Below are 72,089 nucleotides of genomic sequence, written 5' to 3' on the forward strand. Positions count from 1 at the left end.
TGACTTTTACATGTATTTGCTAGATCTATATTAGTTATCTGATTATATATAATATATCCATAGACAAGCACTATCAGGAGGGGGGAGGGGGCGTTCCTCCCCAGTCTCACAGTACATCGCTATAGACGCTGCTGTGATGAAGGGCGTTCCTGAATGACTATCAGGAACGCCCTTCTGACAGTGAAGAGCTACGGTACCGGCACTGATATCTCTTCACCTGGGGCACAGATTGTGAAAGCCGAGAGTGCGCTGAATTCATTGCACTGTCGGCTTTACAGCGGTATATAAAACCGCATGTGCCCCAACTCATGAAAGGTCCTCTATAAGTGTGCCTATTTATTTTGCATACTTATATAGTGCCATTGTATTCTGCAGCGCTTTATAGACATTGACATTCAATAACTGACCCATAAAGGGCTCACAATCTAAATTCCCTATCAGTATATCTTTGGAGTGTGGGTAAAACAAAAAAAAAAATCAGAATAACCATTGAAACCCCACAGAAACAAAGGGGAGACGTACAAATTCCTTGCAGATGTTGTCCTTGGCTGGATTTGAACCCAGGGCTCTAGCACTGCAAGTATACAGTGCTAACCACTGACTTTTACTTTCTCTGTAGCCCCCACCATTCCCAAGCAACAAGTACAGGTCGTTTTGGTGCCTGATGTGCTATTTAGTCTCTGTAACATCAGGTGGGCGGTGTCAGGCAGGGGGTGTGATTCAGAGCCCCAATCAGAGACAGCCAGTGTCAGAGCTCAGAATCACGCCCCTTGTCTGCTCCTGCCTGACACCTCCTCCTGACAGTACAGAGCCTAAATAGTATATCAGGCACCAAAACTAACAGCATGGATTGCTCAGGAATGGTGGGGGCTAGAGAGAAAATTCCATCTGTGCCAGAATCAGTGGAGCAGAAACTGTTAACGGATACTAAGAACTGGAGTCAGTGAAAGGTCCTCTGTAAATACAATACCGGCAACGTCTTGTTCTATTCTTACAAGTAGAAGCTATCTGAGGACTTTTTTCCTATGAATGACCTTGGATGGTATTACAAGAAGTGGCCCGTATTCTGCTGATATGACTAGTGTATTGTATGCTTAGCCTAAACCTCCCGTTTATAGAATATTAGGAAATCTGACTACAACTATGGAATCACGTGCGGAGCTATAATACATGATCAATGGTGCCATCTAGTGGCTGTGTTATTGATTGACATACACAGCAGTACTAACCATTGGGGAGGTTTGTGAAGAACATCGCAGGACGCCTGAAATTATGCCAAGTACATCCAAGTGCTGCATATGGTAGAATACATCTAGTGCAATTCACTAGCCTGCTGTACACATGTGTCTATATTTTCGGTCATAAATATAGAGCACAGTTTTGATAAATCTGACAATTCCCAACTCCGATTTTTTGGCACAGTACATATCACAATTTTGGAACATTTTCCTTAGTAAACAATTAAAGCGGCGGGGGAGGGGAGGGGGACCACACGTTACAATCACACAGTTTTGGCTCACCTTAGAGGATTAAAATAAATAGTCGGTTTCTTTAACCACTTCAGGACAAGACACATTTTTGTTTTTTCCTGGCGGTTTTGACGGCTGTAACATCATCCAGTCTCCCTACTTCATACTTTCCATATAAAAATTGGCTGCCCAATCTAATGTACCCAACCCCATACGCCCCTCAGGTGCGACGATCCGAAATACCCCCTCATGCCGCTCGTCTTCTTCTCTTTCTTTTCTGCTCCCTTCAGTTGGCAGATTTTGGCGCATAACCTGCCACGACTTTCACTTTCCCAAGGGTCTCCTGATCAACCTCAAGGAAGAGCGGACCTGAAAATCAAAGAATCATAGACTCTACGCCTACCAACTCATACTCGTAGAAAGGTCATGACTTTGGAAGGCAGAGAGGAAAAAAATGAAAGGGGACTATGGTGGGAAGGAGAGAAAGTGAAGATTAGATCAGTCTCCGCTACAAAGGAGACATCAAGATGGTAGACGACATAACCTGTCCAGCAAGTATGTCCGCCTTCAGGTTCCACAAGGTCCAAGAATAGGCACAGGACATAGGTGTCCTCTCCTCTGTCCCATTCACTAGGCGTCATTGGTCACGGTCTTTGATATGTAGGATGAGGACATCTTCCCAGACAGGTCATAAATGTGTGGAGAGCAGGTAGACAGGAAACCGCTCCATCCACATCTATGGTGCATTTCTATAGGGGAAGGAAGTGCATTTGTGGTTTGGGACAATGCAAATGAAATACGCAGAGATCTAAGAGATCAGAAGACCAACATGTCTGCAACTATATACAACATCGTGATAGAGTAATATAAGTGTAAGTATAGGAGGGTCAATGTTGTATTACATGGTGGAGTCTTCTATCAGATGCCCATGTCCCCAGGGTAGATGCCATCAGATGCCCATGTCCTCAGGGTAGATGCCATCAGATGCCCATGTTTCCAGGAAAGACGGCATGCGATGCTCATGTCCTCATAGTAGATGCAATCAGATGTCCATGTCCCCATAGTAGATGCCATCAGATGTCCATGTCCCCATAGTAGATGCAATCAGAAGCCCATGTCCCCATAGTAGATGCAATCAGATGCCCATGTCCCCATAGTAGATGCCATCAGATGTCCATGTCCCCATAGTAGATGCAATCAGAAGCCCATGTCCCCATAGTAGATGCAATCAGAAGCCCATGTCCCCATAGTAGATGCAATCAGATGCCCATGTCCCCATAGTAGATGCCATCAGATGTCCATGTCCCCATAGTAGATGCAATCAGAAGCCCATGTCCCCAGGGTAGACGCCATGAGATGCCCATGCCCCCATAGTAGATGCCATCAGATGCCCATGTCCCAGGGTAGATTCTAGAATGGATTAGTTCATAGTCAATCCTTCGTGGAGGGGCTGGGAACCAGTAAGTGGCACTGCCTCAGCTCCGGGGTCCACTTACCTCCTGTAATGTTAAACCAAGGAGGTAAAGATTAGGGTTGTATTTAGGATTGTGACTTGGACCGTGCCGCAACAACAACTGCTGTGACGGTCTAACGGACAGAGCCTACCATGCCGCACCGCTAACATGCCAGGAATGCAGGCAGTGCCACCTACTGGGTCCACGCCACACCAGGAAGAACCTACTTTTAACCAATCACTCTAGCATTAACCATGTAACCAGCTCTCCTTTCTGTATCATACAGGGGATGAATCTTAGCCAGGGAACCCATATGACATCTATATGGTCTAATAGGTGTGAGAAGGTGACAGGCAGAGTGCTGGAATCTCACTATATCTCCTCCAGGTTTTTAACTTATGGGTGGTCCAGTGCAGGTCTGGAGTAGGCCTCAGCTCCAGGCGTGTGTCCTTGGATCATTGGTGGGCCAGAAAAAGGTTGCAGATCCTGCACTTCAGGGCAGATCCAGAGAGTGAGCGGAGGCGGCTGGGTCTGTCCTGTAACCCTGAGTCTGGTGAGACAATATTACTCCTGTTTTGTTTGTGTGGCTGGTAGTAAGCCACATATATAGTTAGGTTATCCATTCTGTTTAGTTACTTGCTCAGACGAGCAGGATTTTGTTCTATTTTTTGTCTGAAGCTAAGGCTGTATTGTGTTTTGCTCATTTGTGTCTAAAGTGAAGGTTTATTTATTCCATCTAAAGTAAATGGGGCACCATCATGGGAGAAGTGAAGCATAGCATGGTACAGTACCTATTAAAGAGGTGTACACACCAAGACATAGGATGAGGAATAAATGTCTGGTGGGGGTCTGACCACTGGGGCACTTAATGAGAAAACGGGTCATCTAAATGGAGAGATGGTCTTGTAGACTTTGCTGCTGCTCCATTCATATCTATGGGACTCATGAAGATTCTGGTAGCTCTGGCAATCTCATAGAGAGAAGAGGCAGCAGCATTACTGGTGGGGGTCTCACTGATATCTAACTTATACACTATCCAAAGGTGAAGTTGTTTTCAATGGTAAACCCCTTTAAATGGTCTGTGGACTGTCCATGTATGTCTTGGATATGCTAGGTCTGCAGCAAGAGCTGTTCTTTAGATGGGGTCCTGAACAAGGGACTCTGCACTTATCCCTAGTAGGATACTTGGAGAGTGGTTTTCTAAGCTAGACATCCCCTTTAAGTGCAATAAATCTGAATTGGGAAAATCTAATATTGATAAACACCCTATAAGTGGAGTCCTAAGCCCAGAAAACCCTTTCCAGATGTGACTATGGGAGTATCAATTGATGAGCAATTCTTAGGATAGGGAACTGAAGACTGGTGGGGTGTCCTACACACGGACCCCTGCCAATAAGCGATTTCAAGAGACTGCAGTTTTAGTGTGAGCGCTGTACAATGTATAGTGGCTGCGTTTGGTATTGCAGCTCAGGACATTCACTTTAATGGGATTGAGCTGTGAATATTTTTGTGTACCTATACACCTATCTTAGGCCAGAATTCAGTTGTAGTCACCATAGTATATTCCTAGACCAGACGATATCATCTACATGGTACAGAAGAAATCAAGATTCTTCAGACAGCATATTCTGACCCTTCAGGTGGTGCCCATTGAAATCCTTCGGGTGGAACCTCAATAAGTCTTCTGCTGATGGAACCATCCACTTTAGTCATGAACCCACATGCCACCATTGTAATGTATTGTTGTTGAGGACACTTCTGACTTCCTATTAATATCAAAAAGTGTCACCCGACTCGAACAATCCATTACATCCTCCAAGGGAAACCATGGATTTCAGTGGAGTTTCAAAAGCAAAATACAAAAATTTGCAGCACTTCCTTCCTCAACTTCACTTTGACACTTCCTTTGCCTTGGCCCTATTTTACATCATATGTTTGAAGCTCAGAAATTGCCCACAATAAGGACATCATGGCCGGGTTTCAAAGTATGGAAAGTTCATTCATGGTCTTATGGGCCTAATAACAGAATGAATAAGTACAAAACACTTCCTAAAATGTATCCTACTTAAATCTGGCACCATTTATCTGATTTATTTTGGAGGCCATTAACTACAACATTGGCAAGTTCACTACCCCTCCCTGTTAGCAGTTCAGCTAGCAAATGAAACGCCACAGCAACACAAGACCGCCTTACTCCTTAAAGCCACTCATGGGAGTGATTTATTGCCTGGTCAAATAGGCAGAGGAGAGTGGCTTCATGGACTGAAGAAGGGAGACGCAAAACGGGCCATGTAAGGAGGGAATTTATGTAACCATCCATAAGTGTGAAGAGTAAGAGCAAGCAGATGGACAATGGGAAATGTAGCTTGTCCACAGATTCACTGTATGTAAATAACAATGATTCAAGGAGCAGCAAGTAAAATAAAGCCAAGCAAAGGGAACACTGAGGATTTAGCACTACTGTGGATGTATTTGCAGATCATTTTTGGAAGCTGGACAATCCCTTTAAGTCACTCCCCCTTAGCAAGGCCTCTTGCCTGCTCAACAGGTTGTCATTAGTAAGTCTATGGCCAGGTGATTGAACTTGGGTCATAAAAGGAGAGAAAAGTAGGACATATTTGATATTTTTATTAAAATAGAGACCTATGAAGCACAGGTCCTACAGTATTAAAAGACAGGATTCCAGTATACAGGTTATTACATAGACTAAGTAGACAGACAATAGTGAGTAAGCTCTGAGCCCCCTCCTCACAGGCAGGTCCTGCTCCAGGTATGCTACAGTCTCTGGTGTCAGGCACCTGCAGGCTCAAATATGGTGAGAGTACTGGGTGCATATCATGGGCGCAGAGCTCAGTGTAAAATAAAGACAGGTCACAGTGTAAGGAGTGTGTGCTCGGCCATGACACTCAGTCGTCTTCCCTTATAGTGTCTGCCCCAGAAGACCCGGCCTGTTAGCAGCTTCTGAGCTCTGTGCCTTTGAAAATGATTGACCAAAATCACAGATGGGTAGCGGGCGGCTGGTAATAGTAAGGGGATTGTTTGAGATAGGAAAAAAGGGTCTAATTTGAATTTTCCGGAGACAGCGCCACTCTTGACTATAGGCTGTGCCGGGTACTGCAGCTCACTTACATGGGTCTCGGCAGCAATACCAGACCATGGACAGGAGCGGCGCTGTCCTGCAGCCCTTTTGTCCTAATCACAGACAAACCCTTATTAAGGGTATGATTTTACATCCTTCTGCATGCCTGAATGTCTTCAGAGGAAATGGTCTCCAAGTCAGTGTCCCCTGCAATGCAGAATAAAACGGTGCACGTTGCGATTTTTTCCCACATGGACCGTAGTATGCAACATTCATTACTGTGGGTCCGTGTGAAGTTCATTGCAAATAGCACACGGCCCAAACATCTTTATTAAGACAGGGTGACATTCAATATGGCTGCCACTGTAACAGAATTTACAGCGATGTAGCAGAGCTCACTGTGTCATTCACCAAGCTCTGCTACAACTGGAGATATAAAAAGCATTTTATTTTTACTGTAGGAGGATATTATGGTCAGATGGTTAAAGGTAAACCGTATAATGCCTGAACAATTGTGTTATTTCCACTAGAGGGCGACACAGAATAATCTTATAGTCTTCGCCTATGTAACTGAGTGGTGCTAATGGACGGAGAGTGACACATGACTACGTATATACTGTATATCTTTGGTAAATGGAGCCGAAAGTGAGGTAGCATACAGGGGTCATGAGCTATACGTATACTGTACACTCACAGAGTATACCAGGTGATTTGGAATATGGCCTGGGTTTCTTAGAACGAAAAGTTTCACCTTTTTATCTTCCTTATCTCAGTGTAGACTTCTGTCTGACGCCCACATAAAGTGACAGCAACATACAAAATACATAATGGATAGAGGTCTTTATATATAAAGCCCTTGCAGGAGTCATATTGGCTTCTCAATGAAACCGTTTTGCATATTACCACATCTAAAATGAGGAATTAAAGGGATTGCCCAAGAAGGGACCACCCCTAATAAACAGACCTCAGTGCCGTACCAGCTATTATCGCCACTGAAGTCACATGGATGTATAGCACACAGGGCTGGACTGGCCCATAGGTGAGCAACGGGCTCGGAGCCACAGTCACTGACAAAGACCAGGATCCTCCAAGTTCAACACATCATCAGTACAGATCAGTGGCGTAGTGGAGCAGCAGGGGTTAATAATTTAGTAATGGATCTCTTAAAGGGATCCTGTCATTAAAACTCATTTTTTTCTGCCTAACACGTAGGAATAGCCTTAAGAAAGTCTATTCTTCTACATTTAGAGGTCTTCTCCGCGCCACCGTTCGGTACATAATCCAGTTTTTGTCGGTATGCAAATCAGTTCTCTCACAGCACTGGGGGCAGTCCCCAGAGCCCAAACAGCACTGGGGCGTCCCCAATGCTACGAGAGAACTCTCCAGTGCCGCCTCCATCTTCTTCAGAACGTCCTCTTCACGCGCCTTCTTCCGGCAGAGGCTTCAAACTTCTAGGCCTCAGGCCTAGGGCAAAGCCAACTGCGCATGCCTGCCGGCCACAAGAAAATGGCCGCTTACACAGTATTGTAAGGCATGCAGTCGGCTGCCCGAGGCCTAGAAGTTTCAAGCCACCGCCGGAAGAAGACCCGTTCCTGAAGAAGATGGAGGCGGCACTGGAGAGTTCTCTCGCAGCATTGGGGACGCCGCCAGTGCTGCGAGAGAACTCATTTGGATACCGACGAAAACTGGATTATATACCGAACGGTGTCGCGGAGAAGACATCCAAATGTAGGAGAAGAATAGCCTTTCTTAAGGCTATTCCTATGTGTTAGGCAGAAAAAAAAATGAGCTTGAATGATAGGATCACCTTTAATTTTAGACTAGTTTCTGCCAGTATTTCCATTAAGACATCCAGTTTAATAAAGAAGCAGAAATAATGGATGGACTACAGCCTTATATGACTAAAATGGCAGAGATTTGCCGAGGACGTCCTCACCGTCAGCGCTAATCCTAACGGGTACACAGACTTACTTGATCACTTAAGTATGTGCCTGCACTACAATAAAGGTAGTCCATATCCAGGCGAGACCAAGACTGGCCACTAGAGGGAGCCTATCTATCTATCTATCTATCTATCTATCTATCTATCATTGGGGTTTGTTGGCCACCATTTGTGTCTACCTGTGATTGATAGAAAATCTTCAATTTCTTTCATTGTTCTGCTGCTACAACGAAGCAGAACAATGGAAATAACATTGCCGGTGTGAATGACGTCTTAAAAGTGCACCATGTATAGGCCATCCGTATCAGATTAGTGGTGGACTAAAACCTCCACGGTTTAGCTTTTGAAAGAGGCGGTGATGCTTGGGTGACATAATGTTTATCTGCAGCTAAGTCCCATTCAAGAGAATGGGGCTGAGCTGCAATACCAAGCATCACCACAATACAAAGTACAGCTCTGAGATTTTTGCCCTGGTTTTAGATGTGGTAATAAGCAGGTCTTAATACATGAGCCCAAAAGAATACATTGCAGTGTATTATACTGCAGATAGATATACATATAATGTAGTCACTAAAGCAGATTTGTGCAGACTGCGGCCTAAACTTAGCTTATAAGTGTTACACATATCCATAGATCTCCATTCACCTAACAGAGGCCAGAAGAGCGCCTTGTAAGCGAGCAGCAGGTAATAAAGATGGATGTACACAGGACATATACATGTCTAGCCTACACAATGCTATGAGACTTGCTGCTCAGACAGGAGGGATCTAATGTATTATGTGCAGCAAAAGGAAAAAAACATAGAAAGAAAAGAAAAGCTGGCTGATAGTTTTGAGAGATCAAAATATTAAAATATACCAAAATTTGTTTGTCTTTTTTTAAACAAAAGGCACTTTTATAGCCAGTAGCCCATAGCCACAAGCATACTGCCAGATTCCCCCTCATTGACTCTTATCAAGTATTTCGCAGGTCCATGCGGGAAGCCATTGAAGGAAGATGTGGGGGCAGTAGTGTGTTACTTTCCTGTATCAGTGGTTAGTGTCCACCAGACATGGTTATGTTCTGGACGCCTCATATGGACCTAGTGGTGTGGACATCACCTGATGTTCCTCATAACCCCATCATTGGTCAGTCTGTGTTATTCACGGTCAGTCATCGGCGACAATGGACAAGGCACGGAGCTCGGCTAGTTTTGCCTCGTTTTCCCTCTCCCTCTCGGCGTCTGTCAGCTGCACTTCATCCACCTGCTGAGCCAACTCTCCAAAGACCCGGGACATCTCCGTGTAGTACACCACCTAGTGGAGAGGACATGACATTAGCAGGGTTACAAAGAAGATGGGAGTAGATCTTAAAGGTGTTGTCCAGGGAGACTTTAAGGGAGGTGGGGGGTTACATGAAGTTACTCTCTATTCACAGAATAGCAAGTAACTTTCAGATCTATGGGAGTCCCAATGATCATGAGAATTGGGTCATGGCGGATACACCGCTGCGTTCCTTCTTTCAGAGTCCAAACACCATCCTGCAGAGTTCAGTCACCACTGACCTATTGTCTATGGGCCATAAGTAATACTGCGTGAAGATGAATCACACATCTATAATGAAAACTAATATATGAAAGAAATATAGAAAGATCTGCTCCTCTACCTGAGCTCTGATCAATGACTGGAAGCTAGGCTTGAAGAAATCTATACGACTGTTGTAAAACTTCGGCATCTCATCCAACAGCTGACGGTTCTTCACCTCAAAATCCTCCCGAATGGGGCGCAACTCTTCCCTGGCCTGAGGAGATAGACATAACCATGTGAAACACACAAGGAGTTCAGCATCATGACACTAGGTGGCAGTGTTGTGCATCCGACAGAATCTCACAGGTAGAAAGGCTGCAGTGACAGACTGAACGTTGCGATGTGAGGTGGCGCCGACACATCGGCTAAGAAACAGACCTTCCTGAGAGAGTACTTTCCCTAAACACTGTGTCATCTATACTTCCCTTTCCGCGCATTCTTAATCATTCTGCAATGAAAAGTTATAGCACCATGTTGTAGATCACCACGATTGCTGAATCAGTCCTGACCACAAAGCTTTTTGGGACTTTTTAACTGAAGACTTACTTTAGGATAGGTTATCAAATGAAGAGTTGTGGGGGTCTGACACAGGGACCCCTACAGATCAGTTGTTTGAAGTGGCGTCTCGTCAGTCACATGGCCTGCTCACAGCTCAATCTTATTGAAGTGAATGAGCAGAGCTGCGATACCAAGCACAGTCCCTATAAAATGTACCGCACTGTGCTTAGTAAGTACTGAAGAGGCCGCAACACTCACCTGAACACTGAAGCCTATTCAAACAGCTGATCGGTCCAGGACCCGGGTGCTGGACCTCTACTCAACTTTAATTGATGATCTATCCTAAGGATAGGTTCAATAAATTCTTAGCTTGGAAAATCCCTTTAAGACCAGGGCCCCATGCTGCGAAATCGATGCGTTTTACATTACCTGCAAATAGGATTCTGGCTCATCCCATCCACACATTGCAGGAAAAAAACCAAAAAAAACAAACAAAAGCAGCAGCGGAAAACACTTGCTGTTTTGAAAATCCCGGCATATCAAATACACCTATGGAAACGCTGGCAGGTATAATAGGGGCAGAAAGTCTGTACTGGAAAACTCTTTGGATGTTCAGTGAAAAATGCTGCAGAAAAAAAACAAAAAAAAAAAAAACCACAATGCGTTTCCACCGTGGTCATTTCAGCAGCACTTTTTGGCTGCGGCTCACTATGTGTAGCCATACACAGTCACAGGGCAAGGCTAGGGTCACATCTATACCAGGGGTTTGTCCAACTGAGATCTGTCTGCAATTGCCAGATAAACACACCGAGAGCCCGACTTTTCGTCTGGTGAATTAAATTTTATATATAATCATATTATATTATATATACAGTGTATATATATATATATATATATATATATATATATATATATATATATATATATATATAAAAATTTGTGGCAGTGATTTTTTTATTTCTTTTTTTAATCTGAGCGGGGTTCATCTAGTTTCCCTTTAATAGATGACTGCTTGTACTTGAAGGTGCTCCACATCACGACTATCTATCCCACATCCCATTACTGAGCTGTAAATAATGCACTGTATATGATGCAGACCCCGTATATCACTACTGCTGCCCCCACGTATCATACAAATTACCCGCCCGTGTCTCCCAGCTAGAACCTGTCAGCCCCTTATGATGAGTCACACACACAATGAGTGTTAGTATTTTTGGGCTTAGATACTAAGACGTGATGATCTGTCCAATAAGCAGCTGCTTGTAAAATAATGAGGGGTGTTATTGTCAGTGCTCACACATATACAGAGAACTGTAGGGAAGGGTAATAGAATGTGTGCAACGTACCCCAGGGCTGCCCTGAAGTAAGAGAAGACTAGACCGTGTAGTGCACCGCCCCCTGGTGTCCTACCCGATACCGGGCCCACTGACTACTTCCTGTCACATGCAGCCGATACTCTCTAGTGGATATTGGTGAAGAATGAAGGGGCTGCTGGAAATAGACTTGAGAAGGAAGTGGTAGGAACTGAAACTATAACTACGCGTTTCAGATGACAAGTCATACAAGAAGACAGTGGCACTAGACAAAAATGACTTCTATGGCTGTACAATGAGTGTATGCAAGCTAGGGATGGCTACTGGATCTTACTGCGGTGACCGCACCATCACACACTGACCTGGTGTAACTTGGCAATCACTGCCCCCGTCCGCTCCTTTTCTTCATGTTTCTCAACCTTTAACTGAAGTCTCTTGTATTCCTGTAGCGCCTGCTCCCTGCGCTTCACCGCCATGTTTAGTGAGGGGAACACACTGCTATACCTGCATGGAACATATACCAAGAAAAGTATGTACATGACTACGTGAACATCTAACCCAAGAAGTGCCCCATGTGCCATGATACTATATATAACAATGTGTTTCTATGTAACGATAGAAACACATTGCTTTTCATACAACCAGCAGACACACAAGACGACAACAATCACAACTACTCGCAGAGCTGCTTGTGGTACACATTGGTGTGTATACCTCTTTAAAGGATCCATCACAGTTTTCTGAATTTGGTTCACCTGAAAACAGGAAAAGGAGATAAAATAAACATCCCTAAAATACACAGTTATCAATAAGTAGGATTAGAAGAACATGACTGCTTCCTTCCAAAAACAGCGCCCTAACTGTCTACAGGCCGAGTATGGCAATGCAGCTAAACTTCACTTCAATGGAACCAAGCTTCTATATCAGATATATCCCGTGGACGTGTGTGATGCGTCTGTAAGGAAATATCCATATTCTCCTAATGTGCACCATCCCTTTAAGTCAACAGTATATGGAGAGCCGTATTGGGCCCAGCTCTGATTTCAGGTGTTGCATTTAGTCCATTGCCCCCATTGTATAAAATGCAGTTATGACAGTGACGTAATGCCTGGTAATTCCAATGTGGTTCTGTAATAAAAGTCATCACTGCAACAAGTCACTTCCTGAAATTTCTTCCCTCCTGGATATTCCAGACGCAGGTACCTGCGACCTATGCAAGGGGTTAGGTTAGCTCCCTTAGTGGAGCACTTGTTCATGAAAGAACAATGGAGACTGTGACCCCAAAAATCAGATTTTTCTTGGATATACATGAGGAAAATCCAATAAAAAAAAAAAAAAAAAAAATCATATTTATTATATATTATACATTACTAGCTGGTACCCGCGACTTCGTCTGCGGTGATTGTAGCAGTGGGTATATACAGGCATGGGTAAGGTTTTCGTACTGTGTATAAGGTATGGGATATGAAATGTAACTTTGTATCTTGTTTTTGCTGTAATTCAGAGAATACGTGAGACTTTTGTGTTGAAGTTACTTTGTATTTGAGCTGCTATATATACGGTGTTGTGAGAAACTTTACATAGTGACTTTGGGACAGAAGTATTTGAAGTTAACCCTTTCCCGCCGATGGCATTTTTTGATTTTCGTTTTTGACTCCCTTCCTTCTAAACCCCATAACTTTTGTATTTCTCCGCTCCCAGAGCCATATGACGTCTTAATTTTTCCAGGGACAAATTTTTCATCATGATGCCACCATTATTTATTCTATATAATGTACTGGGAAGCAGGGAAAAAATTCAGAATGGGGTGGATTTGAAGAAAAAATGCATTTCTGCGACTTTCTTACGGGCTTTGGTTTTACGGCGTTCACTGTGCAACCAAAATGACAGGTCCCCTGTATTCTGTGTTTCGTTACGATTCCGGGGATACCAAATTTATAAGGTTTTATTTACATTTTGACCCCTTAAAAAAATCCAAAACTGTGTTAAAAAATTATTTTTTGAAAAGTTGCCATATTCCGACAGCCGTAACTTTTTTATACGTGCGTGTACGGGGATGCATAGGGCATCTTTTTTTGCGGGACTGGGTGTACTTTGTAGTTCTACCATTTTCGGGAAATGTTATTGCTTTGATCACTTTTTATTCAAATTTTTATCAGAATCAAAACAGTGAAAAAATGGCGGATTGGCACTTTTGACCATTTTTCCCGCTACGGCGTTTACCAAACAGGAAAAATATTTGTATAGCTTTGTAGAGCGGGCGATTTCGGACGTGGGGATACCTAACATGTATGTGTTTCACAGTTTTTAACTACTTTTATATGTGTTCTAGGGAAAGGGGGGTGATTTGAATTTTTAATCCTTTTTATTTATTTTTTTATATATTTTTTACTTTTTTAAAACTTTTTTTTTTGCATTTATTAGACCGCCTAGGGGTATTGACATGGGTGGGCGGTGTCGCGGATTGTCAGAGCGGTGGGGGTCGGCAAACATGGCTGCTCCGGAGCGTTAAAGAGAGCCTCCTGGAGTATCGTTAAGGTGAGGGGCAAAGTGGTAAAGTATATGTATATGTGATTGTGTGGTGTTAGGGGCGAGGCTGCAGAGGGCAATATGAATTTTGTGGCTTGCTATGGTCCAAAGTGTGTGAGATTGCAGAGATGGTGATGTGAGTTTGGGTTTTGTGGGGGTCCTGGCACAAACATATGTGCACTATTGTGACGAAAAGTAGCCTATTGTTTAATCGGGTGTATTAACTATGTTTGTGGAAAATTTCAGCCAAATCGGTGGAGCGGTTTTTCCGTGATTGAGGAACAAACATCCGAACATCCAAACATCCAAACACACAAACCCACAAACTTTCACATTTATAATATTAATAGGATTATATATTATATATATTATTATTTTAGTAGCACTTAGTAGTATATAAAAATAAAAAAAAACACAAAAAGAACCAAAACATGAAAATGTGAAAAACGGATAAGTTCTCCTCCTTATTTGTTTACATTTTCCCAGATTTTTTTCTTATTTTAATGAGTAAAAAAAAAAAAAAAAAAAAAAAAAAAGAGCAAAAAAATAGTAAAAAAAAATTTGGCAAAAATAAAAACTAAAATAAATAAAATGCCCCACGAATTACCAAAAAACATAGACGCAAAAATTATTTGAATAATCCAAACGTTAAAAAAATAAATAAATGAAATTTACAACCATCTAAAGGGCCATGTGCGCAAAAAAACCTGAAAATGTGCCAGGTCCTAAATTGGCCTGGTTAAAGAATACACCCCATTCTTAACAGAGGCCATGGCCGCTCATACGTCACATCTACAGTACGTTACTCTCCGGGTACCTTTTCTTGGTTGAAGGCGTCCATACGTTTCATCGCCGTGTCCAGTGCCGTCACCATGGCTAAAAAATCTGGGTCTGGTTCACATAGTGGATTCCCTAGAAGGTCGGAGGTGATCTTGACCGCAGACTTAGACATGGCTGGAAGAAGACACAGAAACACAAGAGTAGAACAGTGCCCATAACCTAGAAACTGGAGAGAAGGACAATAGCACAGTCTTAAGTACCTAGATCTGCCTCGATACTTTTCTTCATGTCTTTTTGTAACTTTTTGGTTTGGTCTTCCAACCTGTGGATGAAGAAAGAAAGATATATGGTCATAGAGGTGTGAATGAATTGGGCAGAGGGGAGAGGAGGTGTTTTAGGTAGATGACTCACTGCTGGAGCTTGCCATATTCTCGCTCAAAGTCCCTTTCAACCTAGGAAGAAAAAAAAAAAAAAAAAAGACGAATGAGCGCCTCACTGTGGACACGTGGAATAAAACATGAATACGTTCATTCTACAGAACCAGAAAATACGGTTGACACGTCCAATGTTTTTCGGTAAAATATACAGGGCTGCCTTTAATGTAATGGGTGTGGCCTCAGTTGTCTCGTAGTAAAGTAGTCTAGGCCCCGCCCTTTTCCTGTCCCACGACAAGTATGTGAATACAATGTAAATGCCTCCAGGGACACCATTTTTTTTTTCACCATTGACAGAACCAAGGACGTGCGCTCTGCTGTATAGCTTACATCCTGGCAGATGTATTTAGACTTGCCGCCAGAAGCACAATAACATGGATTATTCCACAATCCCGCTTGTGTCGTAGCCGTCCGATCAGTAAATATCTATGTTCCATGACTCTGATCTCTGACAGTGGTGGAAAGCAGAACCTGGTGGTGGCTGGAGGGAACGGGAAGTGCCTTTAAATCTCCGTGTCCATGATGTCAGCGCCGTGTCTGCCCACTCTCCAGCGTAAGAAAAGCTGGAATTTATGCAGATGATGTGGGTGCAAAGGTACACAGGCAGACACAATGGAGGCTTTGTGGAGAAGGGGAGTAAAAAGCCTAAAACATACAGACGGCAGCATCTACCCACTCTGCCTGGCAGAAGGGCAAGCCTCCAGCAGACTCTGCTCATCATGGGCAGGCTATATATAACCATCACAATGTTATTACGTGGAAACAGGTCTGAGAAGCCCCCAAGACGTTATATTAGCATTTCATGGATGGTATTTACACAAGATGCCCTCTGCAGACACCATCTTGTGGAACTTATACCATATTAAAGGGATTTAATATGGTATTAAATGGTTCCACCAAGCAAGATGGTAGTCATAACCATGCAGAGAGTAAATGGAGAGACGTTTTTTGCCACTCTCATGGACTTAGACGGGCAGTTACCTCTCTATGCGTTCCCCTAAGACCCCATGCAGACGACCCAGTGTGCCATCCGATTTTGAGGACATTTGGAGTGACCTTCCATGATGCACTCACCTTTATAAGGGCTTCTGATCCATTCCGTCCCAATGACACAGAGCAGGATACGATCTGCTTTATGTTCATCAGAAGAGAACGGACCATCGGACACTCCCTCAGGAGAACCTCGGTGTGCACACTTGGTCGTATGTATTAGCATAAGAGAAACACAGTAATGTAGATAGGTAAGGATTGGAGAGAGGAGGTCACGTGATGAGACCAATGGATGTGATGTCACTTCCTGAGAAGTGGAGCGCTTTCTGAAAAAGAGCAGCCATGTTTTCTAGTCCTGGATAACGGCTTTAATGGAGGTGCACGTGTGGTGCTGCCCTATACAACCCTATGGGCCTGGGGTAGAGTCAAGTAGAGAGTCACTGTCAGCCCCATAGACATCGGGAAGTAAAGGGGGCCCAAGTGACCACACATTTACAGCCTTTCCTGTGCATATGTACTAAATGTCAATGAAAGGGAAATGTGAGGACCAGCCTAATATTGGTCTCTAGGAATGAACTTTTTTTTTAGCCTCCATGAGCCTTTTCATTTTTACGTTATATACCGCTGTATCATCCTATGGGGGACTAAATCCTCCTATCACGAGAATACACGGCCCAAAAATTTACAAATATAGAAATTCGCCTTTAATCAAAAACTGCAAATAGTATAAAAAAGGAAAAAAAAAAGTTTTTACATAAAACATTAAAAAACACTCTAAGGGCTCGTTCACATCTGCGCCCGGGGTCTCCGCTTTCAGGTTTCCGTTTCCTGCCCGAAACTGAGCAGGAGATGGAAACCTGCAGGTCCATTCAAATAAATGGGTTTAAAAAGTGTCCGACCGTGAGCGCCGGTGAGCGTTCTATGCTCTCCGTGGTGAAACCGTTTTTTTTTTTTTTTTTTTTAATCGGACACAAAGTCAGACATGCAGTACTTTGTGTCCAGTTTAAAAAAAAAAAAAACGTTTCGCCGCGTAGAGCATAAAACGCTCACGGCTGGACCCGGTCTGACAGGTTTTCATCTTCTGCCTGCAGAAGATGGAAACTGGATGCTGGTGTGAACCTAGCGTCACTGGGGCTGACAAAATACACACACTATATCTACTGTACAGGTTACTCTGCTATACAGGGTATATATAGGGTGCTCTACATTCGAGGCTTCCCTCCTTGAATCAGCTTGAAAAAACGTGGAGAAGAAGACTCCTGCGAGCAGGACTTTCCGCGTCTTTTCAGGCAGAAACCCGGCAGAACCCATTGTAATCTATGGGTTCTGCGGGTAAGCGCTTTTTAAGCGGAGTGGGTTTCTGTTCTTCTGGTCCCCAAGTGGACACGAAGAATGAAAACCTGAACACCCGTGTGAACCTAGTGCAAGTGTGGTTAATGAGGCATTCATTTTATGAAAAACTTTTTGATAGTATTATTGGTTTTCAAATGATGATGAATTTACATTTACATGGGTGTAAGTTGTTTTGGCTGAGTATTCTCTTAGCTTTTCCATACAAGCCCTATTTGTGTAGGCTAACAATTTAGTGGGAAGAAGTATACTTTATGTATTTACATATATATATATATATATATATATATATATATATATATATATATATACACACACACACACACACACACCTAGGCATTACTAATTTATTTATGTTAAACTGTAACTTAGACAATCTGGTCTATCTACGAAGGATCTGTTCACATCAGGATTTCTGAAGTATGTAAAAGGAACAAAGCAATAGAAATCCCGATGGAGATGTGAGCACAGCTTGTAACAATACCAAGTCAGTGTATATTATTGTATATCCCGGGAATTATAGTAATAAGGTATATTTAGTGTGGAAACGTGTGTTTGTCTTACCAGCGGCTATGCCATTGTGAACTGCATGACAATATGTTGATCGTGATGCGTTTGCTGCTCAATGTGTACTTGTCATATTTATGTAGGGTGTATTATGAGGAGGGATAGCTGACGGCTGAATGATTTGACAGACAGGTATCTCATGTGTATGGCCTTATTGTAACCAGGATCTGGCATCCGTGGTGTCGGCCTCCTCCCTCCTCTCCCATGTTAATAGGTATTACCTGTGTTAAGATAAGATAATCCTTTAATAGTCCCACATTGGGGAAATTTCAGAATGGGGGGCTTTATGGTTATGGGGGCTTTACTAGGACAATGTTGTAATCTGCCAGCCCTCATAGTACAAGTAATACTAGGAAGCACGGAAGAGGCAGAGCAACCAGAAACCAGATACTGGTACTGATCACATGACCCATGGTGGGAACCAAACCAGAAAGCAAGGACCAACACAACCAGAACCAGGAGAACCCCTTTAATCTTTGTGTATGGTAATGTAAGCCTTATATGATATGTCTTCACTCATTCACTTACTGTTTTAGGTACGATCTGCTTTTTCGGCCCAGCTTTAAAGGGGTTCCTAGAAGATAGAAAAGACATAACCTTTATACATACTGAAGGGAAAACAGACAAGAAACATTATGTAGGAATACAGGACAGTAGAGGACAGACCTCCTGCTATCGGTTAGCAGAGGATATGACCAGGAACGGTATGGTCAGAAACCCGGCCATGATGTCCTTATTGTGGACAGGTTATCAGGCAGGGACATTACATGTATGAGAAGATATCCTGGTTACAATAAAGAAATATTCTATATTCCTACACCTAGGAATACTCCTAAGATATCTATAATACACATATTACATATATGCATGGACCAGGGCCATAACTAGGAATGTCGTGGGCCCCGTAGCAAACTTTTGACCACCTCCCCTCCACACATTCCTGCACACAGTATTATCCCCCCAATAGTGGCCCCTGCACACAGTATTATGCCCCATAGTGGCCCCTGCACACAGTATTATCCCCCATAGTGGCCCCTGCACACAGTATTATTGCCCCATAGTGGCCCCTGTACACAGTATTATCCCCCCAATAGTGGCCCCTGCACACAGTATTATGCCCCATAGTGGCCCTGCACACAGTATTATGCCCCATAGTGGCCCCAGCACACAGTATAATAGCCCATAGTGGCCCCTTCACACAGTATTATCCCCCATAGTGGCCCCTGCACACAGTATTATGCCCATAGTGGCCCCTGCACACAGTATTATGCCCATAGTGGCCCCTGCACACACAGTATAATAGCCCATAGTGGCCCCTGCACACAGTATTATCCCCCATAGTGGCCCCTGCACACAGTATTATGCTCCATTGTGGACACCCATGAACAATTATTATAATGTGACCCAAGGGGGGGACACAAACATAAAAACCACTGTTACTTACCTATCCACGGCTCCGCAGCACTTCTGGCAGATGGCATCCATCTTCAATGACATCCGGGATGTCATGTGACTCGGGGGCCTGCGTCGCGACGCACAAGGATTCAGACTCCGGTCATGTGATGTCAGGGACGTCACTGAAGTAGGCCTGAAGCCTGTCTGGAGCACAGAGAGGTAAGTAACTGGTTTTTTTATGTTCTCTCACCTCTCTCAGGCCTCTGATCATTATACGCTGGGGTCGTAGCAGTTGTCGCCGGGCCTCCTAATGTCTTGGCCCTGTGGCAGCCGCTACCCCTGCTACCACGGTAGTTATGCCCCTGATATGGACACATTTCACCTAAGAATTCTCCTATAATATCTATACCTATCTATCTATCTATCTATCTATCTATCTATCTATCTATCATATAGTATGTGTGTGTATATATTACTATCATATAGCTCTCTGTCTCTCACTATATAGATTACACATAGATACATTACACCTAGAAATCCTCCTATAATATCAATCCTATGTATTACATTTATATATGGACACATTACACCTAGGTACACCCATATCATTTCTATACTATAAATACCCATATAATATCTATACTCGAGTTTCCTGCATATTAAGTAATAATAAATACTTCCATTTCCATTACATGGATATTATAATAAGCGTAAAAATGGAAATAAAAAGCAAAGCAAGTGGTGTAAAAAGAGGAAGATAAGTATTACCGCACAGATAAGCTAAATTTAACCCGCGCTTCTCTTTTCCTGTTTGCAGTATACCGACCAGTGGAACAGATTGGGTTTCCCAGAGATCACGTTCGGCTTACTGACAACATAAAAAAATCCAAAAACTACAATGAATAGAAGAACATTTCTCATCAAATGACTAACCAACTACTGCCCGGATGCTGGGGCGGTCTTACGTTACGTGGGGGCTTCTGTCTAAGACGTCCTTGTGTCCTAACATGGCATCTGGAAGAAGGTTATCTTCATGAGACAACCCCAGACCTTGATGACATAGTATATAGTATATGGTCACTGCCTCGGTGCCGACACGAGGCCAGCTGTAATACAACAAGAACTCTTCAGTCCCATCGATTAACCCTCTAAATGCCATGATCAAGACGGAGAGGAGTTACTGTATAATATGGGGCCAGTCTATTGAAAAATGGAGAGATAAAAATTCCAAAAATTTGGTCTTGTCTTGAAGGTCAAAAATGGCATTTTCCGTACAGGGGGCGAACCACTAAAAGTACACGCCCAGAACAGCAATGTAGTCAACCCTTCTCTAGTTCCATAGAAGTCAATGGAGTAGTAGCTGTGACTCCATGTAAGGCAGATTTCTGGGACTGATACCAATCACTCATCCTTAGGATAGGTCATCAATATGTGATCAATGGGGGTCTGACCCCCGGGGAGCATCACAGATCAGATGACTGAAGGGGAGGCACATCACCATAGACTGCATAGTGGCTGTACTTGGTATTACAGCTCAGCCCCATGCATTTGATTAGGGCTGAGCGGCACATGGCCATGACACCCAAAAGTAGACGTTGGTTCACCCAAACGTCAAAAGCTCTCGACGAGTCTCCAATGTCGGACTTGCTGATCTAATATTGGGAGGTCATTAGAATCGTAGTCCCCTTTAATGCAGGGAATCCCAATTTCATGATCACTGGAGATCCCATCCATTGGACCCCATAGGATTAGACACTTTTTAATCCCATAATCTGAGGATTTCTCTGGATTTCTGCTCCTGTGGGCGTTTTTGATAGGATTACCAACCCTTAGGTCACGTGAATGGCAGTAAAGGGGAAGGACTTTGCTATGGCCACTACACAGTGTGTTGAACCTTCTGCGTCTGGCTCTGTACACTGTATAGATTTGGCACCGAACATCTGCCTGGACCACTGGATGAGTGCAGGGTCCAGACATCAGGCACCCACTGGCCTCATAATGATCACCCACCCAGAGGATAAGTCATCAGTACAATAAAAAACACCCCCAGGACCACTGAAGCCCTTTAAAGGGGCGCGTAAGCTATGTATTACTATATGCGCCTGTGCCATGTAATGTAACTGAACTGATTTCCATAAACAAGATTTCTATGTGCTAGTTTAGAAGTCGGGAAATATGGCACAGGAGAGATGCACTCATGTCTATGCCAAGCAACATATTCTGCACACATGGGTAACAATAATATAAAGGAAAAGTGCTTTAATCTGGGGACAGATGGTCCGGAAATACTGCTATACTGCTGCAAGAGCCGAACAAAAAAAAAAAATTCCATGTACAAGAGAATAGCCTGAAAGACACTCTAACACATGAGCACAATTGGCTGCCGTGGTCACGTGACATTTCTTCGGAACGGATGACAAATCGTCATAGAAGTAAACTGAGGACCACGATCAGACATGGGGAAGGCTCTGGAGAAGTCGCCATTGTCTGCTCATCTCCCCACAGCGGCCACTACTGGAGAAAGCTAGTAGTACAGGCTGTCAAATGCATGGGCAAATAGGATGTACTCCCCGCCTTATAAAGGGGCTTAGAAGAGCGAAACCCCTCTAGGACATCTATAGGCCCTAATAGGGTAGAGAAAAGGAGAGGGTGCTAATATAAGATCCATATTGTCTACTATAGTGATTTCTATTGAGGCCTCAAACTAAAGAAGAAAGTAGGTTAAAGGCTCCAATCCGACTGACACATCCTTCATGGCACATCCTTCATAGACAAGATACAGAGTAATATATGTACAGAGAGGGAGGGGACCCCAATATATAGAAGTATTACAGGTATGGGAACTGGCCCTTATACATACACTCCTCATGGACAATACCCTTATAGTATAGTGATGTCACAGTACAGAGATAATACACACAGTGATGTCACAGTACAGAGATAATACACACAGTGATGTCACAGTACAGGGATAATACACACAGTGATGTCACAGTACAGAGATAATACACACAGTGATGTCACAGTACAGGGATAATACACACAGTGATGTCACAGTACAGAGATAATACACACAGTGATGTCACAGTACAGGGATAATACACACAGTGATGTCACAGTACAGGAATAATACACACAGTGATGTCACAGTACAGGGATAATACACACAGTGATGTCACAGTACAAGTATAATACAGTGCTGTCACAGTACAGGGATAATACACACAGTGATGTCACAGTACAGAGATAATACACACAGTGATGTCACAGTACAGGGATAATACACACAGTGATGTCACAGTACAGAGATAATACACACAGTGATGTCACAGTACAGGAATAATACACACAGTGATGTCACAGTACAGGGATAATACACACAGTGATGTCACAGTACAGGGATAATACACACAGTGATGTCACAGTACAGGGATAATACACACAGTGATGTCACAGTACAGAGATAATACACAGTGATGTCACAGTACAGGGATAATACACACAGTGATGTCACAGTACAGAGATAATACACACAGTGATGTCACAGTACAGAGATAATACACACAGTGATGTCACAGTACAGGGATAATACACACAGTGATGTCACAGTACAGAGATAATACACACAGTGATGTCACAGTACAGGGATAATACACACAGTGATGTCACAGTACAGGAATAATACACACAGTGATGTCACAGTACAGGGATAATACACACAGTGATGTCACAGTACAAGTATAATACACACAGTGATGTCACAGTACAGGGATAATACACACAGTGATGTCACAGTACAGGGATAATACACACAGTGATGTCACAGTACAGGGATAATACACACAGTGATGTCACAGTACAGAGATAATACACACAGTGATGTCACAGTACAGGATAATACACACAGTGATGTCACAGTACAGAGATAATACACACAGCGATGTCACAGTACAGAGATAATACACACAGTGATGTCACAGTACAGAGATAATACACACAGTGATGTCACAGTACAGGATAATACACACAGTGATGTCACAGTACAGAGATAATACACACAGTGATGTCACAGTACAGAGATAATACACACAGTGATGTCACAGTACAGAGATAATACACATTATATCATAGCACACAGAAATAAGACACACAAAAAAGGTCAATGTGTATAATGTGACATCACAGCAGAGGAAAGTCATACATATGATGTCAACATATAGGCAAAATGAACACTGGTGCCTGATGCCATAAGAACAGACTTCGTACCTCCTCATACTACATGGCGGCCACTATGATGACTTGTTATCCTTCAGCAGATCATGGAATACCTGCAGATCGGTTATAAACTAAAACGGTTCCCTGGACAAGTATGTGAGTTCACGTGTACCTCAGACGTCCTCCTTCTGAATCACACGCATAGCGCGAGGACAATGTCCAGAACAACTGGACAGATGACATTCCTCCATGTGAGACATCTACAGGACCGGACATCTAGTCAAAACTGCACACTCAGACAGTCACGTGTGTAGTGGTAGTGGTCATTACAGCCCTACCTGCACCAGCGCCATCTCACAATGGCTGCCCCCTCCCAGAAATAGAGAATCACAAGCTGCCTCCCCCCATATACACACACACAAGGACTCCAACAATAAGCATTTAAGGAACTTTTAAACAAGCATTCTATCTCCTGCAGCGCCACCACAGGTGAACTGAAGCACTACATGGGCTTGATTGACATCAATACCTGGTCTGTATAAAATTGCCCATACACAAGACAGACTATTTACTGCCGATCTTCAGCATCTACAAAACAGCAGGACGGACGCCAAAGCAAACAAGATATCTACTGAAAGCTTGATCCGCCATATTGGATTTATGTAGTCGTTGATAGGTCTGCATCCCATAGAAGTCTAGACCAAGCCAAGGACCACAGTAAGAAGCAATTGGATAGGGCACTGGTGGGGTCCAGCCAATCTGAGCCCAACCACCAGCCCATAGTATGGAAGAATTTAGAGTAGGTATCCTGGTATCCTCCATAGAAACCCTATGGGAGTCACAGGGACATCCAATGCTACGGATCGGGAAGGGGAGTGGCGGTAAGACAACATCCTAGCGTGTTCCATCATGGCTGCCCAGCCAGAAGCCAGTGTCCTATGTTCTCCAACATCTGGTCACTTCTCCATTTCTCGGGTCCTCTGTTTCTGTATTTGGGCACAGATGCCAGGGCTTCAGATAATATGAAGCAGAAACTGATGAGATGCCACCCTCAGATTGTACAGAAATATTTTATTACTCACTATATATATTAAGTAGGTCACACAGTGATAAGCTGATATAGTGATCCCGATACACCCACAGGAAGACAAGAGCCAGCGCAACGTACACCAGCACCATGGGTGAATGAGAAGATGAGTAGAGCCGTGTACACACAACGCACCGCGGCATCAGAGACCTCCAATGATGAGGCGCTATCCCATCAATAAGAAGTAGTGAACAGCACAAGGGCGGTGTCATCGTGTAACGGAGATTTCCATGATCTTTGTGAACAGAGCTTGTCCATGCAAAAAGGTCACCAAGTGTGAATTTGGCCTTAAGCAGAGCGCCCACCCTGGAGTAGTGGAGAGGAATTCCCTCTATAGGCCGGGTATGGTTTTGAGGTATTTCTAGAGACTTCCTGATGAGTCCACTGGTAGTGCCAAGAGTAACGTTTGGTGGAGAATGGAGGAAAGAGGTAAAAGCGAGAGCGTACTAGATAACAATGTGCATCCATCTTTGCAGCAGCGGATTAAAGGGGCATTTCAGGACGATGATATTGAGCTCCACCACCTCTCCCAGGCCAGTGACGTCATATCTACTGGTCACGTGGCCATGCTGCATATCAGTCCGATTTAAATGAACGCGGCTGTGCTGCAATACCAAGCACAGCCACTACACAAAGTACAGCGCTGTGCTTGGTAAGGAATAACGAGGCCGCAGCCATCAATATTACAGTCCCAGAAACCTCTTTCAGGTAAGTCCTTTCCACTTTTAGCAAGACTGACCCCATGTACAAAGCAAGATCCCCAATATCTTGAGGATAACGCAACACCAACTGCGATCACCATCAGTGCCCGACCTTACTTATGCTCTGCTTTCCCCAGGATGTAATGTTTGTCTACTCCCAATCTCCTCATTGCAGTACATGCACTCTCTGCTTGTTCGAGGGTGCAGGTGTTTTGTATTGGAGACAGATATAACTGCCTGCCCCGACACCCCTGGTGGCTGCTGATCTCCATCAAAAGCAAAGAATCGGCATGATGAAATTCAAAGTCTTTTCCAGCCTTAATAATTGATGACCTATCTTTGATTATAGACAAGGATTTGACTCCCATGACCCCGGCGATCAGTTCAGTGCTGCGGCCTCTTCAGTACATTTATATACTTGGAATGACTGGGACTGAGCTGTGATCAGGCCACGTGACCTGCAAACGTAACATCACAAGGCCTGTGAAGCCGAAGCAATGTGCAGGGATCACTGCTGCCTCTTCTGTGAGGGTCCCCGGGTGCCTGACCTCCACTGATTGTCAATGGATGACCTAGGTCATCGATTAATAACCCGGTAGTGAAGGGCAGGACCAGGACATTTGCAGACCCAGATCTACAGGGTGTTGTTGGCTACTGACTTTTGGATCCGGCTCCTATACCTGGCTAAGATATGTCGGATGTTTCTTTAAGGTAGCAGAGGCAACATGTAGTCGTGGTGGAGCAATAAACTCCAAGATATCAGGGCAGCCTTCTGCCTCCCCTGGCACGTATGTCATACATGAATGGATGTATCGCTCTACAGCACCAGAGTCTTCTCGCTGGGTTAAGACCTCTATGTAGTAGAATAAGCTCCGGGCAGGCCAAGGACTTCCGATTACTTATTCTTGGCCTAGTCTCCCCCTCCTTCCGTCTGTGCCCACAAGTCATACAATTATGGGCAGGTAATCACTGGCTGCGGCCTGGACTCCTTCCTGTTTATTGTTACAGCACAGGAGGACACAGACCACGTCACTCATGGGGAACGCTAAATAAAATGTCACTTCTCTGCACAGAGGATTGTCCCTGGATCCTCAGACTCCCGCACTGCCGAAATGTCAGGAACGCCATTTAGGAGAGCATCGTGCCATTAACTCCTCCTCTGCCAGAAGCCAGGAAAACACTGCTGAGTTCAGACTCGCAAATGACACGCATCTGTGTGCACGTTCACACGTGTTCTGCATAGGTGTGCACTGACTCACTGCTCGCTGTGACAATATAATATTAGGTACTTGTACTCCAATTGAAGCCCTAAAGGGGTTATCCAGTTCCTCGCCTCAGGTCAGTGACTTTGTGTCCATTGGGCATATGGCCATGCTGCAGCTCAGTCACATTCAAATGAATGGGGCTGCAATACCAAGTAGAGCCATCATACGATGTATGGCGCTGTGCTTGGTAAGTAGTAAAGAGGCTGTAGGAATTCGTATCATAGTCCAGTTGATCTAACACTATAGTCATAGGGGCACAGAACCATACACTGGGTGGTCGGCCTGCTACACTCACAACCCAATGCCAATGGAGTATGGTGCATGGTTCCTTTCTAGCTAATGGAACCTATGCACTATATTGGCAGCTATCTTGACAACCCATCCATCGAACATACAGTTACATCTCTCCACACCCCCAATGTCCGCTAAGGGTGGGATCTCTCCAGACCCAATAGTATAATAAGCAGAGGCCCAGAGGAGCTGATCCAACTAGATGCAACTCACCTCCCCTGGGCTCGGGTGCCAGTCTTCTGGCCTCAGAGATCTCATGAATGACGTCAGAGACCGCTGAGACCTGCGATTGAGGCTCAGAACAGTGGTCCTGCAGGTTACGTTGTCGCTACCAGACTATAATAACAGACCTCGCCCAACAAATATGGCGCGTCACCCCTCTCCAGGACTCGGCAGTCTGCCGGCTGAGGCCTCATGGCAGATGCAGGCCCAGAGACTTTCGCAAGGCCTAGTGCAAGTCCACCATTTGTCCTATGGTTAAAGCAGCCCGGATCATGCCTGAAGTCAGTACATTATTATAATAAGATATCAGCTGTAACTTGTTGTCTAGCATCCGTCCATACATGTATCAGGTGGCAACGGTAGACCTCCACTGCTTTGTGTCACTGCCGAAAAAAAAACCCCAAACTCTACAAAACCGAGGAAGGGTGCCAAGTAAGAACACTGCCCATGTGGGATAACCATGCGAGGTCTACAAGGAAAATGGCGGCCAGAAACAGGCTACAATACCGGCGGCAGACTGACACTTTATGGGACAGCAATGGTATTATAACATCTTGTGTGCTGTCGCTCCATTATACAGGACATGTATAGCCCCTGACTTATTATACATGTCACCGCCACCTGGAAATAGATTTTCTATAAACATCAGATCAGCTCACCGTGGATAACAAGCGTATAGTTATAGCAGACAGGAAGGGGAACGAAAGATTGAGGAGGAGAACAGGAAGAAGTGCGGGTGTCAGGAACAGACTGAGGTCTAACCACTAATGACTACTTCTATCCCTCAGCCAGCCCGACACACACCAGCTATATACTGTGTCATAGGGAGGACTGGCAGCAGCGTATAGCGAGACCGAGCATCAGTATATAGCGGCTACAGGACAGAGAGACTGCACACTGTCAGTGTATATAGAGATAGTCCTCATCATTATACACCGGGTATATCATCAGTGTATATAGAGATAGTCCTCATCATTATACACTATGTACATTATCAGTATATATAGAGATAGTCCTCATCATCATACACCGGGTATATCATCAGTGTATATAGAGATAGTCCTCATCATTATACACCATGTACATTATCAGTATAGAGATAGTCCTCATCATTATACAACATGTATAGTATCAGTATATATAGAGATAGTCCTCATCATTATACACTATGTACATTATCAGTATATATAGAGATAGTCCTCATCATTATACAACATGTATAGTATCAGTATATATAGAGATAGTCCTCATCATTATACACTATGTACATTATCAGTATATATAGAGATAGTCCTCATCATCATACACCGGGTATATCATCAGTGTATATAGAGATAGTCCTCATCATTATACACCCTGTACATTATCAGTATAGAGATAGTCCTCATCATTATACAACATGTACATTATCAGTATATATATATATATATATATATATATATATATAGAGATAGTCCTCATCATTATACACCATGTACATTATCAGTATATATAGAGATAGTCATCATCATTATACACCATGTACATTATCAGTATATATAGAGATAGTCCTCATCATTATACACCGGGTACATTATCAGTATATATAGAGATAGTCCTCATCATTATACACCATGTACATTATCAGTATATATAGAGATAGTCCTCATCATTATACACCGGGTACATTATCAGTATATATAGAGATAGTCCTCATCATTATATACCATGTACATTATCAGTATATATAGAGATAGTCCTCATCATTATACACCATGTACATTATCAGTATATATAGAGATAGTCCTCATCATTATACACCATGTACATTATCAGTGTATATATATATATATATATATATATATATATATATATATATAGATAGTCCTCATCATTATACACCGGGTACATTATCAGTATATATAGAGATAGTCATCATTATACACAGTGTACATTATCAGTATATATAGAGATAGTCCTCATCATTATACACAGTGTACATTATCAGTATATATAGAGATAGTCCTCATCATTATACACAGTGTACATTATCAGTATATATAGAGATAGTCCTCATCATTATACACCATGTACATTATCAGTATATATAGAGATAGTCCTCATCATTATACACCATGTACATTATCAGTATATATAGAGATAGTCCTCATCATTATATACCATGTACATTATCAGTATATATAGAGATAGTCCTCATCATTATATACCCTGTACATTATCAGTATATAATATAGTCCTCATCATTATACACCATGTACATTATCAGTATATAGAGATAGTCCTCATCATTATACACCATGTACATTATCAGTATATATAGAGATAGTCCTCATCAGTATATATAGAGATAGTCCTCATCACTATACACCATGTATAGTATCAGTATATATAGAGATAGTCCTCATCATTATACACCCTGTACATTATCAGTATATATAGAGATTGTCCTCATCATTATACACCCTGTACATTATCAGTATATATAGAGATAGTCCTCATCATTATACACCCTGTACATTATCAGTATATATAGAGATAGTCCTCATCATTATACACCATGTACATTATCAGTATATATAGAGATAGTCCTCATCATTATACACCATGTACATTATCAGTGTATATAGAGATAGTCCTCATCATTATATACCCTGTACATTATCAGTATATAATATAGTCCTCATCATTATACACCATGTACATTATCAGTGTATATAGAGATAGTCATCATTATACACCATGTACATTATCAGTGTATATAGAGATAGTGCTCATCATTATACACCATGTACATTATCAGTATATAGAGATAGTCCTCATCATTATACACCATGTACATTATCAGTGTATATAGAGATAGTCCTCATCATTATACACCGGGTACGTTATCAGTATATAGAGATAGTCCTCATCATTATACACCATGTACATTATCAGTATATATAGAGATAGTCCTCATCATTATACACCATGTACATTATCAGTGTATATAGAGATAGTCCTCATCATTATACACCCTGTACATTATCAGTGTATATAGAGATAGTCCTCATCATTATACACCGGGTACGTTATCAGTATATAGAGATAGTCCTCATCATTATACACCGGGTACGTTATCCCTATATACCGCTAGCTCCCTCGCGCTCCATCCATGCCATCTCTCACAAGTTTGGTCCTCATTTTCCCTCTCCTAACTTTTCTTCCCCACAATCGGGATGTGCCAGAGATCTGGCACCGGTGGTTCTTTGGCAGCAGAGGATAATTAAAAAGAAAAAATAATTATGAAAAAAAAGCCACTAGATATGCACATGGCAACCATCTCCCCGTCAGCCAATGGGATGGCAGCAGTGGCTGGAGCGCTTTTCGGAGGCTGGCTATGCATCGGTATATTTAGAAGGCCTGACTCACAGCTTGTTTACAGTACAGATCTCCAGATGGACTCGTGGAAAGCACAATCCACTGCAGGGAAAATATACAGATATATTACTGCTTTTTAACATCTCAAGACGAAGGCTCCGTTAACCCCTTTCTTGCTCTCCCACTACTACATGCATTAGCACAGGGCAGGAATACCGTGACTACACAAGAAAATGGGCGCTAGAGGGTTAAATGGCTAGCAGCGATAGGAGATCTGTAGCCCGATCACGGGGGTACATGACGGATATGACACGAATGTCAGTCCGACTTGTAGGCCGGTCATAAGCTCAGCGACACAGGGATAGAAGAGGACCGCCTGATGCCAGTCTTTCTGAATCCGGGGTATGCCCAAATAACAGTGTACTATATAAATGGACCCGTGTGGCTTCTCCATGGAAAGTTTTGGCATGGTGGATTTGTGCAATGTGATCACTGAGCAGATGAGAATATAGCAGCTGGTGGGATATGTACTAATGTATGAAGAAATGCAATATCTTACTGCAAGGGCTGAGGAACATTTCATTAATGTGACATGTCCGGTGACAGCAAGGTGCAAGATTATTAGAGGTACAATTGCAAGACTACCAGCTAAGCAGCAGAGTGTCAGCCCTCAGGCCAAGAGACCCCCTCCTCACTCAGATCCTACATGTCTTACCTGCAAACTCAGAGGCCCAATGCTAAGCAAAAAAGTAAGAGGCCTATATACACTCACCGGCCACTTTATTATGTACACCTGTCCAACTGCTCGTTAACACTTAATTTCTAATCAGCCAATCACATGGCGGCAACTCAGTGCATTTAGGCATGTAGACATGGTCAAGACAATCTCCTGCAGTTCAAACCGAGTATCAGTATGGGGAAGAAAGGTGATTTGAGTGCCTTTGAACGTGGCATGGTTGTTGGTGCCAGAAGGGCTGGTCTGAGTATTTCAGAAACTGCTGATCTACTGGGATTTTCACGCACAACCATCTCTAGGGTTTACAGAGAATGGTCCGAAAAAGAAAAAACATCCAGTGAGCGGCAGTTCTGTGGGCGGAAATGCGTTGTTGATGCCAGAGGTCAGAGGAGAATGGCCAGACTGGTTCGAGCTGATAGAAAGGCAACAGTGACTCAAATAGCCACCCGTTACAACCAAGGTAGCCAGAAGAGCATCTCTGAACGCCGCACAGTACGTCGAACTTTGAGGCAGATGGGCTACAGCAGCAGAAGACCACACCGGGTGCCACTCCTTTCAGCTAAGAACAGGAAACTGAGGCTACAATTTGCACAAGCTCATCGAAATTGGACAATTGAAGATTGGAAAAACGTTGCCTGGTCTGATGAGTCTCGATTTCTGCTGCGACATTCGGATGGTAGGGTCAGAATTTGGCGTCAACAACATGAAAGCATGGATCCATCCTGCCTTGTATCAACGGTTCAGGCTGGTGGTGGTGGTGTCATGGTGTGGGGAATATTTTCTTGGCACTCTTTGGGCCCCTTGGTACCAATTGAGCATCGTTGCAACGCCAAAGCCTACCTGAGTATTGTTGCTGACCATGTCCATCTCTTTATGACCACAATGTACCCAACATCTGATGGCTACTTTCAGCAGGATAATGCGCCATGTCATAAAGCTGGAATCATCTCAGACTGGTTTCTTGAACATGACAATGAGTTCACTGTACTCCAATGGCCTCCACAGTCACCAGATCTCAATCCAATAGAGCATCTTTGGGATGTGGTGGAACGGGAGATTCGCATCATGGATGTGCAGCCGACAAATCTGCGGCAACTGTGTGATGCCATCATGTCAATATGGACCAAAATCTCTGAGGAATGCTTCCAGCACCTTGTTGAATCTATGCCACGAAGAATTGAGGCAGTTCTGAAGGCAAAAGGGGGTCCAACCCGTTACTAGCATGGTGTACCTAATAAAGTGGCCGGCGAGTGTACATTGTAAGAACACTGGCAAATATCTCATGTGAATGGCAGTGAAGGATCGGTAAGCCAGGCACCCATCAGCACCTTTACGCCTCTCATCATTAAAGGAGTTTACCAGGACATATATACAGTCCTATGAAAAAGTTTGGGCACCCCTATTAATCTTAATAATTTTTAGTTCTAAATATTTTGGTGTTTGCAACAGCCATTTCAGTTTGATATATCTAATAACTGATGGACACAGTAATATTTCAGGATTGAAATGAGGTTTATTGTACTAACAGAAAATGCGCAATATGCATTAAACCAAAATTTGACCGGTGCAAAAATATGGGCACCTCAACAGAAAAGTGACATTAATATTTAGTACATCCTCCTTTTGCAAAGATAACAGCCTCTAGTCGCTTCCTGTAGCTTTTAATCAGTTCCTGGATCCTGGATGAAGGTATTTTGGACCATTTCTTTCTACAAAACAATTCAAGTTCAGTTAAGTTTGATGGTCGCCGAACATGGACAGCCCGCTCTCAAATGATCTGAAAACAAAGATTGTTCAACATAGTTGTTCAGGGGAAGGATACAAAACGTTGTCTCAGAGATTTAACCTGTCAGTTTCCACTGTGAGGAACATAGTAAGGAAATGGAAGACCACAGGGACAGTTCTTGTTAAGCCCAGAAGTGGCAGGCCAAGAAAAATATTAGAAAGGCAGAGAAGAAGAATGGTGAGAACAGTCAAGGACAACTCCAAAGAGCTGCAGCATCATCTTGCTGCAGATGGTGTCACTGTGCATCAGTCAGCAATACAGCGCACTTTGCACAAGGAGAAGCTGTATGGGAGAGTGATGAGAAAGAAGCCGTTTCTGCACGTACGCCACAAATAGAGTTGCCTGAGGTATGAAAAAGCACATTTGGACAAGGCAGCTTCATTTTGGAAACAAAAATTGAGTTGTTTGGTTATAAAAAAAGGCGTTATGCATGGCGTCCAAAAAGAAACAGCATTCCAAGAAAAACACATGCTACCCACTGTAAAATTTGGTGGAGGTTCCATCATGCTTTGGGGCTGTGTGGCCAATGCCGGCATCGGGAATCTTGTTAAAGTTGAGAGTCGCATGGATTCCACTCAGTATCAGCAGATTCTTGAGAATAATGTTCAAGAATCAGTGACGAAGTTGAAGTTACGCCGGGGATGGATATTTCAGCAAGACAATGATCCAAAACACCGCTCCAAATCCTCAGGCATTCATGCAGAGGAACAATTACAATGTTCTGGAATGGCCATCCCAGTCCCCAGACCTGAATATCATTGAACATCTGTGGGATGATTTGAAGCGGGCTGTCCATGCTCGGTGACCATCTAACTTAACTGAACTTGAATTGTTTGTCCAAAATACCTTGATCCAGGAACTGATTAAAAGCTACAGGAAGCGACTAGAGGCTGTTATCTTTGCAAAAGGAGGATGTACTAAATATTAATGTCACTTTTCTGTTGAGGTGCCCATACTTTTGCACCGGTCAAATTTTGGTTTAATGCATATTGCACATTTTCTGTTAGTACAATAAACCTCATTTCAATCCTGAAATATTACTGTGTCCATCAGTTATTAGATATATCAAACTGAAATGGCTGTTGCAAATACCAAAATATTTAGAACTAAAAATGATTAAGATTAATAGGGGTGCCCAAACTTTTTCATAGGACTGTATATATGGATAACTTGCCCTTGTGTGTTTGCTGGGGTGCCTGATACCCAGGTCCCTCACAGATCAGCTGGTTGAAGAGGCTGCAATATTCACTGAATGCCCAGCACAATGCCATACATATCGAATGGACAGTTATTGGCATTGCAATTCAATTCGGGCTAGTTCACACGTGGATTCTGCGCATGCACATTCCACCACGGCTGCCGCGGCGGTATCCCGTCACAGCTTTCCGCTCCAGATTAGGCCCAAATGAATGGGCCAAGTCCGGAGGGTGCTGTCGCGAGGAGGACGCCGCGGCCGATTCAGCTGTGGAATCCGCCTGAAGACAAGGCAGCTCGCTTCTTTTTTCTGCTAGCGGGAACAAACCGCTAGGGGTCTACATAGACCTTTATTATGAGGGGGAGGATTTTGAGGAGGATTCCGCGCAAAAATCTGCCCCCTCTTGCCCAGTGTGAACTAGACCTTCCACACACATGGACTGAGGTGCTGCTGTACTTTGTGACTGATGAACATGACATCATCAAACAGTGTAGCACTGGGGAGTGCCACAGCCTCTCCAAACAGGGGATCAGTGGGGGTCTTGGGCACTGGACTCCCACCAATCACATATTTATGAGCTATCCCAAGTATAGATCATCAACATGCAAGACCCGAAAAAACCCTTTAAAGAATACCTTTCATCACCCCTGCCAAGATCAGTTGCTACTCCGCTGATTTTGGCACAGTTGGATTATTTTTTGTCCAACCCCCACCATTCCTGAGTAACGAGCACAGTAAGGGCTCATTCACATCTGCGCCCCAGCCTTCATTATGCAGGTTTCCGTTTCGTGCCCAAAACTGGACAGGAGATGAAAACCTGCAGTCATTTTTCAAACCCAATCATTTGAATGGGTTTGAAAAGTGTCCGGGCATGAGTGCCAGTGAGCGTTTTGTGCTCTCTGCTGCGAAACCGGTCTTTTTAACCGGACATAGAGTCAGAGTCAGACACAGAGTCCGGTTTAAAAAAAAAACAGTTTCGCTGCGGAGAGCACAAAAGGTTCACTGGCGCTCACGGCCGGACACGGTCTGCCAGGACTTGCACTGGGCTCTCATTGAGGGCCCAAACAACAAAGAGGCCGTCCGCTAAAACAGTGGTTATCTGCAGACACTATAGACTATAATGAGGACCGCTGGGTTTCTACTGTTTTTATATGGAAAAAATTCCAACTGTGTCGAAATCAGAGGAGCAGTAACTATTAACAGATGATAAGAACTGGAGTTGGCAAAAAATGGGGAAAGATCCTTTTTAAGAACATAAGTATGCTCTACAGCACCGACTGTACATGTGTAAGGATGGGTTGGGAAGAATAGCTGTCAGCCAAATTTACTTGTGTCCAACAGCGATCTAAAAGTATGGTTAGCTTTAGAAAAGAGGTCACTACGGCCCCAGAAGCTGCTACATCCCCTTACAATTGTACGGTAACCAGACGTCCATACTACTAGCCCATCTCCCTATAATTGGGAATTTATAGATAGGTATGAATTTTTTGGGGGTATTTTATGTAGATTGTGAGCCCCATATAGGGATTACAATGTATTTTTTTTTCCTATCAGTATGTCTTTGTAGAATGGGAGGAAATACACGCTAACACGGGGAGAACACGCAAACTCCTTGCAGATGTTGTTCCTGGTGGGATTCGAACCCAGGACTCCAGCGCTGCAAGGCTGCAGTGCTAACCACTGAGCCACCGTGTTGCCCCTAGGTATGAACGTTATTGAACACGTTGCACTAAATGGGTAGGGTAATGTTACGCTCAATAAGACACAACTGAGTGCCACGAAATTCTGATAGTGGAGAATGTGGTCAATAGTTTGCCCATGTTTGGATGAATAATACCACCAGCAATATGGCGGACTTAACAGATCAGTCTGGTGGAACAAGGCCATGAATAGTGTGTAGAGATGGATGAACCTCACCAGATTAGTTTTGACTGAGGATATTTGTGAGGTTCAGTCCCCTTCCCCCTGAAGTCGTTTTGGGCCACACTTGTTTGGCATGAACCAAAAGTACTAATATTATACTCTGGGGTCTTCCCGCTCAAGTGTTACAGCTGAGAACCACCTGAGATACATTCAGTGCCTTTCGACAAACTGATGGTAGGTGGTCATACGGTTTCCCAGGAAGAAGTCGTTTTAGCCACAAACCATGAAGTCCTCGACCATCAGACTATTGATGGCCACAAGGTTCTGTAGAAGAGACATCTTATCTCCAGTAAAATCCTGCAGCTGCTTAAAGGGAGTCTGCCAGTAGAAAAAATCTGTATCAAACTAATGATACCATGTAGAGGGGCTTCTACTCTTTCCAAAGATGCTGCTCTTATTCTGCATTGCAGCTCCATTTACCGGCCTGCTGTGCATTAAATGCATGGGCGGCACACTTACTGCACACGTACTGTTGGCCCGCACATGGGACCGTGAAATTCACAATCGTTTGTACGGGCCCATAGAAAAGAATGGGCCAGTGTGGTATCTGTGAAATGCATGGATTGCACACTGACTCACACCACAGCCGTCTCAAGGTACGACAGTGATCAGCATAATGTTCCCTACCATTCTCTGTGCCTGGCATGATACTGTGCACTACACACAAACACACATCATGGCGGTGGGTCTACAATATATCATTGACCAGGGCAAGTACAACAGGTGCATTCTTCTACTTCTGTATATTGGATTGTCATTGTATTCTCCTCCTACAAGGTAGGTGAGAGCAGGTAATATACAGTGTCAACGACCTGACTTCTACTGACCTTCAGGAGTCACAGGAACCTGGAGAAACCTGACTATGATGCCTGTGTGAATAGAGACTAGTACATTGATAAGTTGCTCTGAACAGAACGGCTTTGAAGCACCGACCCCGACTCCAAGTCCTTCTGAAACAGCTGACAGCCATGGTCAGACAGAAGTCACTAAAACCTAGTGATTGGTTCCTATGAAAGTAAATATATAACAAATATACAATATCAATAACTGTACAATATAATTAGTAATTAGAAATAATTCATTTTATTCTGAAGTCGGAGTCAGTAACTTTTCCCTAATCCGACTCCACAGCCCTGCTTATCCCACTAAAAACACATATCACCTACCCCCGGATAGATGACAAATGTATAACCAATGAGACCTGCATTGATCAGTAGATTGGGGGCCCCGAGCCCCCAATATGGAGGCTGCTGAATAGAGCAGTGGTCATGCCCACATCCGACCACCCCATGTCTATGACAGATGAGCGTTGAACTCGACTATTGACGTCAGACACGTGAACATATGGGACCACCACTCCATTCACAACCCTCCTAAATAAGGATGTGGGTCCCCTAATCTAGTGATTGGGGGGTTAAGTGGTTAAATCCCCATAAATTGTATATAATGTGGGTCGAGGATATAAGTGTGTTGTGACATAACAGCCTATGTCCTGGCCCATTCCCCATAGGCCGGGCCGTCCTTCTAGGGCTGTGGATGAGACATATACACTATATCCCTTACTCTAGCCCCATGAATTTATGCTCAGTGTTAGATCTGGACCTTCTCAATGAATGAAATATTTTAAGAGCCATCAACTATTACAGGGAAAAATTGCACTGTATCTTCCGTGTGTATGCGCTGCCATAGCACCCTGTGAATAAGTCACCAGCCCTCGCTCCTTCCAAGGTGACGCTGCCAGAAACGGGGACATGAGGATGATCTGGTGCTGGTGAATGTAGAACAAGGTGAGTCAGGGCTCGGAGAGGAGCGAGGGAGGGAGGAGGGAGCTTCACATGGGTTCTGTTTGCAGAGCATACTTGGCTGCATAAGATATTTTTCTCTAGGAGCTGGAGGGTGGCCAAAAATACCCAAGAATGGGCTGTGCAGAGAGTTCTGCGCTGTCAAAGCTGTGTAACTCTTGTGCTGCCAGGAAACGCACATCTCCAGGCACGGAACCAGGCCCTGTTACTAACGGATCACTTCTTAAAGGGATGTCCCATGACAACCCCCTTTTCATTTCAAAATGTTTGGGACCTCCACTGTTGCCAAAAGTGAGGGGCTCTAAGTCACAAAAAATCGGTAGCAAAACAGGGAGAGATTTTAGGAAATGTGTCAAGACTAAAAGGCCTCCCAATACAATAAGTGTCCATTATGTAGGGTCCATTGGTAAGCCAGCAGGTGCAATGAGGGCAGGCCACGAGTCACAAGTGCTCCGGCTCTCTTCTTGCATCGCCATTGCTTTTAGTCTCTGGCTCTGTCATGGTTTTCTGTATAACAATTTAGGGCTTGTACCTTAAGTTCGAAGGTCGACACCTGTGATGTACTATGGCCGATGCTGGGCACTATGGTATGACTGATGCTGGGCACTATGGCCAATGCTGGGCATTATAGTATGGCTGATGCTGGGCACTATGGCCGATGCTGGGGACTATGGCATGACTGATGCTGGGCATTATAGTATGGCTGATGCTGGGCACTATGGCCGATGCTGGGGACTATGGCATGACTGATGCTGGGCATTATAGTATGGCTGATGCTGGGCACTATGGCCGATGCTGGGGACTATGGCATGACTGATGCTGGGCACTATGGTATGGCTGATGCTGCGTACTATGGCCGATGCTGGGCACTATGGTATGGCTGATGCTGGGCACTATGGCCGATGCTGGGCACTATGGCTGATGCTGGGCACTATGGTATGGCTGATGCTGGGCACTATGGCCGATGCTGGGCACTATGGCCGATGCTGGGCACTATGGCCGATGCTGGGCACTATGGCCGATGCTGGGCACTATGCTATGACTGATGCTGGGCACTATGGCTGATGCTGCGTACTATGACTGATGCTGGGCACTATGGCCAATGCTGGGCACTATTGCCAATGCTGGGCACTATTGCCAATGCTGGGCACTATTGCCAATGCTGGGCACTATTGCCAATGCTGGGCACTATGGCTGATGCTGGGCACTATGGCTGATGCTGGGTACTGTGGCCGATGCTGGGTACTATGATGCTGGGCACTATGGCCGGTGCTTGGTACATTATCATGAGTGACAAGTGTATGCTTGAGGTTTGCCTGCCGATAGCCGAAGGTGTTGGGCACTAGCGCACTTGAGGGTCCACCCCTGTTGCACTTGCTGGCTAATATGCATATACATAAAAACATAGGAGAGGGGAAATCATCCGCCCCTAACCACTTCTGTAAAAGTGAATAGATTGAGGCAAAACGCTACTAGCTTAGTCACTAGTTTAGCCTCAAGTGGTGTTAAATAATTACTTTTTTGTTATTTCCGATCCCTTTCCGGTTCGTAACGGTACCCGCCAAGGTTGCCCCCTCTCGCCGTTGCTTTTTGCTTTGGTGATGGAGCACCTGGTGGTAGCACTGCGCCGTTGCCCCGATGTTCATGGTATACAGCTAGGATCCCGCATGGTTAAAGCGGCCCTGTATGCGGACGACCTTTTGCTGTACGTCTCGGAACCGCGGGTTTCGTTTCCGGCGGTCTTGCGTGAATTTTCCCGTTTTGGTGCCCTTAGTAACTTTAAGGTCAACTTATCTAAGAGTGAGGCCCTTAATGTTTCGCTTCCCTCTCCCGAGGCTGAATTCTTGGCACAGTCTTTCCCTTTCAGGTGGCAACCTTCCTCCTTCACATACTTAGGGATTCACATTTCCCCTGATCCTGCTTCCCTGTTCCAACTTAATTATATTCCGCTTTTGGATACCATTGCTGCTGATCTACGTTCTTATGGCGCCCGTCTCCCCTCCTGGTTTAGCCGAATTCATGCCCTTAAGATGGATGTCCTCCCTCGGTTCCTGTATTTATTCCAGGCCCTTCCCATCCCTCTCCCACGCGCTTTTTTGGCTCGGGTACAATCTCTGTTCGGGAAGTTTGTGTGGGGTTCCTCCCGGAGCAGACTGGGGTTTAGTACCCTGGTCCGGCGTAAGTGCAGGGGAGGTGTTGGCCTCCCGGACGTGCGCCTTTACTATCGGGCCTCGGTCTTGCTTCGCTTGTTTGATTGGCAGTTCCGTCGCCGGGATAAGCAGTGGGTCTCCATTGAATTCGATCTGATCTCGTCCTCGCTGTCCTCTTGGCCGTGGATTCCACCGCACTTTCGTCCTAAATCCCCTGGTCTTTACATTCTCCCTTCGCATTTCCTGAAAGTGTGGGATCTGGTTTGTTCTTCTGGCCGCTTGGCCCGTGTCCCGGGCCCGTTGACTCCCCTCTTTGACAATCCTATGTTCCCCCCTGGCTGTTCAGCTGATCGGTTCCTTTGTTGGAACAGATTGGATTGTACCTGTCTTCAGGAGGTGGCGGGTGATTCCCCGCTTCTTCCTTTTGCCCAGCTATGTAGCGCTCACCCTGATTTGCGCCTCTCCTGGTTGGAGTACGCCCAACTTCAGTCCTTTCTGCAGCGGTTCTCGCTCACCTCTCGCCTCTCTTCTCCTGCCTTGGCTTTAGAATCCCATGTCAGGCGACGGAACCCTCCTCCTCGTGCCCTTTCACTGCTGTATGACGTGCTCCTCTCAGATGTTACTGCGGAACTCCCTTCATACGTTGCCGCCTGGAATGCCGATCTTCCTGCAAGTCTGTCATCTGCGGATTGGGACAGGTCCTTCCTGCTCTCTCACAAGATGGCCCTCCCGTGTAGCGCTCAGGAGAGGAACTATAAAATTCTGTCCCGGTGGTATAGGTGTCCAGTGCTTCTTCATAGGATCTTTCCTGCTGTTTCGGACTTATGTTGGCGCTGTGGTTCCGCTAGGGGTACTATGCTACACATTTGGTGGGATTGTGACGTTCTGCGCCCCTTCTAGGATGCGGTGTTTTCTTTGTATTCCAGGGTCAGTGGGTGCTCGGTGGCTGTCTCTCCTCAGCTGGCACTTCTGTCGGTCATCCCTGGCCGTCTGTCGGAGATTAAGAAGGACCTTCTGGGGCACTTTCTCACGGCCGCCAGGGCTGTTATTCCTAGACGCTGGCGCAGCCCTACTCCCCCTTCCATGCTTGACTTCCTCCAGGAGTTCCTTCTTATCCAGCGGATGGAGACTTTGGTGGCGGAGGACTCTCCCGCTTATCCCAAGTTTGAACTTCGATGGCGTCCCTGGGTTATGTTCCGGGAATCGTCTGCCTTCTCTACTGCCTTCTCATGAGTGTCGCTTGGCCGTTTCTTTTCTTTTTCCTTCTTCTCCTTGCTTTTCTTGTCTTATTTGTGGTTTCTCCGTCCTTGTCTTGTGTTTGTTTGCTTGTTTTGTGTCCCTCTCTTATTCCCCTTTTCTTTCTCTTGTTGGGCTGTATTTGGTATGTCCGGAGGGGGGTCTTTTTGGCTTCCCTGTCCGCTGTTTTGTATGCTCCTGCATTATTGCTCGACTGTATTTCCTTTGTTCGTTCTGTATTTTATTGGAAAATCTTTAATAAAACCCGTTTAAGTATAATTACTTTTTTATACCATTTTTGTGTGTAGGGGATTTGAAGACAATCCTTTTTTCTGCATTGCTTTGTGACAATGCAATCCTATAATTCTATTTCTGTCCCCTACACAGCACTGGTACTGGTTTGTAAGAAGGGGAAGACAAAACATATTGGCTAGCCTTACACATACACTCACATTACTGTATACTGCATGGCATTATGGGGATATGACATGATATACACCAATGCCTCAACTGGCTCCATTGGGTGGGTCATTTTACTGGAAGGGAAACCGTGCTTTGTGCTGCGCCATTTTATCCACTTTGTATGATGGACTCTGTTGTCAATGTAGCTTCATCCTAAAAATCTTGGCAAGCAATTTTGCTCCCTGCCCTTCATGCAATCAAAGCCTGAGTACTTCAACTTGGTGCCAAACACAAGGACAAGGGTGAGATGCCCATCTCCCACATCAACATGGACACTTTCAGCTCATGCTGGGCACACAATGATTGTCCAATACGAACACTGTGTACCGAAATTGGTCTGGTAGGGACATGAAGAGGTGATTTTAGAGGGGAGGGCACAGATGTAAGGAGTAGAGGTATATTTCAATGACGTGTAAGACGCAAATGACGAGTCAGGCCAAGTGGACACATTTCTAATTGACTCAATCTTCATTATGTGTGAATTCACCTTTATGGACAGGGAATATTGAGGAAGCCCCAGACAGCCCTATTATTCAGGGCTGGATAGGGACAAGGGACATGAAACTTGGCTCTAAACTTTTAAGGTCCCCCTCATCAAAGGGATCTATAAATCTAGGACTCTGCCATCCTTAGGCTCTACCGTTCTATTGTAGAGCCACAGATTCAGGCTGGAAAATGTGCTCATAACACAGTCCTGATATTCCAGTCTGTATTTTCCTGTGTGCAGGTGACCTATAGCTGACTCCTAAGGGCTAGTTCACACGGAGTTATTTTTGAAGGCGGATTTTGACACGGAATCCGCCTTCAAAAAAAAGGCTCCCATTAACTTCAATGGGAGCAGCTCGCTTTTTTTTCCCGCTAGCGTTTTTCTTTCAGCTAGCAGAAAAAAGAAGCAAGATGCCCGATCTTACCGGGGATCTTGTGGCTGATTCAGCCGCGGCGTCCGCAGTGCGAGACACACTCCTGTTTAGGCCCATTCATTCGGACCTAACCAGGAGTGCAATGCCGTTAACGGAATGCCGATGCTGCATCGGCATCCCGTCGTGGCTATCTGCGCGGAATATTCACAAGGTGGAAAAGGTTTCTGCAACCTTTTTCCTCCGTGTGAACATAAACTAAGACCTGAATAGACCTGCAGCAAACCTAAACAGTATTCGCTAGTGACACATACTTAACCTCTTATGGACGTTGGGCCTTGAAGAGTTGTCCAGGAATTACAGGACTTAGACAGGAGGCGAGGGGGAGGGGGGGGGGACCAAAACTATAACATAATCATCTATCACCAGCATTCTGGTGCCGCTGTCCAGCCCTGCAGAATCCAGGGCTTATGCCGGGAGATGTCCTTGCCTATGTGTCCGCCAGTCAGTGTTCCCCCACATACATCACCGGTTCATTTCCTTAGGCTGCTGACTAGCCTCAGTGGTCACATGCGGCGACATACTGCGGTGTATTTTCATAGTCCGATGTATGGGCCCGTGAGCAAAACTCAGGACAGGTCCTATTCCTGTCTCTTTTGTGGACAGTGCAAACTAGCCGCAATGAATAGGGCTGCGGAACCGTGGCCGGCACACCCAGGTGGTCATGTGCATGTCGCCTAACAGATTAATGAACAATTCAGCACATGCTTAATGCATCTCCGAAAATGCAAAATAAAGTAACACTTACCATACATTTACATCAGTTTTTCAATGTCCTTTTACTTTCCTAGGATGGCAGAAGGCTTATAAATATACTAACACATATTCAAGGAAATTCCAGGGTTCTGTTTCCTAAAGACTATTCAGCTGTGAAGTAACTATGAGGGGCCTGTAATAGAACCCACCCCCCATAAATGACCCCATTTTACAATCTGTATATGTGTTCCTCAGGAATGAAAGAAAAATGGAGCCGAGATTTTCTAATGACATGGTTTTTAACATTTTCCACTGCAAACCAGTTTTCCCTGTTACAAAGAAGGGGTAAGCAAAACAAACCACACCTTCTTATTGGGGTATATTCACACAGCTAAATTGGTACAAGCTTTTGTAAACCAAAGCCAAGAATGGCTACAAAGGGAATAGAAAGTATATAGGAAGTTTTTCTCTCCACATTTTTTGTGCAGAAACTGAGCGGAAACCACACAGACCACTTTATAGTCTATGGGGTCCGTGTGATTTCCTTAGGTAACCTATTTTTTATGGGGATTAGGTTTCCGTTCAGGAGGAGGGGGTCTCAAGCGAACTCCCGAACAGAAACCCATGCGCTGATGTGAACCGGAGCTTAGAGACACAAAATATAGAGACAGTTCATGACACAAGAGGGTTATTGGGAATTACTATCCAGCTTTCCCCTGTCAGGAATGACTCATTTACTGCTGTAGACATCCTCATATCTCTGCCTCACTCCTTCTCCCTCTCCACAGAGCTCATTGTAAACAGAGACTGATTGTGTAGCAGGAATGAGGACTTTTCTAGGGCCATGACAAAAACTCAACACCCCACAATTTTGTCCCAGTGGGGTCTCCTCCCTCTGTCTGATGCAGGTGCTTTGAAACGTGACATGGAAGGAAATATAGGAAAAGATGCTGTGCAGTTCCTCTCTTATTCCTCATGGCAATATAGAAATAAATAGACCATTCACCCAAAATGGTGTCCACGTTTAGTCCAACACTGGTAGTTCTGACTAGACAGTATTGGAATGTGTATGAACAACCCCAGCTGTCAATCAATTTATTCATAAATTTCCAGTAACAACAACAGAGGGACAGAAGGACAGACACTTCCAAGAAAAGATGCTCCACAACACAAATATGGCAGAAGACTGGGTTTCTGTTTCTGACACCCAATATGATCCCCAGTGCAACACACGTAGGGGGCGCCAGCCGTCCGATCTACAATACAAGACACGTAGGGGGGCGCCAACCGTCTGATCCACAATACAAGACAAGTAGGGGGGCGCCAACCGTCTGATCCATAATACAAGACACGTAGGGGGCGCCAGCCATCTGATCCCCAATACAACACACATAGGGGGCGCCAGCCATCTGATCCCCAATACAACACACATAGGGGGCGCCAGCCATCTGATCCCCAATACAACACACATAGGGGGCGCCAGCCATCTGATCCCCAATACAACACACATAGGGGGCGCCAGCCATCTGATCCCCAATACAACACACATAGGGGGCGCCAGCCATCTGATCCCCAATACAACACACATAGGGGGCGCCAGCCATCTGATCCCCAATACAACACACATAGGGGGCGCCAGCCATCTGATCCCCAATACAACACACATAGGGGGCGCCAGCCATCTGATCCCCAATACAACACACATAGGGGGCGCCAGCCATCTGATCCTCAATACAACACACATAGGGGGCGCCAGCCATCTGATCCTCAATACAAGACACATAGGGGCGCCAGCCATCTGATCCCCAATACAACACACGTAGGGGGCGCCAGCGATCTGATCCCCAATACAATACACATAGGGGGCGCCAGCGATCTGATCCCCAATACAAGACACATAGGGGGCGCCAGCCATCTGATCCCCAATACAATACACATAGGGGGCGCCAGCCATCTGATCCTCAATACAAGACACGTAGGGGGCGCCAGCCATCTGATCCTCAATACAAGACACGTAGGGGGCGCCAGCCATCTGATCCTCAATACAACACACATAGGGGGCGCCAGCCATCTGATCCCCAATACAAGACACATAGGGGGCGCCAGCCATCTGATCCCCAATACAAGACACATAGGGGGCGCCAGCCATCTGATCCCCAATACAACACACATAGGGGGCGCCAGCCATCTGATCCCCAATACAAGACACATAGGGGGCGCCAGCCATCTGATCCCCAATACAAGACACATAGGGGGCGCCAGCCATCTGATCCCCAATACAACACACGTAGGGGGCGCCAGCCATCTGATCCCCAATACAACACACGTTGGGAGGTGCAGATACATGACACTGTTTTGCAAAGTTTACAATGTTACTCCTAGAAGTGTGAGGTAGGACTACAAGTCACACCCAGAACACCTGACAGAGGAAGGAAAAGCGTCTCTTGAGCACAGTTCCCACACAGCTACACAGACGTCTCTATGACATGTCCGCACTCACCAGCTCATCTTCTCCCGGGACTCCCGTATGTTCCCGTTTTCTGTCGCCCTTCTCGTTATTTTCCGTCTATAACTTCCGGGTTTGTGTCGGTCTCTAGGAAGTTGACAGGGCTCGAAACGCCCGGAGCGGATATGACGTCACACAGAAGGCGTGGTTTTCGCGGAGAAAAGTTGTGGTACGGCTGGGGTAAGCGTTTCCATAGTGACTCGTTTTGTGCTTAGTGCGCATGCGTGCGCAGAAGGCGGGAATTGTCAGTAGACTAGAATGCGCAGGCTGTGGCAGTAATGGCGTCGTGAGTCTAGCGCCATGGCCGTCAGTGTGTACAGTGTATTGGTGTGTAGTTAGACGATTTGGTACTATTCCGTTATCGGGCCAGCAGCAGCGCATTTCAGCACCAGCTTTCGGGACAGCAGTTCAGTTCAGCAGCGGGAATTACAATGACATCCGAGGACTGCTGGCCCGATGCTTGTGCCCAGTAGCCAGTACATCAATGACCCCCCCTCCATCTCCTCCTCCTTCCAGTGCTGCCCCCCAGCTCTCCTTACATCTACCCCGTACCCTCTCCCCGCCACATGACTAAGCCGATGCTGGCCCGATGATAGAGGCCGTGCTTGTGTGTAGTAGGCAGTACATCGATCGATGCCCTCATCCTCCTCTTCCTTCCAGTGCTGCCCCCCAGCTCTTCTTACATCTGCCCCGTACCCTCTCCCTGTAATAGGCCTCACCGTAAATCTTGAGCAATGAATGCTACTAGATAGCCGCCGGACGCTGCAGAAAGTTTGTCCCTCCGGCTCGCTGTAGCTCACCGTTCCTATAGTCGGCGTGTTTCTTGTCAGGGCCTGGATTGAGCCCCGGTGTCTTTCCTTTCGGTCTCGGTACTAGCGCTGAGGTGAGGCCTAGTCGTGTGGCGGGGAGAGGGTACGGGGAAGATGTAAGGAGAGCTGGGGGGCAGCACTGGCAGGAGGAGAAGGATGGGGGAGGGGGGTCATCGATGTACTGGTTACTGGGCACAAGCATCGGGCCAGCAGTCCTCGGATGTCATTGTAATTCCCGCTGCTGAACTGCTGTCCCGAAAGCTGCTGCTGAACTGCGCTGCTGCTGGCCCGATAACGGAATAGTACCGACGATTTTTTACTGAATTACTCAAGAACTTATGACTATATATATAGAGCTCCTCTCCCTTATTGACTGGGCTGGACTTGGTCATCAATTTTAGGAAAATGCCAGAGGAGAGTCCATGATATAGTTGGGGGCCCTGTCAGCGTTGTGTGATATGATGGCACCTCCCAACTGGCAAAGGGCTGAAACAGGGACCACCTAAGCCCCACCTGCGGCCCGCTCACTCTCCACCCATGTCTCTTTGTACCCACACAGTATAGTAGCCCTGGCACGGTATACCCCCACATTACATACCTCCCAACCTTTGAAGAACCGAAAGAGGGACAAAATGTGCGGCACGCGTGCGCGCCTCGGTAAACTTAGCCCCGCCCACTTTTATGTTGACTCCGCCCATTCTCATTCATTTTTCATGTGCTCCCACACAGTATAATCCTCACCTGTAAATTATATTCCCCCGGCCATCTCTCCCAGTTTCATATAACCCCTTTATCTGCCCCCAGATTCATGTCCCCACCTACATCTCTGCCCCCAGTTTCATGGACCCCATCTCTGCCCCCAGTTTCATGCCCCCTCCATCTCTGCCCCCAGATTCATGTCCCCCCCTGCATCTCTGCCCCCAGATTCATGTCCCCTCCATCTCTGCCCCCAGTTTCATGTCCCCTCCATCTCTGCCCCCAGATTCATGTCCCCCCCTGCATCTCTGCCCCCAGATTCATGTCCCCTCCATCTCTGCCCCCAGATTCATGTCCCCCCATGTCTGCCCCCAGATTCATGTCCCCCATCTCTGCCCCCAGATTCATGTCCCCCATCTCTGCCCCCAGATTCATGTCCCCCCCCATCTCTGCCCACAGATTCATGTCCCCCCATCTCTGCCCCCAGATTCATGTCCCCCATCTCTGCCCCCAGATTCATGTCCCCCATCTCTGCCCCCAGATTCATGTCCCCCATCTCTGCCCCCAGATTCATGTCCCCCATCTCTGCCCCCAGATTCATGTCCCCCATCTCTGCCCCCAGATTCATGTCCCCCCATCTCTGCCCCCAGATTCATGTCCCCCCCATCTCTGCCCCCAGATTCATGTCCCCCCATCTCTGCCCCCAGTTTCATGTCCCCCCATCTCTGCCCCCAGTTTCATGTCCCCCATCTCTTCCCCCAGTTTCATGTCCCTCCATCTCTGCCCCCAGTTTCATGTCCCCCCATCTCTGCCCCCAGATTCATGTCCCCCCATCTCTGCCCCCAGATTCATGTCCCCCATCTCTGCTCCCAGATTCATGTCTCCCCCTTCATCTGCCCCAGTGTCATGCCGTTCTCCCCCTCCTTCATCTGCCCCAGTGCCATGCCGTTCTCCCCCTCCTTCATCTGCCCCAGTGCCATGCCATGTCGTTCTCCCCCTCCTTCATCTGCCCCAGTGCCATGCCATGCCGTTCTCATCCCTCCCTCATATGCCCCAAGTTTCACAGGCCCCCTACATTACTTTCCCCTCAATGTTTAACACAAACAAGTACTTATACTCACCTTCCAACACTCCCCCGCCGTTCTCACTCCACTCACATATTTGTAGGCCCGATGTGATGTCATGAAGCCGGAGCGCCGAAGTGGTAAGGCAGGAGCTGAGCTGTGACAGCTCCTGCTTTACTCGCTTATATGTTCAACTCATCGGCATCCTCCCCAGCACAATTGCCCCCACATTATAATGTCCCCCGCACAATTGCCCTCACATTATAATTTCCCCCGCACAATTGCCCCCACATTATAATGTCCCCAGCACAATTGCCCCCCCTTAAGTTGTCCCCACAGTTTAGTGTCCCCCTCCAGTTCCCCCCTACAATATAATGTCCCCCTCCAGCTGCCCCCCCCCCCCCTTAGATTCCACAACCGTCCTGCTAAATCCAGGACAGCTAGGAGGTATGATATAAGGATTCCTCAAGTATAAACAAACCTTATGGTATTGTCTATTTCTGCGTTTTTTTGGGTTTTTTTTTTTACTCCGAGTCATAACCCTTTTATTTTTCAGTTGACAAATTAGATGAGGGCTTATTTTTTGCAGGGCAAAACTTACTTCATACTGGCCCCATTTAATATTACACACAATGACCTGGGAAAATGGGACAAAATTCATATTGTGGTGAATTCCTAAAAAAAAAAAAAAACACTATCGTGCCATTTTCTTATAGGCTTTGTTTTTACAGCATTTTTTGTGCGGTGGTTTTTCGTGGCATAAAGACTTTTAAAAAAAATTACAAATTTTAAAGAATATGGATATTTGTGTCACCATATCCTGACACCCAGAACTCTTTTCTATTTCCATATTATGTAAGGAGTTGTGTTATGTAGGCCACATTTCAGTCTTTATTAATATCATTTTGGGGATTGTCTGACATTTTGATCACATTTTATTTCATTTATTTTTGGGGGATTTAAGTTTGGGCACCCCTATTAATCTTAATCATTTTTTGTTCTAAATATTTTGGTGTTTGCAACAGCCATTTCAGTTTGATATATCTAATAACTGATGGACACAGTAATATTTCAGGATTGAAATGAGGTTTATTGTACTAACAGAAAATGTGCAATATGCATTAAACCAAAATTTGACCGGTGCAAAAGTATGGGCACCCTTATCATTTTATTGATTTGAATTCCGCTAACTACTTTTTACTGACTTACTGAAGCACAAAATTGGTTTTGTAACCTCAGTGAGCTTTGAACTTCATAGCCAGATGTATCCAATCATAAGAAAAGGTATTTAAGGTGGCCAATTGCAAGTTGATCTCCTATTTGAATCTCCTCTGAAGAGTGGCATCATGGGCTACTCAAAACAACTCTCAAATGATCTGAAAACAAAGATTGTTCAACATAGTTGTTCAGGGGAAGGATACAAAAAGTTGTCTCAGAGATTTAACCTGTCAGTTTCCACTGTGAGGAACATAGTAAGGAAATGGAAGACCACAGGGACAGTTCTTGTTAAGCCCAGAAGTGGCAGGCCAAGAAAAATATCAGAAAGGCAGAGAAGAAGAATGGTGAGAACAGTCAAGGACAATCCACAGACCACCTCCAAAGAGCTGCAGCATCATCTTGCTGCAGATGGTGTCACTGTGCATCGGTCAACTATACAGCGCACTTTGCACAAGGAGAAGCTGTATGGGAGAGTGATGAGAAAGAAGCCGTTTCTGCACGTACGCCACAAATAGAGTTGCCTGAGGTATGAAAAAGCACATTTGGACAAGGCAGCTTCATTTTGGAAACAAAAATTGAGTTGTTTGGTTATAAAAAAAGGCGTTATGCATGGCGTCCAAAAAGAAACAGCATTCCAAGAAAAACACATGCTACCCACTGTAAAATTTGGTGGAGGTTCCATCATGCTTTGGGGCTGTGTGGCCAATGCCGGCATCGGGAATCTTGTTAAAGTTGAGAGTCGCATGGATTCCACTCAGTATCAGCAGATTCTTGAGAATAATGTTCAAGAATCAGTGACGAAGTTGAAGTTACGCCGGGGATGGATATTTCAGCAAGACAATGATCCAAAACACCGCTCCAAATCCTCAGGCATTCATGCAGAGGAACAATTACAATGTTCTGGAATGGCCATCCCAGTCCCCAGACCTGAATATCATTGAACATCTGTGGGATGATTTGAAGCGGGCTGTCCATGCTCGGCGACCATCTAACTTAACTGAACTTGAATTGTTTGTCCAAAATACCTTTATCCAGGATCCAGGAACTGATTAAAAGCTACAGGAAGCGACTAGAGGCTGTTATCTTTGCAAAAGGAGGATCTACTAAATATTAATGTCACTTTTCTGTTGAGGTGGCCATACTTTTGCACCGGTCAAATTTTGGTTTAATGCATATTGCACATTTTCTGTTAGTACAATAAACCTCATTTCAATCCTGAAATATTACTGTGTCCATCAGTTATTAGATATATCAAACTGAAATGGCTGTTATAAACACCAAAATATTTAGAACTAAAAATGATTAAGATTAATAGGGGTGCCCAAACTTTTTCATAGGACTGTATATATATATATATATATATAATATATATATATATAATATATATATAATTATATATATATTTTACTATATATATATATATATATATATATATATTTTAATATATATATATATACCGTATATACCGTATTTTTCGGACTATAAGACGCAAAATTTTTGGGGAAAAGAAGGGTGCGTCTTATAGTCTGAAGGTGGCGCCTGGCATCCGCTGTAATAGAGAGGCGGAAGCCGGCAAGTGATAGACGCCATTACAGGTGCCGGGGCCTGAGACATCGCTGCGCTCCTCTGCCCTACATGAAGCCAGCAGCGGGAGGAGTGATGCTGCTATTCCGCTCCTCCGTCCCCCCGCCGCTGGCTTCATGCATGGCAGAGGATCGTAGTGATGTCTCAGGCCCCGGCGTCTATCCCTCCCCGGCATCCGCCTCTCTAGTACAGCGGATGCCGGGTCAGTATCAGCGGCCCCTTCTCCCCCGGGGCCGGTCCCCACTGGCCCCGTACCTGTAAAGTTGCAGGCCGGCTCCTGCGCGGCGATATCGCAGGAGCCGACCTGTTCGGGTGACAGCCGGGAGCCTAATGAGGCTCCCCGGCCTGTCACGGCTATATTAGTATTGCGGCTGGTCTCTATGACCAGCCGTAATACTAATAGACAGAATGTCCCATAGTCGGCAATACAGTTGTATTGCCGTCTATGGGACTTGCGATCAAGCGACCGCAGGTTCAAGCCCCGGGGGGGAGAATAAAATAGTAAAAAAAAAAAAAAGCTTTAAAAATATGAAATAAATAAAAGTTCTAAATCACCTCCAGTTTTTTTTTCAATACAAGGTGATCTAAGCAATAGATATCCCCCAAAATGGTATAACTAAAAATTACAGCTGGCCCCGCAAAAAAAACGCTCTATGCATCTCCATACAGCTGCAGGGTCACCTGTCAATGTGGCCTTGCAGCTGTTGCAAAACTACAACTCCCATATCCTATTAATATTATAAATGTGAAAGTTTGTGGGTTTGTGACTTTGGATGTTCGGATGTTTGTTCCTCAATCACGCAAAAACCGCTCCTCCGATTTGGCTGAAATTTTCCACAAACATAGTCACTACACTCGATTGCGCAATAGGCTACTTTTTGTCACAATAGCGCACATACGTTTTTCCCAGGACCCCCACAAAATCCAAACTCACATCACTATCTCTGCAATCTCACACACTTTGGACCCCGATTTGGCTGAAATTTTCCACAAACATAGTCCCTACACTCGATTGCGCAATAGGCTACTTTTCGTCACAATAGCGCACATACGTTTTTCCCAGGACCCTTTCGATGTTCGGATGTTTGGCGGTCAATCACGCAAAAACTGCTCCACCGATTTAGCTGAAATTTTCCACAAACATAGTCCCTACACTCGATTGCGCAATAGGCTACTTTTCGTCACAATAGCGCACATACATTTTTCCCAGGACCCTTTCGATGTTCCCATGTTTGGCGGTCAATCACGCAAAAACCGCTCCACCGATTTGGCTGAAATTTTCCACAAACATAGTCCCTACACTCGATTGCGCAATAGGTTACTTTTCGTCACAATAGCGCACATACGTTTTTCCCAGGACCCTTTGGATGTTCGGATCTTTGGCGGTCAATCACGCAAAAACCACTCCACCGATTTGGCTGAAATTTTCCACAAACATAGTCCCTACACTCGATTGCGCAATAGGCTACTTTTTGTCACAATAGCGCACATACGTCTTTCCCAGGACCCCCACAAAACCCAAACTCACATCACTATCTCTGCAATCTCACACACTTTGGACCATAGCAAGCCACAAAATTCATATTACCCCCTACAGCAGAGGTCAGCAACCCCTCGCACACATGCCAAGAGTGGCACTCCTGCCATATTTCACTGGCATGCCAGCAGCACAGGACCTGCAAGAGTTAAATGAAGTCTCTGCTAGAGCTGAGGCATAATGACACTCCCCTTTGAGAGGGGTGCAGGAAACCCAGGGGGTGGAGCTTAGTCGCTCAAGTCTCTGCCTGCTATAGTGATAGCTCCTGCCGAAGCTGCTAGCAAACTGAAAGTAAGAAACACACAGCTCCCTTCCTTTACTTCCTATTCTCATTAATGTCAGGCATGGGGTTATTAGTTTAGTGTTAGTAACTCCATGTGCCTCACATTAATAGGAATAAACCCCATCATGTCCCTCATATTAACCCCTGTGTGCCTCATATAAAGGTTACTAATATGTGAGACATGGAGGGACTACTAAAAGAACTCAGTAATGAAGATACTTAATTATTACCTCCAAGTCTCTCACATATCAGTAACTAGAGATGAGCGAGTACTGTTGGGATCAGCCGATCTGAACAGCACGCTCCATAGAAATGAATGGATGCACCTGGTACTTCCGCTTGGACGTAGCCAGCGCGCTTAACCCCCCGCGTGCCGGCTACGTCCATTCATTTCTATGCGAGCGTGCAGTTCGGATCGGCTGATCCCAACAGTACTCGCTCATCTCTATCAGTAACTCTTACACAGGGGTTAATGTGAGGGACATGATGGGGTTAATTGCTATTAATAAGAGGCGCATGGAGTTACTAAACTGTCATGCACAGGGCCAGACTTTATGTTGCTTGCTCAAGAGTATCCTGTGCCCAAAACTTACATGTACTGGCGCAAAATAACAACTCATACAATGTCATATATCAAAGTATATTAACCTGAAATACCTCTGTCCCAAAGTCACTATGTACAGTTTATACCAACACCGTATAGTGGCTGAAATACAAATTACATTCAACACAAAAGTCTCATGTGTTCTCTGAATTACAGCAAAACAAAGATACACAGTTACATTTTATATCCCATACCTTATAAACAGTACGAAAACCTTACCCGCGCCTGTATATACCCACTGCTACAATCACCGCAGACGAAGTCGCGGGTACCAGCTAGTATTAAATATTTTACCAGTTTTTGCTTCAAAATTTTTTTTCCCTATTTTCCTCCTCTAAAACCTAGGTGCGTCTTATAGTCCAGTGCGTCTTATAGTCCGAAAAATACGGTAGTCTCATATATGTAGGACAGGGGATATGTGGCCAATTGCGGGGGTCCAGTGGTATAATGCACCTGCAGCCCTATAGAAGTGAATGGAGCGCCAGTCACACATCGCACTGGCACCCTATTCACAAGGAGGCCTTAGAGGCCTCACAGTCCTCCTGATCACTGGGGACCCGGCGATTGGACACTTATCCCTTTTCCTTTGGACAACGGATAAGTGGTCATAGCGACACAACCCCTTTAACAGCCGCGAGCAGTTCAGAAACCAAACTCTGAAGTGGGTATCTGATGTATAGGTCCTCATGCACATGACTGTGTGTGGTGTACAGGTCCGTAAAAAAATGCATGGATGACATACGGATTGGTATCACCCACCCGTACTTTAAAATGATTGGACCTGCTTGATATTTTGCAGCTCTTCACTACAGACCAGACACACATTGGTAAAAACTGTGGCTGTGTGTACGGCCCTATAAAAATGAATGGGTCCATATTTGGTCAGGTGCTTATAGCCTTATACAGCAAGCACCCACACAACAAAGCCCCCCAAAAAACAATGGAAGAATTGCAATTTTTTTCCAACACAAAAATATTTTTTGCCATACTACTTTGCAATACATTATATAGAAAATTGAAAGGTACCATTAGAAAAACAAATTGTCACTTTTTGCCCTCTATTGTAGGGTTTACACTACTGTTGGATTCCGCTCAGATTCCGCCTATCATTACGGAGACAAACGGACAGTACCTGATGGCTATTAGAGATGAGCGAACACTAAAATGTTCGAGGTTCGAAATTCGATTCGAACAGCCGCTCAATGTTCGTGTGTTCGAACGGGTTTCGAACCCCATTATAGTCTATGGGGAACAGATACTCGTTAAGGGGGAAACCCAAATCCGTGTCTGGAGGGTCACCAAGTCCACTATGACACCCCAGGAAATGATGCCAACACCTCTGGAATGACACTGGGACAGCAGGGGAAGCATGTCTGGGGGCATCTAACACACCAAAGACCCTCTATTACCCCAACATCACAGCCTAACAACTACACACTTTACACATTCAAAAAAACCTCTATCAAAGTGGGAAAATACCTGGAAACCTTCTTTACTCCCCAAATGGATGGACACAAACCCCAATTTAAGCTCAACAAACAGTAACAACCACCCCTTTAAATCACGTTCCCCATGACAACCACAAATGGAATAGGCAATGGGAATTCCAAAAGCCCTCACCCTTAACTGTCATTTTGAGTGTGTGTGTGTGTGTGTGTGTGTGTGTGTGTGTGTGTGTGTGTGTGTGTGTGTGTGTGTGTGTGTGTGTGTGATGTGGTAAGACCTTCCAAAATTCACTTTTCTAGCCCTTAACATGAGCCCTTCCAAACAAAGTTACAGGACCTTAAGCTGAGCTACCAGCAGAGATTGAGGCCCTTGGCATGAGTAGAGCCTTGCACCAGCAGTGTTTTTGGCACTTAGGGTGAGTTGAGCCTTGTACCAGCGTGTGTCCCTTAACATCAGGCGGGCCCTAAGTTCTGCGCTTTGCACAAAAGTTCCACATTAACTAGGCTGAATGGTACAAAGATTAGTAGGCCCGAGAACCAGGAACAGGTCTTGCAATGGCTGTCGGATAACGCTTAAAGCTCATTGTCCACCAGCCAGGCAGCCTCTACCTCCTCTTACCCAACAGTCTTGTCCTCCTTCCACCCAAAATTCCCAATCTTCCCAGAACAATAACCCCAACTGTCCCTGCTCCCCAGAGCTGTTCTCCCTTCCTTTGACTGTACCGCAACCTGCCCCTCCATTTCGAGATTCCACGGAACTAACAGACGAGTATCTGTGTCCAGATGCTCAAACACTAGAGTCTCCTCCATTCCATCTCCGGTCGATTTGGTGGCAGATGACCAGCAACCCACCCTCATCGACGACGATGAGACGCAGTTGCTGTCAGGGCAGCCAGTTGACATGCGCATTGTGCAGGAGGAGGAGGCGAGACAGGAGTTGGAAGAGGAGGTGGTGGACGACGAGAACACCGACCCCACCTGGACAAGGCAGATGTCAAGCTGGGAAAGTAGTGTGGATGTTGAGGCAGGTGCAGCACCAAAAAGGGTAGCTAGAGGCAGAGACATGTCCAGAGGCAGAGGTCAGCTGCTTTGCCGAAGCCATGCCAGACCCGGAATGTCCGAAGATGTTCCCTTTTGTACCCAGCCCAGAAAAACTCCCCCATCGAGGGCACGTTTCTTGAAGGTGTAGAGTTTTTTCAAGGAATGCGCCGAGGACAGATATAGTGTCGTCTACACAATTTGCCTCTCGAAATCAAGTAGGGGCCCTGAGAAGAGCAACCTGTCCACCACTTCAATGCACCGTCATTTGGAATCCAAGCAATGGAATCAGTGGCAGGCAGCAACGGCAGGACAAACGTCGCCCGCCGTTCATGCCACTGCCTCTGCTCACAGTGCTGGCGATGCACTCCAGAGGACGAGCCAGGACATCACTTCATCTGCCTCCGCCACTTTGTTGACTTCTCCCTCATCCTCCCCTGTTTCTGTCTTATCTCCTTCTCCTGCACCATCAAAGGCACCATCAGGCGCTTCTTTACAACAACCCACCATCTCTCAGACATTGGAGCGGCAGAAATACACCGCTAACCACCCACCCACGCAAGCCTAGAACGCCAACATCGCTAAACTGCTGGCCCAGGAGAGGTTGGCGTTCCGGCTTGTTGAAACTCCCGCCTTCCCGGATCTGATGGCAACTGTGGCACCTCACTATGCCCTCCCTAGCCGTCTCATCTTCTCCCGGTGTGGCGTCCCCGCCTTGCACCAGCACGTGTCACTCAACATCAGGTGGGCCCTTAGTTCCGCGCTTTGCTGCAAGGTCCACTTGACCACCGACACTTGGACAAGCGCCTGTGGTCAGGGATGCTGCAGTGCTTATCTTTAATGACAGGCAGGGTGAATGTGGTGGAGTCTGTTCCCCGGGTGCAAACTGGAGTGGCCTATCTCCTCTCCCAGGCCAAAATTCATGGCAGGAGTAGACTGAAACCCTACGACGCTGCAACCTCCACCACAGCTACTAGCGGCAAACTCTAAAACACTGGTGTGGGGAGACGTCAGCAGGCGGTGCTGAAGCTCATCAGCTTGGGGGACAGACAGCACAGTGCCTCCGAGGTCAGGGATGCCATCCTGGCTGAGATGGCATTTTTTTTTCCCTGCTACACCTGGGGCCTGGCATTTTTACGCCTGTGATAATGGCTGGAACCTGGTAGCGGCTCTGGAGCTTGCCAGCCTCCAACACGTTCCATGTTTGGCCCACGTCTAACCTAGTGGTGCAAAGTTTTTTAAAAACATACCCAAATGTACCGAAGCTACTGTTGAAAATGCGGCGCTTGTGCGCCCACTTTTGCAAGTGCACAGGAGTCGCTGCTAGCCTAAAAACACTCTAGCAAGGCCTACATCTGTCCAAACACAGGCTGTTGTCCGTCATTCACACACGCTGAAACCCTATATCTTGAGCAGGGTGTGTGAGCTGCACAGACCTTTGATGGAGTTCCATCTACAAAACCCAAGGGTTCCTCAAAGTCAGCTCCCAAAGTTTCTGCACCATGAGTTTCCAGGGGTGGCAGAGTTATGGCTAGGGGCAGAGGCATGGATAGGGATGATGTCTAGGGGCAAAAGCAGTGTGGATGTGGAGGCAAGCTAAGCAGGAAAAACTGGGGGTACAAGCTAAGGCATGGACTGGGGTGATGTCTAGGGGCAAAAGCAGTGTGGATGTGGAGGCAAGCTAAGCAGGAAAAACTGGGGGTACAAGCTAAGGCATGGACTGGGGTGATGTCTAGGGGCAAAAGCAGTGTGGATGTGGAGGCAAGCTAAGCAGGAAAAACTGGGGGTACAAGCTAAGGCATGGACTGGGGTGATGTCTAGGGGCAAAAGCAGTGTGGAGGCAAGCTAAGCAGGAAAAACTGGGGGTACAAGCTAAGGCATGGACTGGGGTGATGTCTAGGGGCAAAAGCAGTGTGGATGTGGAGGCAAGCAAAGCAGGGAAAATGGTGGCTAGAGGCAAAGGGATGTCCATAGGCAGCAAGGGCAAAGATGCAAAACTCTCCCGTTTCAAGAATTTTCCTGACTTGTCTCCCCACAAAACATTCCTGGGAGGAGGGCTGAAACACCACCCTCCTCCTCCTCCGCTGTTAGATTGACCCCAGCTACGAGCTGAAAACGCTGCAACACTGGTGTGGGGAGACGTCAGCAGGCTGGGCTGAAGCTCATCAGCTTGGGAGACGGACAGCACACTGCCTCTGAGGTCAGGGATGCCATCCTGGATGAGATGGCAATTTGTTTATCCCCGCTGCCCCTGGGGCCAGGCTTTTTTGTCTTGTTGGAGGGCTCTGGAGCTTGCCAGCCTCCAACACGTTCCATGCCTGGCCCACGTGTTCAATGTAGTGGTGCAATGATTTTTAAAAACATACCCCAAATTAGCTGAGCTAAGGGTGAAAGTGCGGCACTTGGACACCCACTTTCCCAAGTCTACAGTACCTGGAGCTAGCCGCAATACACTCCAGCAAGGCCTACATCTGCCTGAAGCACCTACTGTTGTGCGAGGTCACCACACGCTCTAACCCTAGATACCGTATGTTCAGCAGGGTGTGTGAGCAGCAGAGACCTTTGATGGAGTACCAGCTACAAAACCCAAGGGTTCCTCAGAGTCAGCTCCCTCACTTTCTGCACCATGAGTTTCCATGGGTGGCAGACTTATGGCTAGAGGCACAGGCATGGATAGGGGTGATGTGTAGGGGCAAAAGCAGTGTGGATGTGGAGGCAAGCTAAGCAGCAAAAACTGGGGGTACAAGCAGCCGGTGGCATCATCACTGACAAGCACAGCTGTCTGTCAGCTCACAGGCTGACTTTCACCAAAATGAACAGACAATGGATAGACTCATCATATACATGTCAGTTACATGACAAATTTAGTGCAATTTGCAAGTCCAAGATGGTTTGGAGATCTGCGGAGAGGAATCTCACCACCTCTTGCGGGTGCCATCATTTGGAAGGCAAGCCCTGGGCTCAGTGGGTGAGAGCAAGCGCAGGATAATCGTCGTTTGGCCTGGCGGCCACTGCCTCTCCCGCTGTTGACAGGGCTGGCGCTGCAGTCCAGACCAGCAGCCAGGACACCTCCACATCTGCCTCTGACACTTTGGGGAGTTCACCCTTATCCTCACCTTTTCCTGCCATTTCTCCTTTTGCCCGCGCCATCATGCGCCTCTTCCCAGCAACTCCCCATCTCCCAAGCCTTTCATTTCATGCTAAAGTACAGCGCAACCCACCCACATGCCCAAGGCTTCAACGGCCTCATCTTAAGAAATCTGGCCCAGGAGATGTTGGAATCCCGGCTGGGGGACACTCTGCCCTTTTTGGGCAGAGTGTCTACTGCGCCACCGCACTGTGCCTTCCACACCAGCACTTTCCCCCAAACATGAGGCGGTCCCTAAATTCAGCGCTTAGCCCTAAAGTTCCATGTGACCAGTTACGAATGGACAAGTGCATGCGGACAGGGACGCTACCTTTCAATTTGGGCACAGTGGTTAAATGTAGTTGAGGCGTGGACCGGGTCGCAAAATGTGGTGGCCTGACTTGTCTCCCCACACAACATTCCTGGGAGGAGGGCTGAAACACCACCCTCCTCCGCTGTTAAATTGACCCCAGCTACGAGCTGGAAACGCTGCAACACTGGTGTGGGGAGACGTCAGCGGGCCGTGCTGAAGCTCATCAGCTTGGGGGCCAGACAGCACACTGCCTACAAAGTGAGTCATGCCATCCTCGATGAGACGGCAATGTGGTTTTTGCCACTGCACCTGGGCCCAGGCATGTTGTCATGTGTGATAATGGCCGTAACCTGGGATTGGCTCTGTAGCTTGGCAGCCTGCAACATATTCCATGCCTGGGCCACGTTTTTAACTCATTGCTGCTAATCTTTTGAAAAAGGTACCCCAATGTTCCTGAGCTACTGGTGAAAGTGTGGCGCTTGTGCGGATAGTTTTTAAAGTCTATAGTTGCCGCTGCTAGCCTCTATGCACTCCTACAACGCCTGTACCTGCTGGAACAACGGCTGTTGTGCGACGTCTCCACACTGCTGGCACTAAACATATCATGTGTTGAGCAGAGTGTGTGAGCAGCACAGACCTTTGATGTAGTTCCAACTCCAAAACCCTCGGGTTCGTCAAAGTCAACTCCCTCAGTTGCTCAACCATGAGTGGCCATGGGTGGCAGACTTATGTGAAATCCCATCCCATCCATTGCACTGGACACGAAACATTAGCATGCGCTCAGCACAACTTCGGATATGGCAGCTGCGTTAAGCAGGGTGCAGGGTACAACACAGACCAGGCCCGAGCACCAGGAACAGGTGTTAGAAATACTGCAGCATCTGCCATTTCCTTCCAATTTTGGGGTTTTGGACCCGCCACCGACTTGTCTGGACCTAAGTGGGGATCATGAGACACAGTTGCCATCAAGGCAAGCTGTGGTCATGTGCGGTTTGCAGTAAGGGGGCAGTGCGCAATTGGAAGAGGAGTTGGTGGATGACGAGGCCACCGACCCCACATGGACAGGGGTGATGTCTAGGGGCTAAAGCAGTGTAGATGTAGAGGGAAGCTAAATCAACAAAAAACCTGGGTAGAAGCAAAGGCATAAACTGGGGTGATGTTTAGGGGCTAAAGCAGTGTAGATGTGGAGGGAAGCTAATTCAACAAAAAAAAAAAAGGGTAGAAGCAAAGGCATAAACTGGGGTGATGTTTAGGGGCTAAAGCAGTGTAGATGTGGAGGGAAGCTAATTCAACAAAAAAAACAGGGTAGAAACAAAGGCATAAACTGGGGTGATGTTTAGGGGTGAAAGCAGTGTAGATGTGGAGGGAAGCTAAGCAGCAAAAACAGTGGGTAGAAGCAAAGGCATGCAAAACTCTACCCTGTTGGAAGACTTATTCCTAGGTCTGGAACACGTTAATGGCCCCCCTGGACAAATTACTGCCACTCAGGGGCCTAGTGTCACCAGGAGGGACAAGTATAGGCGCATGTTGTGGGAATACCTGGCCGACACCAGCTCTGTCCTCTCCGATCCCTCTGTGCTCTACAGCCTACACTTATTTTCTCATCTTTTTTTCTGCACTGCACATCTCTTGCCTGCTTCCTTTGGGATCTTACAAGTGGTGGTCCACTTCCACAGATGGTAACTTCAATAGACAGTGTAACGGGAGTAGCTGAGGGATCGCTGTCTTAACCACTTTTTGGCACAAAATTAACTTCCAAAGCCAAATATGGTGCAAGTATATGATGCAAGGACACCTACACACCTATCTCTGACACATTGGGGAGTTCACCCTCATGCGCCCTTTTGGCCTGCACCATCATGCGCCTCTTCCCAGCCACTCCACATTTCCCAAGCTTTTCATTGCAGGCAGAAGTACAACACAACCCACCCCCATGCCCAAGCCTTTAACAGCCTCATCGATAAACTGCTGGCCCTGGAGATGTTGGTGTTTGTTTATGCTTCTGGAGACCCAGGCCTTCCATCAGCAGATGGCAGCTGGGGCACCTCCCTATGCTGGGCCTAGCCGTTACTACTTCTCTTGGTGTGCTGTCCCTGCCTTGCGCCTGCATGTGTCCCATAACATCAGTCGGGCCCAGAGCTCTGCGCTTTGCTGCAAGGTCCACTTGACCACCGACACATGGACAAGCGCCTGTGGTCAGGGATGCTGCAGTGCTTATCTTTAATGACAGGCAGGGTGAATGTGGTGGAGTCTGTTCCCCGGGTGCAAACTGGGGTGGCCTATCTCCTCTCCCAGGCCATGGCAGGAGTAGACTGAAACCCTACGAAGCTGCAACCTCCACCCCAGCTACTAGCGGAAAACACTGTAACACTGGCATGGGGAGATGTCAGCAGGCCGTGCTGAAACTGATCAGCTTGGGGGACAGACAGCACAGTGCCTCCGAGGTCAGGGATGCCATCCTGGCTGAGATGGCATTTTTTTTTCCCTGCTACACCTGGGGCCTGGCATTTTTGCGCCTGTGATAATAGCTGGAACCTGGTAGCAGATCTGGAGCTTGCCAGACTCAAACACGGTCCACGCATGGCCCACGTTTTCCAACTTGTTGGTGCCATGTTTCTTTGAAACCTACACCATTGTGCCTGATATACAGGTCAAAGTGGGGCCATTTTCGTAAGTGAGAACTAGCCTCTGCTAGGCAGAAAACATTCAGAGCACACTCCTCTCATCTTCGCACCGTTGGCTGGCGGAGGAAGACGAGGGGGTTGGAGTGGCATCTGATGTCCCTATCCCACACGAGGCTAGAGGGTGCACTTCAGTGCATCCCATTGCTTCACCACAAATGGTGTGAAGGGGAGTGGAAAATGGAGGAAATGGAGAGTGACCCTTACAGTTGGGGCCAGCAAAGGCATGCCAAGTAACACACTGGCACACATGGCTGACTTCATCTTGGGTTGCTTTTCAACACATATTTCACATCATGAAGAACAAATAATACTGGATTTTTACAAGCCTCAAACCCCGGTCTAGGTCTAATGTCTGTTCCTTTCTTATATTAGGGGAGAGGGAAAAAAAATTACTTCAGTGATACGTTTAGCGTACATAGACTGACTATTAATGTGTATCCCACTTAGTGTTGTTAGGGTTACACACCGTCACAACCTGGCTAAAGCTTCTATAGCTGTTAATAAAGTCAACATAACTTTACGGTATCCAAAAAGACAGCTGGTACCGACAGAGAGCAAGACAAATGTCAACCAAAGCTGTGAGCTCTGAACACCCACAGTGACTTTGGCGTCATCATCATTATAAGGGAGCGGGTGGTAATAAATAACTTGGCAGTGCCTAAAACCCAAAAAGCTTATACAACTATATTTACATTAAGATACACAAATGACACTTTTCAGTAGCATGTCATGAGACAAGCTGATAAGCTCTTCCTTTGTGCAGTGCTATTTGAAAGTTAAACGCTGCCTTTATTTTAATTCTGGAGAAGGTGCAGACATTAGATTTAGAACATGTTGTCTTCATTGTCCAAATCCTCTATATAGGTAACGTGTTTTTCGGGCCGAGCTGTCTGGGAACGAGCTGGTGCAGCACTGACAACCTGGGTGAATATGGCAAGAGCCTGAGATGTAGGGTGAATGAATCCCCAAATTATTTGTGGAATTCCCAGTGAGACAATGGCACTATCTACCAGTAGCAAAAATTGTGGGTGCACGTAACCCCCATATATTCTTTGAATTCCCAGTCAGACAATGGCACTATATACCAGTAGCAAAAATTGTGGGTGCACGTAACCCCCATATATTCTTTGAATTCCCAGTCAGACAATGGCACTGTATACCAGTAGTAAAAATTGTGGGTGCACATAACCCTAATATATTCTTTGAATTCCCAGTGAGACAATGGCACTGTATAGCAGTAGCAAAAATTGTGGGTGCACGTAACCCCCATATATTCTTTGAATTCCCAGTCAGACAATGGCACTATATACCAGTAGTAAAAATTGTGGGTGCACATAACCCCAATATAATCTTTGAATTCCCAGTGAGACAATGGCACTGTATAGCAGTAGCAAAAATTGTGGGTGCACGTAACCCCCATATATTCTTTGAATTCCCAGTCAGACAATGGCACTATATACCAGTAGTAAAAATTGTGGGTGCACATAACCCCAATATATTCTTTGAATTCCCAGTGAGACAATGGCACTGTATAGCAGTAGCAAAAATTGTGGGTGCACGTAACCCCCATATATTCTTTGAATTCCCAGTCAGACAATGGCACTATATACCAGTAGTAAAAATTGTGGGTGCACATAACCCCAATATAATCTTTGAATTCCCAGTGAGATAATGGCACTGTATAGCAGTAGCAAAAATTGTGGGTGCACGTAACCCCCATATATTCTTTGAATTCCCAGTGAGACAATGGCACTGTATAGCAGTAGCAAAAATTGTGGGTGCACGTAACCCCCATATATTCTTTGAATTCCCAGTCAGACAATGGCACTATATACCAGTAGTAAAAATTGTGGGTGCACATAACCCCAATATATTCTTTGAATTCCCAGTGAGACAATGGCACTGTATAGCAGTAGCAAAAATTGTGGGTGCACGTAACCCCCATATATTCTTTGAATTCCCAGTCAGACAATGGCACTGTATACCAGTAGCAAAAATAGTGGGTGTATATAGCCCCAATTCTATTGCTAGGGGACTTGCAGGGTATTTCTGAGGTGAAGGTGGGGGGGCACACCGTTGGAACGGGGATTTGGGGTGTATATATGGGGTATACGGGAATACACTGTCAGTGTGTTCCATTCAGGATCCTGGGAAAGCTGGGTTGCGGCGATTGAGCCCGTCAGTGCCACGTTACACTGACAAGCTTCTCCCTGGAATTGAAGTTATATGTAACCCCAATATATTCTTTGAATTCCCAGTCAGACAATGGCACTATATGGCAGTAGCAAACATAGTGGGTGTATATAGCCCCAATTCTATTGCTAGGGGACTTGCAGTGTATTTCTGGGGTGAAGGTGGGGGGGCACACCGTTGGAACGGGGATCGGGGGTATATATAGGGTATACGGGAATACACTGTCAGTGTATTCCATTCAGGATCCTGGTAAAGCTGGGTTGCGGCGATTGAGCCCGTCAGTGCCACGTTACACTGACAAGCTTCTCCCTGGAATTGAAGTTATATGTAACCCCAATATATTCTTTTAATTCCCAGTCAGACAATGGCACTATATGGCAGTAGCAAACATAGTGGGTGTATATAGCCCCAATTCTATTGCTAGGGGACTTGCAGTGTATTTCTGGGGTGAAGGTGGGGGGGGCACACCGTTGGAACGGGGATCGGGGGTATATATAGGGTATACGGGAATACACTGTCAGTGTATTCCATTCAGGATCCTGGGAAAGCTGGGTTGCGGCGATTGAGCCCGTCAGTGCCACGTTACACTGACAAGCTTCTCCCTGGAATTTAGCTCTTACAAGAGCTGTTGTGGTTGTCTTCTCCTTCCTATCCTAGCCTGTCCCTGCCTACCCAGAATCTAAGCCCTAGCTAGCTGGACGGAAACCTCCGTCCTCGGTGAATTGCAAGCTCAGAATGACGCGAACCTGGGCGGCGCTGTTCTTTTAAATTAGAGGTCACATGTTTTCGGCAGCCAATGGGTTTTGCCTACTTTTCTCAACGTCACCGGTGTCGTAGTTCCTGTCCCACCTACCCTGCGCTGTTATTGGAGCAAAAAAGGCGCCAGGGAAGGTGGGAGGGGAATCGAGTAATGGCGCACTTTACCACGCGGTGTTCGATTCGATTCGAACATGCCGAACAGCCTAATATCCGATCGAACATGAGTTCGATAGAACACTGTTCGCTCATCTCTAATGGCTATCAATTACTGTCCTTTATATGTCCGTTGCCCATAGACTTCAATGTTAAAAAATAATCGACACTTGCTGTCCTGCATGTAGGATTTTTTTGTCCGCTTGAGAAAACGGACATAGTTGTAAATGGACACAAGATAAAATTGCATTGAAATTAATGGAAATTTCAGACGGACCAGCTAGTGCCCGTTGCTAAAATCTTGTACGGACAAGAGCCATGGACACTGCTGCTGGAATCCAACGGTAGTGTGAACTGCGCCTATTTTCCACTTCTAACCACTAGTGAGCTGCTTTGCTTTTCACTAGTCTAAGCCTATTTGCACACTAGAGTATGTGAGATCCATGAGTAAACAGCATGGATGATATCCGTGTGCTGTCCGGGACCTCCACCCATATATTTCATTAATGAGCCTGGCCTCAAAATGGAAAGGGAATAAAATTTATCCTGAGTTTTGTCCCATGCTACTAAACCTTGGGGGGGTCATAAGGAAAAAATGGGTCAGTGTGCAAGCTGGCGAGCCACTGACAAAGCACATGGTTGTGTGCACGGGGGCTTCGTCTCTATCCCAGATGCCTTGTAGTACTGGTGGATTAGGGCATATGAGCGCAGTGACTGCAGATACCACCCATAGTTCCTTGTAGTCTCGCACGATGAGAATATCCTTTCAGCTCCCAGTCCCTGCTCTTAGGAATCTGTGTTCAGTAAAGTGATCTCTGCTTTATGCCACCTATTTGTGTCATGGATCCATATGCAGAAATAAATACCCAGCAGCAAGAATGGACACTGACAACTCCCAGTGTGCAGGATCAGATGCCGTATAGGTGGCCAAATAACATCAATAGCTTTTGGATGAACAGTCCTTCAGTAACAGCTATTCCTTCTGACCCCCCATATACACATGCATGCTGAGCATGATAGTGCAATAGGCTGCGGACAGAAACCTCTGTAGTAACTTGTCATTCTCAAGTATATGGTGAAATGCAGCATGGCCAAATGTCCTTTCCCATGACATCTGCATTCAGAAGAGAGTCAGGACACCTCTATGAGCTTTAGCTGGTGGGAGAATTGATCCCTCTGGACATATAATGTACACGGGGCGTAACTTGAGGGGGTGCAGAGGGTACAGTCACACCCGGGACCAGCAGACTTAGGGGACCCATAAGCACTGGCATCAGTATTGAGATTATAGCTTTCATTTGGCCCATAATCCAAGGAGATCCACAGATTATCCTAAGGGTCTGTTCACACGGCAGAAACCTTTTCTGCCGTGTGAATTCTCCGCATAGCTAGCCATGTTGCATCCCGTCGCGACATTTGCCGCCTGATTAGGCCCGAATGAACGGAACGCTAACAGGGAAAAAAAAAGCGAGTGGCTCCCACTAAAATGGGAGCCTTTTTTGCAGGCGGATTTTGAGGCGATTCCACGTCAAAATCCGCCTGCAAAAAACTCCATGTGAGCATACCGTAACTACACTAAAGTGGATTAAACTCCTTAGCACCCGTAATCATCATCATGAGGTAGGGGGCCCCGGACAAAACATTGCATCGGGCCCACAAGACTTTAGTCACGCCATTGAATGTACAGGCTCCTTCCCTGCACATACATCCCCTTTTCCAGCCTCCCACAGTGATGCACCTGCTTACATTCCCATACACTATGTCACACACACACATATATCGCTCCTTACACACGTTCTAGACACAAATGTTAATTATTTGAGCTCTCTTCTTGTGCCGTTTGCTTCTGTTGCTATGGTAACTCTGATCTGTTTACCTCACTTTCGCTGCATGAGGCCCAGCCAATCATAAACCTGGGATCTGCGTCTGGTCCTCCGATCATGTAAATCATTTACCAAACACTGGCAATCTGTGAAAATGTATGTTCTGTTCTAGATGAAAAAAACCTAGCGTTTTACAGTCAGTGCAAAGTGGATGGGATTCAAGTGAATCCCGTGCCCACTTTGCGTTACAAAACCGCAGTGCGGACGCGCCACGATTTCCAAAACCAGCACGGTTTTGGGAATCGCAGCATGTCAATTATACCTCCAGAGACGCCAACGGTTTCCCCATAGATATCATTGAAACAGAAAGTCCACAGAGGAAACCTCTGCAAACTTTCTGTCTAAAGTGCTGCACGAAGAAGCGTGATGTGTTACAGCTACAGGTTTTCCCACAGGAATATTGGATTTTAACATGCCCAATTCTTTGTTCTAATGGGAGATAAGCTTCCTCCAGGGAAACCTGGCAGCTGCTTATTCCCATCTTCCTATAGAGAACACATGCATGCAATGCAAAGCCGAGTAGGCAATTGAGATAGTATTCTAAAGTAGATGGCCACCTTTACAATAATAAATGTCATTATAACAGGGCAAGTACTTCAATAGGCGCTGCTCCACTGATTCCAGAATAGTTGGAATTTTTTCTCTAGTCCCCACCTTTCCTGAGCAATTGGAGCTGTTAGTTTCAGCACTCAATACATTAATTAGGCTATCTACTGCCAGGTGGGTGGTCCTAGACTATCTGCTCAGTCTCGGGACCGCCCACCTGAGAGCAGAAAGACTAATTAGCATATTGAGTGCTAAAGCTAACCTCTCTGATTGCTCAGGAATAGAGATGAGCCAGTACTGTACGGATCAGCCGATCCGAACAGCGCGCACCATAGAAATGAATGGATGCACCTGGTACTTCCGCTTTGACGCCGGCCGCTTAACCCCCCGCGTGCCGGCTACGTCCATTCATTTCTATACGAGCGTGTTGTTCGAATCGGCTGATCCGAACAGTACTCGCTCATCGCTACAGAAAAATTCCAACTAGTGGAACAGCATCTATTGAAGGATGCAAAGAGTTGGAGGTGGTGAAAGTCGCCCAAAGTGAGTTTCAGACCTTTGGGAAGTAAAAGTGATAAAAGAATAAAGTAAAATAGACTCCGCCACCCCCTAAAAATGACCTCCACCAATCATTGTTGTAATGCTTGCCCAACCAGCTACACAACTGCAGAAGAAGTGGACACAAATATAATGTTTAGGGTTGTTGTTTACAGAAATAAATCAATCATTTTCTATTTTTCTTTATTTTACATTTTATTTATGTTTTAGTTTTTATTTTTAAATTTTAATTATTTTGTATTTTAAAAATAATCTTTAGCTTTTTTTTTTTTTTTTTTTTTTTTTACAAAAATCTTATTCTACATAAAGCACTGTCCTTTGGATAGGTAATAAAGGTGAGTAGTGGGACCATGTCTGCTGCTCTGGGATTTCTCTAGACGTTTCCTATTCCACTATAGCAAAAAATATAGCTGAAATGATGAGTTTTTTTGTGTTGCAGCTTGAAAACCCACAGCACAGGTCAATTTATGATGCAGTTTTTTTGAGCAGTGGCTATGAGATTTATATAGAACTTATATATTGATGACTAGAGATGAGCGAGTATTGTTCGGATCAGCCGATCCGAACAGCACTTTCGCATAGAAATGAATGAACGTAGCCGGCACGTGGGGGGTTAAGCGGCCGGCCGCTGTCAAAGCAGAAGTACCAGGTGCATCCATTCATTTCTATGGAGCGTGCTGTTCGGATCGGCTGATCCGAACAGTACTCCCTCATCTCTATTGATGACCTATCTTTAAGGAAAGGTCATCAATATTCAATTATTCACCTGATTCTTGGGGGGTCCTGGGATAGGTCATCAATATAAGTCCTGGAAAACCCCTTTAAAACTAAGGCCCCACGTAGCGGGCTGCAGTGAAAAAAAGTTTCATTTTTTTCCTGCATCACTTTTCACATATAGTTCACAAAGTTTTCCTCTGTGGATCTTCTGCTTCAAATATAGCTGTAGGGAAACCATCAGCATTTCCATAGGTGCAACTGACATTCTGCGATTTCCAACAATGTACCGGTTTTGTAAATCGTAGCATTTCCATTGCACATATATTTTTGCAATGTGTGGATGCGGTTTTCTGAGCCAAAGCCAGGAGTGGATTGAGCAGAAGATAGAAGTCTCAGGCCGGGGCCCCACAAGCCGGAAACATTATAATTTGCCTGCGTCAGCAACGCCGCAGGAAAAATCGTGGCGTTATACAGTAACTGCAAAGTGGATTCATTCAAATCCCATGCCTACTTTGCGTTTAAAACTACTGTGCGGACATGCTGCGATTTCCAAAAACGATGCGGTTTTGGAAATCGCGCCATGTCAATTATATCTATGGAAACACCGGTGGCTTTCCTGTAGATATAATTGTATCAGAATGTCCGCGGAGGAAAACTCAGTGAACTTTCTGTTCAAAGCGTTGCGGGAAGAACCGCGATGCATTCCCGCCACAGTTGTTTCCACAGGGTTTTAGCGCGACGTTTCCGGCCCGTGGGTCCTAAGCCTAAGAGTTTCTTATGTTTTCCTTTACTTTTGTAGCCATTCTTGGCTTTGGCTCAAAAAAACCACAACAAAATCTGCAACAAAAAAAAGTTGTACAGTATTTCCGCAATGTGGGCCTCAGCCTGAATCTCATCCACTCCGCTACTACTGTACATTATGGTGGGTTAGTCACTGGCTAGTCTACTGCATGTGTCTCCCATGTGGACCAAGGCTTAAAATACCAGACATTACTTTTATCACTAGGCGATGTTAGAAGTGATACATAGAAGTGCATCAGAAACTTTCTACTGTCCATAGAGAGCTGGTGGCAATGCAAAGCAGCCGATACCGATGTTGAGGTGAGTAGCGTCACATGTTGGTATCTGGACATAAAGAGTACATCATCAGATTCTCATTATAACATGGAATGTGATCGCTGTGCATAGAATTTTACTCATCATATACTTCTTACTGATTGTTTTTGACCCATAATATCTAATATTTCTGCTCTCATTCAGTCATGAAGCATCATTCATCTATCAAGAATCAAATTGAATAAAGACAAGACACATACATAGAGATGAAAATTTTTACCAGTCTTCAATTGAAATGCTTTTATATATCAGCCTGACACGTCCACGTTACAGAGGGAGCAAAAAACGTGGGATCCGGCAGACCTACTGGCAGCGTAGTATCTCTCTCCCAGACAGAAGCTTCCTCTGCCTAAGATCAAGGTAAGCCACTGGTTCCTGGAAATATAGCTATATATATATATATTTATTCACCTTATTATAAGGTACATAGAAATCTCTCTGGGAATATAAACAGCCACAAAATATATAGGACATCTGCTTTCACTTTTTTACAATTTTGTACAAAAAAAAATGAATAATAATAATAAGCGTGTATTAAAACAGCCGCCATTTTGGAAAATCTTCCCACAAAAGCAACAGTTCCCCCTCCCATGAATATGAACATTTAGTGCGCACATAAAAGCAGTGGCAAGTATGATCTGTACCATGTAGTTGTGTGGAGGTTACTCGTATCGAGGTACTCAGTGTCATTATCAGTGTATAGAGATAGTCAGTATCATTATACAATGCAGCATCTTCACTATCTGTATACCTGACACCACTATAAAGTGCATCACATCAGTTACCAGCCATGTAACAGCACCAGCGGCATTAAAACACGCAGTGTCGTGATATGGAAGGGCAGAAATGGGAGTGGAAATGCTGCCCCCTCCATATCTCAGGCTGGTTTTCCCCTTTTTGTTACATGCATACATAGAAAAGAGACTCTGTCCATTGCCTTTACCTTTTTCCTAACTTTACAGAGCAAGGTGTACTTCAGTATTACACATGCATATACATTCAACCTGCTGCATCTAGAAGAGTTATAGATATCTGCATGCAAGCATAGCTTAAAGCAGATGTACAGTCACTGCGCTAAAACTTCATGTACAGATATCCCTTAGGACATTGTGTTAAAAACAGAATCATTTTGCTGTAAAATTTAGAAATGATCTAAGTTGTGCAGATTGTCATTACCAGGGTGCCACCGATTAGACACTGTATTTATGGGGGGATCCTTTATAAGGAATGTTGATGGCCTTTCTGTAAAGGGGTTTTGTGGAGGTATATAGTGATGATCTACGTGATAGGTCGGGGTCTGACAACTTCGTTTACATCTGCGTTCGGTATTCTGTTTGGGGAGTACGCATGGGGACCCCCCCCAAACGGAATACCAAACGCAACTGCAAGCGGTGTGCAGTAAAAGCACACAGACCCCATAGAGTATAATGGGGTCCGTGTGCTTGCCGCACACTGCTCGCACGAATCATGTAAGGAAAAGTAGATGGTGAACTATTTTCCTGTCCACATAATCTCTGCGCAGATCTGGCGGTAGGCACATGGACCCCATTATAGTCTATGGGGTCCGTGTGCTTTTACTGCACCAGCGCCTGCACTTGCGTTTGGTATTCTGTTCGGGGGGGGGGGGGGGGGGGGGAGGGGGGTCCTCATGCGGACTCCCCCGGGCGGAATCCAAACGCTGATGTGAATGAGGGGTTAGGGAACCACTTTTTTATGCAGATAGGTTTCCGTTCGGGTTTCCCAAGCAGACTCCCATAATGGAAACCCGAACGCAGATGTGAATAGGGCTATGCACAATGCCATACATTGTTTAGGGGTTGTTCTTGGTATAGCCACTCAGTCCCGAT

General features: G+C 45.6%; 1 protein-coding gene across 2 annotated transcripts; it reads right to left on the minus strand.

Moving 5' to 3' along the window:
- Positions 1–5,546: 5,546 nt before the first annotated feature.
- Positions 5,547–46,019, minus strand: BIN3 (bridging integrator 3). Of its 2 annotated transcripts, XM_075272701.1 has the most exons (9): positions 45,910–46,019; positions 18,499–18,544; positions 15,041–15,081; positions 14,890–14,951; positions 14,667–14,803; positions 12,035–12,075; positions 11,683–11,824; positions 9,589–9,723; positions 5,547–9,239 (listed from the first exon to the last, which is right to left on the minus strand). In XM_075272701.1, the coding sequence occupies exons 1-9, from the start codon at positions 45,915–45,917 to the stop codon at positions 9,093–9,095; spliced, it is 759 nt and encodes a 252-aa protein (XP_075128802.1). In that variant the 5' UTR covers positions 45,918–46,019; the 3' UTR covers positions 5,547–9,092. The 2 variants fall into 2 exon arrangements, with proteins under 2 accessions (XP_075128802.1, XP_075128801.1); XM_075272700.1 differs by lacking the exon at positions 45,910–46,019 and having other exon boundaries at positions 18,499–18,564.
- Positions 46,020–72,089: the final 26,070 nt, after the last annotated feature.

Source organism: Leptodactylus fuscus, chromosome 5 (assembly GCF_031893055.1).
Source record: "Leptodactylus fuscus isolate aLepFus1 chromosome 5, aLepFus1.hap2, whole genome shotgun sequence".
Taxonomy (NCBI): Eukaryota; Metazoa; Chordata; class Amphibia; order Anura; family Leptodactylidae; genus Leptodactylus; species Leptodactylus fuscus.

What these genes read in the sequence shown, in the direction of transcription:
- BIN3 (XM_075272700.1), bottom strand. Translation starts at nt 18,564, where the DNA reads ATGTCTTTTCTATCTTCTAGGAACCCCTTTAAAGCTGGGCCGAAAAAG. An exon ending in AGCAGATCGTACCTAAAACA is followed by an intron (nt 15,082 to 18,498) that starts GTAAGTGAATGA and finishes TTTTCTTCCTAG; the next exon opens with GTTGAAAGGGACTTTGAGCG. An exon ending in AGTCATTGATCAGAGCTCAG is followed by an intron (nt 9,240 to 9,588) that starts GTAGAGGAGCAG and finishes CCTCTCCACTAG; the next exon opens with GTGGTGTACTACACGGAGAT.